Below are 66692 nucleotides of genomic sequence, written 5' to 3'. Positions count from 1 at the left end.
TCACTACTGCTCCCTGAACTCTATATTCTCCTCTGCCGCTGTTGGGAAACAGGACATGCGTGACGCAACTATAGTCACAATATAAAAGAACAAAGGGGATCGGAGTGACTGCAACAATTACAGGGGTATCTCTCTCCTCAGTATAGTGGGCAAGATCTTTGCTAGAGTGACACTATCCAGGCTGCAAGTGATAGCTTCTAGAGTCTACCCAGAGTCTCAGTGTGGATTCAGGAGTGGTAGATCCACTATAGACATGATATCTTCTCTACGACTACTGCAGGAGAAATTCAGAGAGAGAGACAGACCCCTTTACATCGTTTTTGTTGATCTGACTAAGGCATTTGACATGGTCAGCAGAAGTGGCCTTTTCAAACTCCTGAGGAAAATAGGTTGCCCTCCCAAACTACTGAAGTTCATTGAGTGTTTTCACGAGGAAACTAAATGTACTGTCAAATTCAATGGAGCCCAATCAGCACCTTTTGAGGTTTGCAGTGGTGTCAAGCAGGGATGTGTGCTCGCACCTACTCTGTTTGGCATATTCTTCTCCTGTCTACTGCATTATGCGTACAACGACATAAACAAAGGTGTGTTTCTCCATACAAGATCCTCTGGAAAACTATTTAATGTATCAAGGCTGCGGGCAAAAAACAAGGTTAGAAAGCTACTCGTCAGGGAACTCCTGTATGCTGATGATGCAGCTATTGTGGCTGATTCTGATATTCAGCTACAGTCCCTGGTTGACAAACTATCTGCTGCTTGCCAGAAGTTCGGCTTAAACATCAGTCAAAGCAAGACTAAGATACTTGTCCAAAACACAAATACTGCACCTCAAGTAAGCATTAATGGCCAACCACTAGAAATTGTTGATCACTTTTGTTACCTTGGCTCCATCATATCCAACAACACTCTACTGGATAAAGACATAAACAACAGGATAGCCAAGGCAATGGCCACCATGTCACGGCTGCAGCAAAGAGTGGGACAACATATTGCTGACTAGCAGTACTAAAGCCCTAGTCTACCGGACCTGTGTGTTGAGCACCTTGCTGTACGGAAGTGAAACATGGTCAACCTACTCATGGCAGGAAAAAAAGCTGAATGTTTTCCACCTCCGATGCCTAAGGCGGATCTTTAAAATAAGATGGCAAGATAAGATAACCAATGAGGAAGTGCTACAAAGAGCAGGGTGCCAGGACATTCGCTCTGTTATCAGCAGCAGACGCCTTGGCTGGCTTGGCCACGTTCGTAGAATGCCAGTAGGTCGACTTCCACAGCTAGCTGTCCAATGTGACATACAGTGATAAAGAGGAATGCATCAAGCCAAACTTTGCTAGCTGTCCAATGTGACATACAGTGATAAAGAGGAATGCATCAAGCCAAACTTTGCTAGCTGTCCAATGTGACATACAGTGTGTAACTTATTCATATACATTTTGGTTGTTGTAGTAAATTTTTTTTATTATGTACATTAATAATTTAGTTTCACTTTCTAGCATATGCATGGCAATGTTTTTCTTTTTAGTTTTACAAGTAGGATGATTGTCATAGTTACTTTAGGAGTGACTCAATGCAGAAATATTTTGTTGAGCTTTTGATTCATGAAAAACCCAACTTAATAAAATAAACTAAGTAATTTTAAAAAAGTGTGATATGCATATTTGTTTTTTACCTCCTAGGCTTTGAAATGTTCCACAACTCTAAAGGAAAACTGCACAAAGGTTGTTCTAAACAAATTAAGTGTACTGTGCTAACTGACCTAATGGTCAAACTGTGAATAAACATGCAGAGGTAGATGTAGAACCACTTCCTCAAAGACTTATCAGGCATTTCTGTCTCTTGTGGTCTATACATGTTTGATTTCTTTTTCATAGAGGCACAAAAATATGAGCAGCAGAGACCTTGCTGATCATTGAAATAATGAAGTAAATATTCTAGCATAATGTTAAGAACATATTTTCTTACCCTGAATTTCAGACTGAGAAAATATGAAAACGTGTCACTGTTAAGGATTTTCATCATAAATAGCTACATTTGTCTGTAGCACAACTAGATGAATCCCTAAAAGTCCTCAAACCAAAACAAGCCCCGGGCCCAGACAAAATATCAAATGACATGCTTCTTCACTTGGGTCCTCAAGCCAAAAGAAAACTGCTACAATTATTCAATGCTAGCTGGAAATCTGGCAGAATTCCAAACATCTGGAAAAAAGCCATTATGATCCCTATACTAAAGCACGGCAAGCCAAGAAATAAACTGGATAGCTACCGCCCCATCAGCCTCACTAGCTGTACTTGCAAACTGATGGAAAGAGTGATAAATAGAAGGCTGACATGGATCCTTGAGTCAAATAACCTACTCACTGAAGCCCAGGCTGGCTTTAGAAAAGGCAGATCAACTGAAGATCAAATTGCCTTCATCACACAAGAAATAGAAGACGGCTTTCAAGAAAAGAAACCAACAACAATTGTGTGGGTTGACTTAGAAAAAGCATTTGACAAAGTCTGGGAACAAGGTCTCTTGCTCAAGCTAATCCAGCATCACATATCCCACAGAATGTACAACTGGATAAAGGAATACCTAAATAATAGAAAAGCCTTAGTTTGCATGCAAGGACAAAGAAGCCACACTGTGGGTATAAAAAATGGTGTCCCCCAAGGAGGAGTCCTATCCCCAACACTTTTCCTAATATTCATAAACGATCTAAATCAAAACCTACCCAAAAAAGTTAAGAGCAGCATGTATGCAGATGACCTTGCCTTAATTAGCACAGAAGAATATGTAGGAACATCGAAATTTCGATTACAAGATGCTCTTGATAAACTCAATAATTGGTCCAAAGACTGGGGCATGTCCATTAACACAAAAAAGACAACATATACCATATTCTCACTGTCAACAAAACAACAAACAATAAAATTAACATTAGATAAGGAAGCTTTAGAAAAAAATGACAGCCCTACTTATCTTGGAGTCACCTATGACCCGAGACTAACCTGGAAAAACCAAATAGATAAAACACAGAGTAAAGGCATCCAGAGACTATCCCTCTTGAAAAAATTAGCTGGCACAGATTGGGGAGCTAATCACAACATCCTGAAAAAGACCTATACCAGTTATGTAAGACCTGTACTAGAATATGGGGCTCAGCAGCCCAAACCAACCTAAGAAAAATAGACAAGGTTCAAAATATTGGTCTAAGGATAATGACAGGAGCAATCAAAACAACACCCATAAGAGCTATGGAGGAAACCGCTACCCTGATCTCTCTGGATGAAAGAAGAGAAATAAAAATCCTTTCCCAATTCACTAAATTGGAAACCTTGGAGAGGCACCCACTCAGAACAAAAATCCACAAAACTGGCACAAAAAACCGTCTCAAAAGGACCAATTTCATACAGGAATCTCTAAACCTAAAAAAGAAACACCAACTTGAAAAAATTACTCTGGAATCCTCGATACACTATAATGAATCTCCACCCTGGGACGAAAGCCCTCTTCCTACTATAAGGGACCATATTGAAAACATAAAAAGAAAATCTGATTACAGACCAACAGAGCTCAAGGAAATAGTGAACTGTTTTCTACATACCAATTACCCTAGCAATCAGTGGATCAGAGTTTACACGGATGGCTCATCCCATAAAGCCACCACAAATGGAGGAGCTGGAATACTTATCGAATGGCCAGATGGAGAAAAACTAGAAAAATCCTTTGCAACAGGAGAGCTCTCTGACAGTCACAGAGCAGAAAGGGAAGCACTAGCACTAGCTGCTACCATGCTAGCAAATCATCCAAGTTCCCCTCACAGTCAGATTGTCTTTCTAACAGACGCAAAAACAACCCTCCAAAGCCTGCAAAACTCTGATTCCCCTTATATTAAAAACCTCAGAACAGCACTCACAAAGCTCAACCACAACAGCAAAAAAACTGTTATTCAATGGATACCAGCTCACATACAACTAGCAGGAAATGAGAAGGCTGACACACTCGCCAAGAGTGGGAGAACAAACTCACAAGTAAACTCTGCACTCTATCCAGAAGAAATGAAGAAATTAATTGTAGATAAAATAAATGAGAAATGGACGAGCTCCCATCCAAATCACAAGAAAGATGATGCTTACTATAAGCTATCCCGACAAGACCAACGTCTAATCTTTCGACTCAGGACCGGACACAACAGAATGCGACAACACATGTTCCGGAAGCTCAAAATTGGAACCAGTGAAATCTGCCCATGTGGAGTATCACCAGAAAATGCCGACCACGTCCTCCAAAACTGCCCTCTCTACCAAGAGGCCCGTATAAGACATTGGCCCCAAATCACCCCAATAGAAAGAAAACTATATGGAGAGCTCCCTGATTTAGAAACCACTGCGCAGTTCATCTCATGTATTGGTCTAGTCATATGAACACTCCAACATAACAATGAGAACGATGAAGAAGAAGAAGTCTGTAGCACGTGGCAAGTCAGTGTTGAGACCTTCTATAACAAATGGTCTCGGATTGAGAAAGAATAATTTAGGTTAAAAGGACAAAGGTACAAAGGCTGGTACATATCTTTATTAGACTAATGTCTGTAGCCATACAATAACACTGTTACAAACTATGTTTGTTATTTTAAGGGTACGGCTAACTTTATATTTTCACACTACTATATTATGGTTTTCATGAGATGGTGAAATGTCCAGTGAATGTGTGTAAGGGTAGATGAGATGTGTGATTTAGTTGTGGACTGGACTATGAGAGAGCTAGTTGGTGACTGGCCTCTGAGAAAAGAGAATGCAGATATTTTCAGCCTCGGAGACTTGAGTTTGAGTTAGTCGAGAGTTGTATAGTATATGGATGGGTAAACTTAAAGGAAACATTTTGACGGACCATAAAATAAACAGAGATATTCGGAATCCAAAGCTTTCAACATTAAGCTGATACAATGCAGTTTGTCATAATTTTAAAAAACAAATCATGAACTAGTTGTTCTTCAAATTGTAGTGAGGTGTTTATTGGTCCATCCATTTCTGACACATTTGTCTAAGGCTGCTCATAAATAAATGAACATTCACACATTGCACACATTCTTGGAGCTGGAGATATTCATTTAAGAAAACTCAACAAGCTCTTTGTAGAAGTGTCGAGATGAAACTATTTAGAACTAATTATTTCAGATTAGATTGGAGTTCAATTAATTCCATCAGCGAGTCTGGTTTTACTCAATGACATTACACATTAAAAGGCTTTTTTCAATAACACAAAAATCTTTAAATTGTCTTTCTAATTTCCTGTGAAGCTTTTAAGGTACGGTACTTTCACTTAAGCTCAGTGCTTTTTTTTTTTTGTAAAAAAAAATTAGCTGCCGGTACTCAGTGATGAATTGCCTAACTATTAACTACTACCGGTAATAAATTAATAATAAACGTTAAAATACAAGAAAAGTAATATCTTTCCCACATTGAAAAAGGTACCGGTGCGCACTGTCACAAAAAAAAAAAAAACGCTGACTAAGCTTTCTTCCCAGCAGTCAGTGAATTTAAACTCATGAAACGAGAGGTTATTTTTAGCTGATTTGTAAATAGTAGTTGTTTGAAATCTTGCCCTTGATATCGTCAGTTAATTTTTCCTTGTATCTTAATATTTAATGCGTTCCTGTACTAGACAAGATCTGTAAACACTTTACCATGCCGATTCTTCAAATATTTCGCTGACAAATTTTTATTTTCATGGAAGAAAGTGTTACTTAGTATAGTTCCATGCTTTCGTGTAATCAAGCACGTCATTCAGCTTGTATGCAATCAAGGAGCTAATGTGATTGTGAACTCATGTAAGAAAATAACATTAAGAAAGTTTACCTTTACATTGAGGACTAGGTTTTATATTTAAGGTTTTAAATTAAGACATTTTCACAGAGGATATCTTGATGTATGGCGCAGTGTAGGAAACCAATATTGTTCTCTGGGGAGTTTTGATTGAAAATCCCCCAATAAAAGATATTTTCTTTACCTTATTAGGAGCTGCATCTGTCCTATTCATTTGTAGCCGAGCAAAACATTTGGCCAGACGAATCATTCTTTTCATAGATTTTCGACTATGTTTCATTGTGTCATGGTCATGGATGCATAAATAGTAGTCTTCTGTTTAGAAGTCAAATATTGGAATGACCAGTTTTATTGCAAATGTTGAAATGACAGACACTTGTTTGTAGTTGTAAAACTTCAAGGTTTCAAACTGCATTCAAAACTTTGATGGGCTTTTTAACTATATATAAGCGGTTTGTGAAAAACAGAGTTGAAACAGGCCACAAATCACTTTTCATAATGGCATCATTGTGAAGAAGTAAATTTGGTCATGTACAGCGCCGAAGAAGCCAGAAAGATGCACAGTGCCCATGTTTTTTTCACCGCGCAGACACACTATAGCCATTTGGGGGGGGGAAAGGTGGCTATCCAGTGTGAGCTGAAGAAATACCCACTTCACTACATCTGATATTTAAAGTAGACAATCTTTTTGAAAGAGTAAAATTAAATTTGAACTCTTTTGCTTGTAGCACAAACTAATTTTTATTACCTATTTGGCGACTAGTGATGGGAACTAAACTAACTTTTAAAAGTTAAACTAAAACTAGTTTTCAACTAAAATAAAGTGGATAAACTATTAGTTTATCATGAATTTCAAAAGATAGTTAAACTAAACTAAAGAAAGTTAATTAAACTATAACAAACTTTTCATAACTTTTTTTTCTGGGGGAGGGGGGGGGGACAGGGTAGAACTAGACCTATATAATCATACAACTGTAGGCCTATATATAGGCTATGCCTACGGTACGGTTCGATCTTATTTTTTTGACTTGAATTAAAACCTTTAGAAAATAGTGTTACTCTTTAAAAAAAAAGAGTTATATTAACTTATTATATAACGGAAAATCCTACTTATACCGGTAAAGTTTAAAATCTCATTAAATAACATAGATTTAGAATTTCAAATTTAGATCTAGTATCCAAAGAAAACATTTGACCTGTATAACTATTTTATTGTGTAAAATACTTGCTTGACTAACCATGCCGATGTGCTATTTTCTTGTCTGACCACTAAAAATACTACTAACACTATTGCATAACCGTTAAACGCGCAAGGGGAAAAAAACAGGGTGATCTTGTCATTATGGACTGCACACTCAGTACACTATATAGACCTACACGTGTACGTCTATCTGGCCAGGTTGTTAAAATCAGTCGGACACACTAGCTGTCTATTTACTTTCTGGGTAGGGAGGGTGGGTAACTATTTTAGTGTAATGATATATCTACGAACATGCTTGACTAGTCTCGCCAGTGTGTTATTTTCTTGTCTCATGACCACTCCACGTTAAGCAAACACTATTGCATAACGCTTAATGCAGGGTAGTCTTGGAGTATTATCGACTACACACGTACAGAGTCAATAGGCCTACATGTGGTCATGTGTATGTCTAGCTGACCAGGTTGTTAAAATCAGTTGGGCACAGTCTATTTACTTTATGGTCAGAGAGGGTGTGGATTAAGATTTTTTTCTAGAGTTGGTTACCCTAATGCTTTTAGATCAATAAATAAGGCCTAGCTGTTGATTTAGACTTAGTAAATCTCAATAATAAAAAGTGTGTACTTGATGTTCCTGCAGTTAAAAAAATATTGTTTGCTGCAAATGAATTGATTAAAACCACTAAATATTGACCTAACTTACTAATCAGATTCCCACTAGAAACAGAAATTAAACACCACCATTGGCACCATGTGCTCACAAAAAATTCGGAACAACCTCATTCATAATACCGTATTGCATAGAAGCTTTTGATATCACATGACCAGAATACAGCATGTGCATTTCAACCCTGACCACATGTTAAAAAGTTTTACAAATTTTAATTAAACTTTTTAGTTAGTAACTAAAAAAAAAATTTAAACTACGATTTTAACTAAACTTTTTTTTTCTAGTGAAACAATGGCCTTAACTAATTTTTTTTAGTTAAACTAAAAGTTTCTAACTTTTTAGTTAATCTTTGCCCATCACTATTGGCGACAGTGATCAATATAAGTATTCTTAGCATGTTTAGTTGAGCTATTTATATCAAAGTTTCTCCTAATCTTTCAATATAGAGTATTCTTAGCATGTTTAGTTGAGCTATTTATATCAAAGTTTCTCCTAATCTTTCAATGAATGACTATAGACCTGTTTCACTTACTTCCATGGTGTCTAAATGTTTCTTCTGAATGATCTTTGTAATAAGTTAGACCCTTTACAATTTGCTTACCAAAAGGGTAAAGGTGTAGACGATGCCATCCTAAATATTTTAAATTGTGTCTACAAACATCTGGACTTACCGAACACTTATGTAAGATTGTTCTTTATTGATTTCTCATCAGCTTTTAACATCATACAACTTCATTTACTCATTGAAAAGATGAAAGTGTTGAATATTAGTCCATACATAATACTATGGGCTAATGAATTTTTGACCCAGAGATCTCAGACGGTTAGGGTAAACAATGTTATTTCAAATGAAGGCATAGTTAACACAGGGGCGCCCCAGGGGGCTGTGACATCGCCATTGTGGTTCATTTTGTACACCAATGATTTTCAATCTGATAGTCCTTTTTGCTCCTTCACAAAATTCGCTGATGATGCGGCTCTTCTTGCCCTGCTCTCAGAGAGCTCAGATGTAAATGAGTACGGTATTTCAAAGAAATAGAACACATTGAAAAATACTGTAAAGATAATTTTTTATTATTAAATGTAAAAAAAAACCCCAAAGAAATGATAATCGATTTTCGTAGGGAAAAGAAGGAAAATGATATTGTTTCTGTAGCTGGAGAGACTATTGAAATTGTGCAAACCTTTAAATACCTTGGTACTATCCTAGACAATAAACTAAATTTTACTTCAAATACTGATTATATCAGCAAAAAAGGGCAGCAAAGATTACGATTACTAAGAAAACTGTCCTCGTTTAATGTTAGCGAAAAGGCCTTGGCTATCTTTTATCACGCTCATATCTGCAATATTTTAAGTTTCAATATCACTGCCTGGTATGGCAATCTGAGCATTAAAAATAAAAATAAACTTCATAGAATCCTAAATGCTGCTGGTAAAATCATTGGTAAAAAACAAACCCCATTTGGGCCATTGTTTGATACAAACATCTATAAAAAAGCTAACAAGATCCTCGAAATAAAGAATCACCCTTTGTGTCGGGATTTTGTGATTTTACCATCACAAAAGAGATACAAGACACCGATAGCAAAGACAAACAGACACAAACACTCTTTTGTTCCCCTGGCAATCAAATCATTAAATAAGAACTTTGTCACATGTAAATTATGAGTGAGTCTGGTGTGAATGTACACTTGGGTTTCTTTGTAAGACAAATTTCCATATGGACAATAAAGATTATTATTATTATTATTATTAATATAAGTATTCTTAGCATGCTTAGTTGAGCTATTTATATTAAAATCTCTTCTCATCTTTTCCTTATTGAAATACTCATTTCTTTCAGTGAACTTCTATTAGCCCTTTTCTCTGTTTCTCTACATTATTCCTTGAATCATGGAAACATTCATTTCAAAAGGAAAACTAAGAGGGAGGATATTACTGGGTTTAAAATTGAGATTGAGGAATCCCTGGCAGTTATTTCAACTTCAGTTGTTATGCCTTTAAAAAGGAATCACAATATTAACCTTATAGCTATAACTCTTTCCTTAAGCAGTTTATAATGAATAAATACATAACAGCTTACTAATGAGAAAATAGGTAAATCACAGAAAACTTAGATAAAATTATCATTCCTATCTATCACATGAATAAATAAGGTTACAGAGATAGTTTGTGTGGAAACACAAAATTCAGAATCATCTGCGAAGTGGACAATTCAGGTAAAAAGGCATGAATATAGCAGAAGCTATGTACTGCAAACAATCAACTACAACAATCTTTTAACAATCTTATCTCTGCCAATACAGAAAGAAGAGCCGAGATGTGTGCATGTATAATGAAATTGTTTCCACGATTGTATTGTTAGGCCTACTGATGACATAATACACACTATCTTTTTAAAACTTTTTTAGATTAATTTCTCATTTTAGCTCTGGTGTTTATGTGTAATGTTATGACAGTGCCTTGAACCTACATTTTATTTGTTAACAGCAATCTATAAATTAAATTATTATTATGGCACAGAGATATTAATGTTATTATTATTACATTGTTAATATTCATTCAGTGTGAACCTGGCCTACCTGATATTATTGAATAATTATCTGTAACTATTACATTGATATTTACTTTTGCAGAGTGGCACTATATATTACAATAGTATAATATACCAAAGACATTCTAAATCTAAAAGCATTCTTTCTCTATTAAAACAAAAATAAACACTTTATTTAAATTTATATAAAATATTTTTATAACGTTATTTTATAAAGAACAAAACCATTTGCATTAATGTTTTAAAAATATACCCAAAAAATCTGCTCCCTTATTAATATATAATCCCTGTTGTTTTGTTTACTATTCATGAAGAAGAGTTATAAAAATGGTGTATTGCTTGCATATTTAATTTAAAAATGTTTTACTTTCAGAAAAGATAAAGTAGCAGTTGCATTAGAACATTACAAGATCTTAACTATTAACTTATCTAGATTTTTGTTATCTAAACGGCTGGCCTAACAGATTAACCACACTAAACAAAAAGCAAGCAAAACAGAAGATATGACAAAATCCACAGATACAAATATTTGAATATAAAAATATTGGGTTGTTGATAATTCATTGAAAACTCATTTTTTGAAATCAAAATGTCTCCATAGTGCCAATAAGAATGCTGAATACTGTCTTGGAAAATGTTTGTGTGCCGTACCATCTGTTTTTTTTTCCACATTTTTTTTTTCTGGATAACATTAAATATTTGTCCAAAACATGATTAAAACAATATATGTGACATTTATATGTGGTAACTAGCACTTGTTAATCAATGTAATAAAATAGTAAACATTTTAGTTAACTATATGCACAAGCCCAAAGCCCTAATTAATCCCTAATTTTCCAACTTAGACATCAAAATCTAAAAAATGTAATGGACAGTAAACAGCATCTAATGGTATCAGCAACTCTTCAATAGAGTCACACAGTTCAATGCCATCAAACTGTAATGCTCAGACAAGTACAGGCAAGTCAAAGGATGATAATATACTCAAGATCACATCACACAGACAAGTGCAATGTTCTAGCTCTGAATGTAGAGCAAATAGAAAGAAGTACCGGTACTTGAAAAACTTTTGAGCTCAATTGTAAGAAATATGAAAAGTAAGAATAGAAGATCCTATTTAACAAAATATTTAGAATAGGCAAGTATCTTATATTTAGAATATACAAGTATCTTATACTTATGTAATGAGGAGTAATATAAAAAACACTTCAACAATCAAATTACTTTCAAATTAAAGGATGGAATCATCATTTTCAGCAACTTCTTCAGCGAATCTTTGAGATAACAAATCTGGCCTTTCTTTCCATAAGTTCAATCTGGCAATCAAAGGAAGTCCTAAATCAATGGACTCTATAGTTTTTTTACAGTCTGGCACTTTACAACTGATTGTCACATTGATTTTCATAGGTTTCTAAAAAAAAAAAAGAAATCACATATAAATTCTTACCTTACCCTCACCCTTTGTATCTTCAAGATTACAGACATCACTTCAAAAAAAAAAAAAAAGAAGTTAATTATGTCCTAAGCATTTCATATGTCAATCTAGTAATGCATGTAAATCAGTGACTAAAACCCTGCTAAAATTGGTTTTCCTGGCTGATTCAGGCAACCCATTCCATGTTCTAACAGCACTAAGGAAGACGGAGCACTTGTACAGATTTGTTCTAGCATATGGCCTAAGATATGTTCCTCTATCTTTGTGTCTTGAGTTGTACTTCATTAGGTTTTGTTTTTCTATTTGTAAGTTATGATTTAGTGTTTTATGTATTGTAGCTACTTGACTTTTTATTATTCTGTCCTGTAGTGTCTCTAAATTTAGTGATTTTACTAATGGTGTTATTCTTATAAAATGTGAATATTTGTAATAAATCTCACTGCTCTATTTTGTATTTGTTCTAGTTTCTTTGTTTTCTTGAGTTGAGGGATCCTAAACAGAGAATGCATATTCTAATATTGGCCTAACTTAAGTTAAATAGCAAATTAGTTTTATGTTTTTGTTTGATTTATACAAATTTCTTTTAATAAACCCTAATGTTTTGTTTGATTTTTTAATACTTTCATCAATATAGGGATTCCATGATAACTTTTTTATTTATTATTACATCTAGATTTTTTAAGTTCTTAGTCTGTGTGACTGGTTTACCATGAATAAAATAAGTAGTGTTTGTTTTAGTTTTTTTTTGTTACTCTTAATAACTGACATTTTTCTGAGTGGAAAGACATGCTCCAATTTGATTCCCATATCTGTAATTCATCAAATTTTTTTTTTATAATTTCAGTATCTTGTGTACTTTTATTACTCTATATACTATGCAATCGTCTGCAAATAATCTGACTTTTGTTCCTGAACTAATGCAGTTTGGTAGGTAATTTATGCAAATTAGAAACAGTAGTGAGCCTAAGACTGTTCCTTGAAGTACAATACTATTATTGGTGTTGATTTGGAGCCATTTATTATTAAGTTTGTTCTCTCCCTATGAGGTTTGGGGGGCATGTTCTCTGACAAATGAACCTCGCATACCAAGAGTTGCGATGACATGGAGGCCAATACAAGAAAAGTGCAAACAGGGATGTCCTCGTATAACTTGGCGCCACACCCTTATGGAGGAACTCAGAACAGTTGACACCAGGTGGGAGGAGGCTTCAGACATTGCCAGTGACATATCTTTGTTTAGGCAGCTTGCCGCCCAATGCGCTGAACGGCGCAGGAGGACCTATGTCTAAGTAAGTCTTTCCCTATTTGGAAATCCTGAATCCATTGATGTAATGAACCATTAATGCCAATGTATTTTAATTTTTTAAGTAGGCTATGGTGGTGAACTTTGTCAAATGCTTTAGAAAAGTGTAATAAAATTGATCTATTTGCTTACTATTATCTAATTCCTTTGAAAAATCATCAATTAGTCCAATTAGTTGCGTTTCACATGACCTATATTTCCTTAAGTCATGCTGGTATGGAGTAAGGACATTATATTAATCTAAGTGATTTTTGATGTTGCTACATAGTATGTGTTCTAGTAATTTATATGTGATACTGGTAAGTGATACTGATCTGTAGTTTCCCAGATTAGAATTTTCTCCTTTTTTAAATAGGGGAGAGACATTAGCTTCTTTCCAGTCCTCTGTATCCCAGATGCCAGAATAAGTATTTTGAACACTGGTGCTAGCTTGTGGCTTAGTTCTTTGAGTAATCTAGCTGAAATACCAACAGGATCAGAAGCTTTATTTGGTTTTATGCTAGCTAGTTTTTCTTGTACATCTATATCTCCTGTTTCTGACTTGGTTTAAATTAAGCAAAATGTCTTTGTCTCCTGGGCTAAGAATGTTGATTATTAATCTCTGCACTAAAGAAAAAAAAAAACAAAGACCCAAAAGCAAGCAATACTGCAATGGGAAATGAGATGATGCTGTACATTAGGAGGAGCTCAATTTGATGAAAGATGTGTGCAATGCATATAAGGCTTGCCTTTTGAGTCCAAAGATTAATGAGGAATGCAGTATTTCCCGTGGCCATGCAGCCCCAACTGTGACCTACATATTTTGCCACAACAGAGCAAGCATAATCATTGTTCGCCAGTGGCCGATTAAGATTTTGTTTTTGCTGTCTGCGTGTCCTCGGCGGTGGATTTTCTTTTTGTTTCAAAGGCATACAATGCATACAAGTTCAAAAAAGGGTATGTTTAAGTACTTAATATAAATGCATATGTGTGCGTGTGATTTTTGCATTGAATCAAAACCTTTAGAAAGAAGTCTACTTTCATTTTTTAACTCATTAGCTACTAATGCGACCAAATGCGCCCTTCCCCCCTCAGTACTAATGCGCCCGCCACAGCACACACACAGCGTGACTTGCGTAGCTCTCGTTTTCCTGCGCGACGCGTGGTGTTATTTTGAGCTGGTTGGGTTTTTTTAAAAAGTAGAAATATAGATCGTTTCGTTAAAAAAAAACGGATGTTTTTACATCTTTCACTTCAGTTTCTATAGGTCTTCAAAGTTTGTTGATTTTTTTTTTTTTTAGATTTTCCTTAGCTGCGCAGGCCATTTTCTCAATGACCTTTCAATTTTTAGACCCATTATCGCAAATAATACACTAAATACAGCTAATAATGAACTTGATATTGATCAAGACATTGATCATTAGAATTTAGCGCTACATTTAGACTTAGATCTAGTCCGTTTCAGAGAGAGAGTAAAGTAAACATTAGATCTATCATCTAGCCTAGATCTAGACTATTAAATTCTGGATCTAGCGTCAATGAATCTTCAACTTCTTTGACTGATATTTTGAACAGTTTTTATTTACCACATGAAAACTTTTGATGAAATAGATCTAGTTGGGGGTGGTCACAACGTTGGTTTGGACAATGATTTGATTACTTTTACTTTGTTATGCTAGAAGTAATGAAATCTGAGACACATGCAGAACCACATCAGCATGATGCCATGTTCAGGCAACTAAGGGCCTCACGCGCACCCAGTGAAAGTCAGTAAATACTCAAGACATATACAGATTTTATATATAAGCATAATGTTTATTGTACAGGCCTACTAAATTCCTACTTGTAAACATTACTGGTCTTTGGGTAAATGTTAAAGGTTACCAAAAATTACAGATCTGATGGAGGGGGGTCCACCAGTCTTCAAAAAAATCAGGCACTCGAACAAATTTTTGTCTTTACCTGTTGTTTTTATTGTTTTAATCTTGTAAAACCTATTCAAATTATACATCATTTTAAAGGTCATCCATTTCTCTTTTTTTAGAAGTATTTTTTGATATTGATAGTTGTTGTTTTATGTTTTTAAAATATATTTTGTAAAGTCAGTCTATTGATGTTTTGGAGTTACCTCCCTTTGCTTAGTATTTAGAGAGATGCTGCTTAGGTATGTGCTTAGTAGCTAATGAGTTAATTCTATTGAGTTATTATATTATGGAAAACCTTGCAATAAAATTTCATAAAAGATGAAGATGATGGTAAAAGGAAAAAAAACTAAATTGGTGGAGTGTTAAGAAACTTTGACTTGTGGAAGATCTACATGCTTGACTAACCAGCCGATGTTTATTGTTTTGCCTGATCACTAAACATACAACAAACACCACTGTATAATGGGCAAGAAAAAAAAGTGTGGTCATCTTGTCATCATTGACAAGGCTTTAATGTGTACATCTATTTGACCAAGTTGTTCAAATCAGTCTGAAACACAGACAATTTACAGATTGGGCAGTGGGAGAGTGTGGATGAAAATGTTAAGTTTTTACAGTTGGTTATACTAATGCTCCCAGATCTATATATCTGTAGATCTAGACCTCAATAATAGGCCAAAATAACTAAGACAACTTATCAGTCACTGAATGTATAACTTAGTTACTGAATGTATAACATATTACTTATCAGTCACATACATAACAGACTACCAGTCATACAATTTTATATATGAAAAATAGCTGAGCGTTATGTATGACAACTTTCCTTCAGTAACCTAATTTTATAAATTTCAACTTTTACTTTTCAGTCACAAACAGATATGTCTATAACAAATTTTTGAAGGCTATGCTCCATAACTAGCTATCCTAGAGTTGCTATTGTATGACCTACCTTCAGGCGTTGGATGTTATGTATGACAACAAAATTTTTCTTCAATCTATTGTCAAGTCCTGTTGAAATAGTTCTGACTTTGGCCTTCTCAGCAACATCCTATCCAAATAGTTACAATTATTCCAATTACTAACAAAATGTTTAAAATATAATGTAAATCTATTTCTGTAAATAGAGAATTAAAATAAATAATGATAGCCAGCAGCATGATACAAAACTTGAGACCAATTTGATTATAAGTTATAGCCAGTCATTTAAAGCAACTTCTTTTCAATTAGGTCAAATCTACAAAATAAAAAAAATTAGGTGTTGAAATTTTTATAAACACAGTAGTTTGATTTTAACCTAATTGATACCGGTATTCAAAAGTTTTAAACCCATTTTTTTACATTAAACACCCTTCTATTTTTGATTTAACTTAATTATATCCTCTATAAGATAATTTTTATAACATAATATGCAACTTTTGACAAATCTATTTTTTAAATGAAAATTAGCTTGTTGACCTTATATACCCATCAAAACAATGTAAAAGAGCAGCTGTTGACCAGGAAAAGTGGAGGGATTTGGTTCAGCTAACTGTCACAACACCCCTATGACAAAAGTCAAGGGACAAATGATGAAGGTGATGATGACCCTCTTTTACATATTTACTAAATGTGTTTTGGAACAATAAAACATAAACATATCTTGCATTGAGAAAAATAAGACAGAATAACAATAATGGAATAAATATTCCAAAGAGTAGATCTACCAAAAAAACTGATGAAAGTTGTTTTTAAAAAAATAATTTTCAAAACAAAACTATTTAAAAATTTTATATTCAATGAAGTAAAACTTTTAAAAAAAAATCATTTTCTGACATAACAAACTTTCACTGACATAATACAAAAAATGATTGTTTTTTAAAACAAAAACTAATTGAACAAACAACCACTGACCCAATAAATAATTATCCATTTTTATAAGCAACCAATAACTTAACTAACAAGCATTGATTGAATAAACAGTCAATTTAATATGAACAAACATTGATCTAATAAACTAAAATTGATTGAACAAACAACTGATTTAATAAATAACCACTGATGTAACAAATAATTACAACTATTGTAAAATGTTTAAATTAACTTAACATAACATCCATTGACATAAAGAGACTAAAGATTGCTTTAGTGATTGAAATGTGGTACACACACATAGCCTCTCTTTGAATGAAAACAAAAATAATTCATACAAAACCATGAAAAGAGAAAATGCTTGTCAAGATGGGTTTTACAAGTTTATCTAGGGGTATGATAATTAACTGGGTTCCCCACCTTAACAGGCTAATATATTACTCAAAGAACAACAGCCAACCAAGATGCATAATAACCAAACTGTAAATAAGTTGAACAATAACAATATTTAATACTAAGTACAAATAATTAATATTCAGAATATGTACAAATCATGTATAAACAAGTAAATGTATTATTAATTGCACAAATGAACACACCTCGCGCATGCACACTCAGTTTCGGCCACACTGTGGCTCCAAAAACTACAACACGGAGATGCAATGCTGAAACTAATCATGGGTCAGTCACAGCTCCAAGGGCGAGCTCAAAACCACACACTCCATAGTAACCCAAGCCTAAAACCCTGAAACAAAGAATAACTTAGATCTAGCGATGTCGCTAAATCACAGAACTTTCATTAACGACACCTGTACCGAAATATATATCAACCTGATTTGACACTTATGTACTTACATACCATTAAAACAGGGAAACAATGAAAATTGTAGTGCCTAAAGAATCTAAGGCCAGAACGCCCTCTCCCTTAAAAGAATAGAGGGAATTAAGCATGATGTAAAACAAACACAATAGTCTTGACAACAGATCACACCAAAAGCAAACTAATTCGTATACCTCAAAACACGACTAGACATGTAAAGAAAACTTCATGCCAACATGACAATGGGATGCTACCATAAAAAGATCATTTAGTGACTAAAGCATCCAGTTCTCTCGATCTTATTTTCCCATTTAGTGACTGAAGCATCCAGTTCTCTTGATCTTATTTTACCATTTAGTGGCTGAAGCATCCAGTTCTCTTAATCTTATTTTACCATTTAGTGGCTGAAGCATCCAGTTCTCTTGATCTTATTTTACCATTTAGTGTTGAAGCATCCAGTTCTCTTGATCTTATTTTACCATTTAGTGACTGAAGCATCCAGTTCTCTTGATCTTATTTTACCATTTAGTGACTGAAGCATCCAGTTCTCTTGATCTTATTTTACCATTTAGTGACTGAAGCATCCAGTTCTGTTGATCTTATTTACCATTTAGTGACTGAAGCATCCAGTTTATTATTTTCTCATTCTTTATTGCATTAAGCTCACTGAGTGTAGAAATTCTTGTAGATAAGATAAGACAATTTTATTGATCCAATCCAATGGAAATTCAGTTTGACTACAATTGACAACCTCTCCTTTTATTTTTGTATCAGTCACGTCTTGGCTCAATAGACAGAAGTACTGAAGATAATCTATAACAGTTTCTGTCAAAAGAATGTAGGTTTGTCCAACTTTCTGAGGCATTGTTGAAAAAGTTCATACAAAGGATAATATGAATTAGTTGCTTCATTAGCTTTGATTTAACAATTGACTGAACCATTCATTTAATGAACATCCATAAATATAATATACAATTATTAATGTAACAACAACCCTAAACAAAATGTTTCAATGTGTACTTACAGCTGGTACACCACTAACATATGCGACACAAGACTGTGTTGGTCCAGGATCAAGAATTGATGTATAAATTTTAAGAACATTAGAAAATTCCTGCTGGAAATCAAGCTTCACTTTCACAATGAAATTGTCAAATTTTACATCAAAATAAAAGGAATCTGGTTTCCCTGTAAAAGAAAAAATTCTGTAAGACTAAACAAAATGTTAGCAGATGTTTTGAAAGAACTTAAGTTTGGTCGTATTTATTTTTTGTCTTTAAAAACTATTAGTTTTTAACTCTCAATATTCTGTCCTCTTTTGTAAGGCCTTTTTACCTCCTATGGGTGTGAAGGTATGTGGTAAGCCTCAATGCATCTCCAGTGTTTTTTCTAAATATTCTTTTTCATTACATAAATTAGACAACTGATAAACAACTCTAATGAAAATAATGAGCATCCTTTAAGAGTATTGCTGCCAACACTTTCCATGCTCACAGTATTTCTGCATCTTTTCATTACTCAGTGTAGAAAGTTAGAAACTAACCAAATGAAATTTACTAATGTGTATTACTATTTTTAAATATGATTACTTGGTGTTAAAGAATTCTGTAACTTTTTACAAATTTAAATTGCACTTAGTAATACTTAAGGGCTTACAAATGTATTTTTACTCTTAAGGCATCATGCTGTTCATTTTGTGCATTTTTTCCCTCCTTAATTATTATTTTATTAGTCGACCGGCGGCGGAGCACGCGCCGCTATTTTGCAGGGCCGGCCTTAGGCCACTGCAACCTATGCAACCGCTGTGGACCGCACACTTTCATAGAACCCGCACTTTCACAGGAGCTATAGGAAATCTCCCTAAATTTCAAAATAGATGAAAAGTCCTTAAAATATAAAGAAATATATATATAGACAAAAATTTTGGGGTGTCATTCAATATGGAAAACGCCAATCCTACACGCGATAAATAAAAACGGCATTATGCATTAGCCGTAATTGTGTAATCTGGTGAATGAAGCTTCTCGCGCCTCAAACTAATGAAGAATTACTTGAGATCAACAATTTCCGTAGATAGATTGAAACATTTGGTAATTCTTGCTATTGAGCATGATCTATGTAGGAAATTTTTATCATATACTGTATGATAGCCACTGGCTGTTCCTTTGGATACATAGCTGCATGGGGGTAAAGTAGCTTTTATGACAGAAGAAAGCCATAGTACTAGTAACATTAACAATTTAATTCATGAAATAAACCTAAGCTGGGACTGGTCATACAAAATAATGAAAATTCATTTAAAAAAATCAAAATTTCTTTCTTACTTGACCAGAAAGTAAAATGATTATATTAAACAAGTTTGGGTCCACCTTTCAGTTTTGTATATTTTCTTTTAGAATTATTCCAAACAGCACTGAATATTTCAGCTAGCCCCAAAAAATTATATCCGAAATAGAAAAATAATTGAATTTGATACTTAAATTCTATGACTAACTATTTCAACTAATCAAAACACTTACTTTGAAACATGGAGAACAACTGAAGCCACAACAAAAAAAATATACAGACCTTCATCAACAGATGCCTGAGAAATAGAACAAGATCAAGAGAACTGGATGCTTCAGCCACTAAATGGTAAAATAAGATCAAGAGAACTGGATGCTTCAGTCACTAAATGGTAAAATAAGATCAAGAGAACTGGATGCTTCAGTCACTAAATGGTAAAATAAGATCAAGAGAACTGGATGCTTCAGTCACTAAATGGTAAAATAAGATCAAGAGAACTGGATGCTTCAGTCACTAAATGGTAAAATAAGATCAAGAGAACTGGATGCTTCAGTCACTAAATGGTAAAATAAGATCAAGAGAACTGGATGCTTCAGTCACTAAATGGTAAAATAAGATCAAGAGAACTGGATGCTTCAGCCACTAAATGGTAAAATAAGATCAAGAGAACTGGATGCTTCAGTCACTAAATGGTAAAATAAGATCAAGAGAACTGGATGCTTCAGTCACTAAATGGTAAAATAAGATCAAGAGAACTGGATTATTCAGCCACTAAATGGTAAAATAAGATCAAGAGAACTGGATGCTTCAGCCACTAAATGGTAAAATAAGATCAAGAGAACTGGATGCTTCAGCCACTAAATGGTAAAATAAGATCAAGAGAACTGGATGCTTCAGTCACTAAATGGTAAAATAAGATCAAGAGAACTGGATGCTTCAGTCACTAAATGGTAAAATAAGATCAAGAGAACTGGATGCTTCAGTCACTAAATGGTAAAATAAGATCAAGAGAACTGGATGCTTTAGTCACTAAATGGTAAAATAAGATCAAGAGAACTGGATGCTTCAGTCACTAAATGGTAAAATAAGATCAAGAGAACTGGATGCTTCAGCCACTAAATGGTAAAATAAGATCAAGAGAACTAGATGCTTCAGCCACTTAATGGTAAAATAAGATCAAGAGAACTGGATGCTTCAGCCACTAAATGGTAAAATAAGATCAAGAGAACTGGATGCTTCAGCCACTAAATGGTAAAATAAGATCAAGAGAACTGGATTATTCAGCCACTAAATGGTAAAATAAGATCAAGAGAACTGGATGCTTCAGCCACTAAATGGTAAAATAAGATCAAGAGAACTGGATGCTTCAGCCACTAAATGGTAAAATAAGATCAAGAGAACTGGATGCTTCAGCCACTAAATGGTAAAATAAGATCAAGAGAACTGGATGCTTCAGCCACTAAATGGTAAAATAAGATCAAGAGAACTGGATTATTCAGCCACTAAATGGTAAAATAAGATCAAGAGAACTGGATGCTTCAGCCACTAAATGGTAAAATAAGATCAAGAGAACTGGATGCTTCAGCCACTAAATGGTAAAATAAGATCAAGAGAACTGGATGCTTCAGCCACTAAATGGTAAAATAAGATCAAGAGAACTGGATGCTTCAGCCACTAAATGGTAAAATAAGATCAAGAGAACTGGATTATTCAGCCACTAAATGGTAAAATAAGATCAAGAGAACTGGATTATTCAGCCACTAAATGGTAAAATAAGATCAAGAGAACTGGATGCTTCAGCCATTAATGGTAAAATAAGATCAATAGAACTGGATGCTTCAGTCACTAGAGGGTAAAATAAGATCAAGAGAACTGGTATGACAAAGTAGAAAACACCAAACTGTGGGAGATGAATGGACAGAAAAATATAGAAGTGCAGATCTTAGAGAGGAAGTGGAGATGGATTGGTCACACCCTTAGAAAAGATACCAGCAACAGAGCTAGGCAAGCCTTAGAGTGGAACCCCCAGGGAACAAGACGCAGAGGAAGACTAAAAAGAACATGGCGGCACAGTGTACTTGAAGAAGCAGAGAAGACCGAGAAGAGCTGGAAAACCATAAAAAAACTAGCAAGAGACCGTGGAGAGTGGAGTGTTTTTGTCGAGGCCCTATGTTCCATGAGGAACTCAAAGGAGTGATGATGATGATGAACCTATGCGACCGCAGTGGACCCCGCATTTTCATAGGACCCGCACTAATTCAAGGTGTATAAATTATTAAATTAAACCATTTTATAACTTAAAACAGATTTCCGGCGCCCTCCTGTCGATTTACCAGGAGCTCCTGGAAATCTTCCAAAATTGCAAAATATATGAAGAAGTCCATAAAATATATAGACAAAAGTTGTCATTTTGGGGTGTCACTCAATATGGAAAACACCAATCCAAAGTGCGATAAATAAAAGCGGCATTATGCATAAGGGTAATTGTGTAATCTGGTGAAAGAAGCTTCTCGCGCCTCAAACTAATGAAGAATTACTTGAGGTCAACAATTTTCAAAGATAGATTGAAACATTTGGTAATTCTTGCTATTGAGCGTGATCTATGTAGGAAACAGAATTATTATGATATACTGTATGACTTTGCTACACGCAAGGCTCTTTAAGTAATTCTGTATGTAGTAAAGAATGAATAAAATGCATAGACGAATTTATTTTCTAATACAAACTCTTAATTTTCACTTATTGTCTGCTTCCCTACCCAAACTTGGCCCCGCGAAATCCGTTTTGCATAGGGTCCCACAATGGTTAAGTCCGCCCTGCTATTTAGGGTTTGACAATCCAGCGCACAACCATCGGTATCGACTTGTGAATACCCACTTCTTCTCCCCCACTCTTGTTTTTTCGTGGGGTGACTATCTGCAGAAATAAGAGAGTGATCTTTCCTTTACTTCTTCTTCTTGTCCAAACTGTTGAGGGAAGAGGAGAATTATATATATAGATTTATAACTCTCTTTCTATATATCAAAGTGCCAAATGCAGGCATTCGATAAGCAATACACTGAACAAACTCAACACTATTCAAACTGTTTCCCAAAAGTACAAGAACTTATTTTGAGTTTATTCTTTACTGTTCAAAGATTTTCCAAATAGAATTATGAATAACATTTGAAAGAAATTTCACTCAAGACTTTGACTTACTGTGAGCTAATTCCCAAATGGTTGTCTTATCATGATAAATCTCTGTATTCCCTTTGATGTCAATAGGATCAGTGAAGGAACGTTTGGGTTCTAATAAGTTGGTTCTTACTTCTGGAATCTGCTTATATGCTTGTTTACTACCATTGTTGTTTAACATGGGGTCCTCATTGATTGCTAACAATATTGGAAACAATCAAAGTTACATTAAAAAGAAAAACTCAAAGGTGGCACAAATTAGTATCATTCTAACAATTTATACTCAAATCTTAAGTATATATAAATCCTTTTATATTTTAAAAATCTTTTAAATTTTAAACACTTTTCATGTATTTTTCTTATTCAAAATTGCACAGTCCTTAAGTAGTATAGGAAAAAAACAAGTTTATGATTAGCAAGTAAAGATACATTTTTATTTTAACAACTTTATCAAAAGTAAAACATTCAATTCCTGACAGCTAGTTCTACAAATGTAAGAACATACCTTCACGAAGTTTTCTAAAGACACTTTCAATATCTAGAGGCTGCCCTACAATATTTTTCAAATGCTTGACTAGAATTCCATAATTTTTACTTTCATAAGCAGCTAAACCATGTGACCTTAAATACAAACAAGTGCAGTTAGAATCTCTTCTAGAATTTAAACTTACAGAAAAAAACATTGGTAGGTATTAATATTTCATAGAAGAAATTTGAAATATTTTGTTTACAAGTACAAAATGTACATGATAAATTTAATGTGCACATTAAAACTTTTCCTTGAAATTTCTTAACAGTAATATTTTATTTCTTGTACTAAAATCGGTGCAGTGGCTGAATGGTAAAGCACTTGGCTTCCAAACTGGGGGTCCTGGGTTCCAATTCTGGTGAAGACTGCGATTTTTAATTTCGGGATCTTTGGGCGCCTCTGAGTCTACTTAACTCCTAATAGGTACCTGACATTAGTTGGGGAAAAGTAAAGGCGGTTGGTCGTGGTGCTGACCACATGACACCCTCGTTAACCGCAGGCCACAGAAACAGATGACCTTTACATCATCTGCCCTATAGACCACAAGGTCTGAATACGAACTTTATTTTACTAAAATCACAAGAAAATCACAAAATTATCTTGTACACTTTATTGAAATACATCTGAGGATGCCAAGTGAATTATTTTTTTATAAAAAAAAAAAACTCAAAGAGGAGAATGATCCCACCCAGAAAAGTAACAATGTCATGAAAAACAAGTAAGATACAATTTTTTTTATAGCAATTCCTCCTTCATGAAGCTGTTGACTTTTTGTAAGAGCAATTACTTCAATAACGAATGACTAGACTAGTTAGAGATATAGTTTTATTATTGATATTGTGCATTGGTAAATTGTACATATTTAATACATATGTATAATGTTACAAATTAATTCTAGCAGTCTAGCTAATGATGCTCCTTAAAATCTATTTATTTATTCAACTCTTTAATGAATGTATGTGGGAATATAGTTATAGTTATAATGTTTTTTGTTTGGTGTAATTCACAAATTGTAAGACAAATTTCTTTATGGATAATAATAATAATTATTATTATTATTAAAAATTACCAAATTTAATTTTAAGATGATTATAGTGTCTATTCACCCACACAAATTTTGCAAGCTGATAAGCGGAATAGTAATAAGACAGCTAAACATTACTTACACAACCACGAAACAGAGGCAACAAATTTGTAAAACATTAAATACGTACGTGCCATAACAAACTATAGCATTGCCCTTTTCATATGTTTGTTGACTTAATGGCACTTCTGGTGGTTGCCCGATATAACTATAAGAAAAAATTTTTTAATGATATACAAGCAGTTAAAAAAAGTATAATGTATTAATACAAATTTTGACAGAAACAGATGACCTTTACACAGAGATGCCTACATGCCAAAATGGAAATGTGTATTCCCAGACCTGGAAATGCGTATTTTCCTAAATATCAAGAAATATACCCAGGAAAGACTAAAATTAAATCATTCAAGCACATAACATACATGAAAGACAGCTATCCTAAAGTTAACACAGCATAAAATTATATAAGACATTTTGTACATAAGTATAAATATTTACACTTTAAGTCTTTGTCTTAGACTTTTCTAGACTATGTTAGAATGATAACGTTCTTGTCACTTGGCAATGATCTTATGATCATAATGCCTCTTGTGTACTTCACATTCCATAATAGCGGCAACAGAACATTTAGCTGGATCAGTGACATATAGTTTTATAAAAGTAATTTTGTTTATAGGCAATTTCTTTACAAGGTATCCAGCCACTGGAAATATTTTATATCACACTTCCAGACCTTTTTTGCTGTTAGCAATGAAAGCTTTGGCATCCTCTACAATCACTAATAACAAACATTTTAAATTTTTGATTTTTAGGCAGATAATCCTAATTAGTCATTGAACTTGTTTCTAATATAAAAAAGCTGTGCTATTGAGTCTGCCTTACATGCCCCTGATTTCATTCTTTGAACTTAGGCCTTCATAAGTAATGAAACCTAGTTGGTCGCTAATGACTATAACAGTAGCTACCACTGGTACCACAGAGTCAGAAGATACATTCTGATTCTGCAAGTTATGGTCATGGAGCATCAGTTTGATTCCCTTTATCATGCTAAAAGAGAGATTAAACGCACCCAATGTTTCTTCTATGAAAACCTCTGCCCTTCTCACTTTCATCTTAAAAAAAAAAAATCAAATCCAAATCTAGAATAGATCTAGATCTGTAAGCAGCTTCATTAACAGTTGATTGTTTTTTAATGTGCATATTTTAGATTCCATAATTGATACGAAATTGCTTCTTTTGGGTAGATTTAATTTTAAATCTAGATCTAGTTACAGATATCTAGAGCCTTGAGTTTTTGAGGTACCTCTTCTACTAGAGTGGAATCTAGAGTGACTAGAGTTAGAATGTAGACTAGAATTAGATTTAGATCTATAGTTTATAGAAAAATCTAGATCTATATTTAGATTATCATTACACAATTAGATCTAGATCTCAATTCTAAATCTATATTTACGTACATTCTATTCTATTATAGGTGCTTGACATATCTCTGGTTCTAGATCCAGTCTAGATGAAATAGAACTAATCAATCAATTAATTCCCAATTAGTTTGAAGACTTCATATAAGCTGACACATTGAAAGGAACTCAACTTTATTTAGATCAGTAAGATCTAATCTAGACCTAGTAAATATTTAAATCTTAAATGTTTAAATCTTTGCGAAAAAAAAGCGATACTAGATCTAGAATATCTATCTCGTGGTAGATCTAAATCTAATAGGAATAGTAAATCTCCAGGCATTGACGCACTGATCTATATATGATTAGCAAGAACTACTTGTTTTTTTATAATTTTTTTTTTTTCTGCTTTAGAGGGGGAAATGCATATTTTCAGATGATAAACCGTACTCGCATATTTTCGAGTCTATTTGCATACAAAATACGCAAGATGCATAGGGGCCTACTTGTAGGCAACTCTGCCTTACATCATCTGCCCTATAGACCACAAGGTCTGAAGGGGAACTTTACTTACTTTTTTTACTGACTTATTAATGATAGTGTACACTCTATAAATTGTTTTATTAAATATTTTAATATAAATGCAAATTTTTTTTTTGCCCTTATTGCATTGCAATGAAATAGAATATCATCTCTTCAGTATAACTAAAAAGATAAATATTCACTACGAGACTAGGCACTTCTAACAAAAATTGTATAAAAGCACTAATTCTACTGAAAACAAATTCTTACGGTTTTCTACAAATATCTAAAATCATACAGCAGATCTGTGGATCTCTTTTTAACAAACAATCAAAGATTGAGTTAGCAGCAACACATTCGGGATGTTGATACATGAATGGAGCATCCACTGGAACAAGGAAACACTGATTGGAAACTTCATATCCATGTCCACAAAAATAGAAGACACAGTAAACTCCTTTCCAAACCAACTTGCTGAATTCATCAACAGCTGCCAACAATTCTGATTTTGTTAAATTTAATAAAGATACAACCTGAGAATAATAAAATATATATGTTATAGAGATATCACAGATACATAGATGCAGTGTAGAGATAAAATTATAGTATATCACATTTAATACATAGAAGAAGCATAGAGATCTCACTGTGGTTTCTATGTCTTGAGAGATGATCTATTGTAAGTGTAGAGATAAAGTTATAGAATATTTATGGCCTCCTTCAGTGGTAAAGGGACTATGGATCATCTCATGGAAAGGGATAAATACCACATTTAATACACAGAAAAAGTGTAGAGATAAAGTTATAGAATATATATAAAAATGACATTAAAGACATAAACATGCATAGAAGAAATGTATAGATAAAGAATATATATTCTTAGTAGTTACATGAAGTCAAGATTAACTTAAAGAATACATAGATGTACTGTACTTAAAATGATGAAAAAAGCACAAATAAAAAATGCTTTTAAAAAAAGGGCAGCTACACACAAAAAATGCCCTAAGCAAGAGCGTCTTTACAAATTAAGAACTAGTTCCTCAAAAATCCATGACAATTTAAAAAATAATACAAAGGCACTAATTCCCAACATTTTTCTGTACTGACCACAGTAAATATGGCTAAAAAGAATGTTGACCACTAGTCCTCTCCCCTTTTAATTCAGAACTTTTGAGTGAGGAGGTGGATTAGTTCATTCACTTCTCCTCTTGGCTGATGGTGGACCAAAGCTTGACATACCGGTACTTAAAAGTATCAGTTTAAAATTCGGTTGCAAAATTTCCACCAGTAAAAATTGATATGCATTTGCACACCATGTTAACAGGTTGCAATAACCCAAGTAGCATTCTACCTTATTCAATTATTAATTTAAAGAATAGTGAAAGCATTATAGAAAACATACATACCGGTATTGAAAAATGTTCGTTTTTATTATGGAAAATAGAAACATAATTATAACATTCAACATGAACCTCTTTTGTATAGAATTACACAAACCTTAAAATTCATTGACTGAAAAATGCTTGACAGTGTTTGAACATCATAACCTGGAGCAGACAACAGACGATCACTTCGGTAATCATAGCAACCAATTAAAAGAGCAACTTTATCAGTAGCTGAAAAAAAAAGGTTAGTTTGAAAACAAAAAACAATAACTGGAGTTATTGATAAGTTTAAACTATTATAGGATTATTTATACCTTTACAGATCTAGTTCAACAAACTGACAAAGGTCTAACTATAACATAAGTGGAGAAGGAAATGACAATGACTTTGAAAATATGATAACATAGGGAATTTGTGTTACTCTTCAACACCACTGCAAGACTAACATCTAAAAAAATACAAGTGACCTCAAATTAAACAATATCAAACCATTATCAACTTTGAGGTCATCAGTGGATTTCTTTTATTCTATTGTAAGTGAATCAAATTCTGCTATTGAATAATAGGTTTTTAAAATGGTTTATACATATGTGAATAAAATAAGCTTACTTAATTTCCAAAACAAATGGGTAAACAATGGCTTTATTAAAATATCTAATGTGACAGATAAGCAGTACAAAAACAAAGACAACTTTTCTATACAAGGGCACTAAAACTCTATTTTGTATGTACCCAGAACAACAACAACTTAAAATGTGAATACAAATAATTTATTTCCCTGTCAATGGCTTCAGAGAAAGTGGTTTTAAAATAATCTTTTCTTAATCATAAATTAAAAACAAATGTTTTCATGAACAGACATTGTGAAGCTTTCCTCTGCCAGTCTGTTGGAACAACTGTTCTGTCTGGGAGAGATCCAAAGGCAATGTAAATAATACCAATAGCTCACTATCACACACACTCTCAGGAGTCAAGGTGAGGCCTAGTGCTGAGCACACCATGAAAAGTCTTTCATTTTCTTTCTCTGTACTACAGCAGCTCTGTAGGTGTCTGCCAAGGAACTTTAAAACTATGTAAATGTTGAACTCAGATCCAACTGACTGTTTGGAGGATAACTAAAAGTTTTTTGGCTGTTTTAATTTACAAGTAAAAAAATATTATAAAAAAAAAAAAAATAACAATAAATACCATTGTAAGTAAATTTGTTTGATTGAACACTAGGGTTTGGTTTAGGTTGAACCTTCAGAGCAGCAGCTTGTGTAAATACATATTCATAGGGATAATTAATACATGGATGTAACAGTGAGATTTGACAAAAGTAATTTCCTTCCCATTGCAAGGAATCCATTTCATTAGTTTTGATTCGTAATTCCTCTGTACTAGAGCCTGCAAAGATAAAGAGTTCATAATACTAGAACTTTAGAAATGCTGTTGTATTACATGAAGAGATATTGTTCTTTTAATATTATGATTAAACTACTACAATGGAGATACAAATCAGACTTTCACTAGCTTGTAATTTATAAAGACAGCATATTCATTTTAATTTTAAAATTTACTGAATACGGGTCTACAGCAAATTAAGCAAAAATTAAATAAATAAAATAAAATTATATAAAATCCATCACTAAATGACTAACTCATCAAGAAAAACCTATTTGGTTTAAATTTATCTGACAAATTCCCTATAATGATAATGCCCTATTAGAAACAATGGTTCATTTTTATTTTTCTAATACATTAAAAAGGTAATGACATGACACAATGAGATGTGATGGTTTAAAAAGTTGTCCCTGTTTTACTGGAGGGAAACACTATTTTATGTTCAAGTGTTAGAACATACAGGCTCTAGAGGTGGAAGAATTATTCCATCAAGAAGTTTTTCATCTGAACAGGTTAATTAAAGAATGTAAGGCAAGTGGTGATGAAAGATATTATATACTTAAATAGAAAATGATTTTATTTGTCAAGAGGATCTTGTTACTCCATCGACTGTTCCAGACAAAGCAGAGGTATGACAAAAATGTTTATTCTGAACAGCCAAAACTGATGTATAAAAACAAAGGAAACTAACAGCAGGTGAAGGAGCAATAAAAAACACTCTTATAGCAGAAGAAATTACCTTACCTAACTCAAAAAATATAGAATCAACATTTTGTAAAATTAATACCACCTCAACATCCCTAATAATAGGCAGCATTTACAGACCTCCAAATTCTAGTTTAGAATACATGCAGGAACTATGTAATCAGATTACTACACTTAAAGAGACAAATAAAGCAGTTTTTTGGATTATGGGTGATTTCAACCTACCTGATATAAATTGGAAAACACTAACCATAGATAAACACCAAAACCTTAAGGACATAAATGAGCTTTTCATAGAAACTTTACACAACCTAAGTTTAGATCAAATCATTAAAAAGCCAACTAGATTAAACAACACATTAGATCTCTTCTTAACCAACAGACCTGGATTAGTAGTTGATTATGATATTATCCCTGGTCTATCAGACCATGAGATCATAAAAATACACAGTCAGATAAAAGCAGTAGCCAATACAAAACCCAAAAGAAAAATCTTACTCTGGAATAAATGTAACCTAACACAACTACACCAAGCTGCATTAAACTTTCAACAAACATTCTTATTAGAAAAAGACATTAACCAACCAGCTGATGACCTCTGGAATTTCATTAAAAACCATCTTAAAAGCATTATAGAAAATCATATACCAACTAAATACACATCAAACAAAATAAATAAATGCTGGTTTAATAATAAACTAAAGAAGCTTTGTAAACAGAAGGAAAACCTATATAGAAAATTTAAAGAAACTAATGCAGAAAGAGTTTACAAAAAGTATATAAAAATTAAACACTTAACCCAAAAAGTAAGCAGACAGCTGCAGAGTGAATACATAAACAATGTAATATCTAAAGATAACAACAAAAACCTATGGTCATACATTAAGTCTAAGAAAATGGAAACAACAGGCGTAGCGCCATTAAAAGATGAACATAACATAATACATAATGATAATGAAACTAAAGCAAACATCCTAAACAAATACTTTGCATCAGCATTCTCAGCCCCAGGAGACAAAGACATATTACTGAATTTGAACCAAGTAGACAACATAGAAGATATAGTAGTACAAGAAAATGGAATTCAAAAACTATTAGCCAACACCAAACCAAATAAAGCTTCTGGACCTGATGGTATTCCAGCTAGATTACTCAAAGAACTAAGTAATGAGTTAGCCCCAGTGTTCAAAATACTCTTTCAGGCTTCACTTAACCAGGGCAGAGTACCAAAGGACTGGAAAGAAGCTAATGTCACCCCCCTATTAAAAAAAGGAGAAAAATCTGACCCAGGAAACTACAGACCAGTATCACTTACCAGCATCACATGTAAAATCCTAGAACACATAATATGTAGCAACATCATAAACCACTTAGACAAACAAAATGTCCTCACACCATACCAACATGGCTTTAGGAAATATAGATCATGTGAAACACAACTAATAGGACTAATTGATGATTTTTCAAAAGGTTTAGATAATAGTGAACAAATAGATGCTATCTTACTAGATTTTTCTAAGGCTTTTGACAAAGTTCACCACCATAGTTTGCTTAAAAAATTAAAATATTTCGGCATTAATGGTCCACTGCATCAGTGGATTAAAGACTTTCTGATAGGGAGAGAACAAACTGTAATAATAAATGGCTCTAAATCAACACCGATAACAGTAAACTCAGGTGTACCTCAAGGAACAGTCTTGGGTCCACTACTATTTTTAATTTACATAAATGATTTACCAAATTGCATTAGTTCAGGAACAAAAGTCAGATTATTTGCAGACGATTGCATAATATATAGAACAATAAAAACAACACAAGACACAGATATTTTACAAAGAGAATTAGATGAATTACAGAAATGGGAATCAAATTGGAGCATGTCTTTCCACCCAGAAAAATGTCAGTTGTTAAGAGTAACAAAAAAACTAAAACAAATTAATTCCACTTATCTTATTCATGGCAAACCAGTAACACAGACTAAAAACGCAAAATACCTAGGTGTTATAATAAATGAAAAACTGTCATGGAATCCACATATTGATGAAACTACAAAAAAATCAAACAAAGCATTAGGATTTATTAAAAGAAATTTCTATAAATCAAATAAGAACATAAAACTAAAATGTTATTTAACTTTGGTTAGGCCAATAATAGAATATGCATCCTCCGTCTGGGACCCCTCAACTCAAGAAAACATTAAGAAACTAGAACAGACACAAAATAGAGCAGTGCGATTCATAACAAACGAATATTCACATTTGACTAGAATAACACCTTTAGTAAAATCACTAAATTTAGAAAGCCTTCAGGACAGAAGGCTCAAAAGTAAAGTAGCAATCATACATAAAACACTGAACCATAATCTTCAAATACAAAAACAAAATTTAATAAAATACTCTGAAAGACACAAAGATAAAGGCACATTCCTCGTCCCATATGCTAGGACAAATTTGTACAAATACTCCTTCTTCCCTAGTGCTATTAGAGCATGGAATGGGTTGCCTGAGCTAGCCAGGAAAACCAGTGACTTGGCAGAATTTAAGTCATTGGTTAATATGCATGACTAAATGCATGACGCGTAGGACGTAATCATCTTCTTTTTTGAAGTAACGTCTGTATTATATAAGATAAGATAAGATAAGATGTTTCAATGAAAGAAACAAGATGATGTGTACAAATATTGGAAAAGGAAAAGTGGAAGAATTTGAAGATGCATTACACATTTAGAGTTGGAAATAAAACACATGGAATGGGAGATAAATTCTCTATGCAGATGTAGCTTGAAAGAATTATGAAAGTTATTGTGTGGAAGAATGAAAAGGGCTACTGATTAAATTTAATAACTAACAACTGGCTGCTAATGAGATGAGAGTGTAGAATTATATGTGTGTGTGTGTGTCCCACTGTTCACAGAATAAGGCTTAGGACTTAACAAATACTCATAAAGAGCTTGAACTCATGGACAAAGGAGTGGGAGGGTCAAATGTTTATATATATATGCGTGTGAGATCATTCATTATGGAATATCTATCAATTCTACATTGACCACAATATAATTCAAAATGAAAACAAAATAAATAAGTTAATCAGTGTTGTGACATGGTTACTACACGGCATGTGTGGCCTACCATGACACACGGTCAAATAAGCCCAACATATAGGCCTACATATAAGAAAGACTCAGTTATGAGCCCAACATATACATATAGAAGAGAGAAAGATGAAGAAAAGAGCCCAACATATACCTACAAGGAACAAGAATATCGACATAATCAGCAAAAAGTATGTTTCCAATTGTCACACTACAGAGACTTGCTTCCACAACCGACGCAATAAAGATTGGGACAACAGACAGAGAGATCGAATGTTTGCTGCCAAACACGCTAATAAACTGTAAATTTTAGTCGCAAAAGAATACGTCAACCCACAAGAGTACACAGGAAGAAGACAAGATTGTGTTGGGTAAGTAACTACACATCTGGTAGCACATATCAACTTGCATACACTGTTCATACAGTTCATCAGTGTTTGGCATGAGGCTTTTGTACTAGATAATAAGCCAGACAACATTGGTCTTATTGGCTGCATCAAAGGCTCTAAACCTTACACAGCAGAAGAATTGAACAAGTGGAAAGAAAAATACACACAGAAATGCTCCATGGTTACTACAAGAGCTCAGAAGAAAGCAGAAAAAGTGCTAAATACAAATGATAAGATACAAGTTCCTTATAACAATGAAAATGAAAATACAGAAACAGAAAATAACGATATGATAATTAATAATCAAGTAAACAAAGCGAATGAAATCTCCACAGAAAGTCAAGACCAACTAAAGATTAAAATAGAAAAATTTGTCAGTGAACAGAAAAATGATCCAGATCTAAAAAAACTCATAGATAGTAAAGCTCCACCAAGACGAGGTCTAATCAAGGTAGGTGATGATGGTGCCTATGTGAGAGAAATTCATTTGAAAGCAGGCAAGACACAACAATTGCAAAGAAATATAGAGCAACAATTTTAAAGCTTGCACATGACACCCCCTTTGCTGGACATATGGGAGTAAAGAGAACATTAAATAGAATCTTGAATGAATTTTTTTGGGCTTAAATTACGCAAGAAGTCAAGGCCTATATAAAATCTTGCCATATTTGCCAAATACATGGAGCAAAGGAAACATATATGCAAGCTCCAATAAAAAACAACAGACTTAAGTGAAATGCCATCTGAGAAGATAGGTGTAGATATTATTTGACCCATGCCAGTAATATCCGGTAGAGACCATCACTACATACTGACTGTTGTAGACATGTGCACACGGTTTCCAGAAGCAATACCATTAAAAAGAATTTCTTCTGAAGATGTGGGAGACGCACCAACAGCAATATTTTCAAGACCAGGTTACTCTCGTATAATACTAAGTGCTCAAGGCACTCAGTTCAAATCAAATGAATTCGCATAGTTTTGCAAAACTCTGAATATTAAACAACAATTTGCTGCCAGTTTCCACCCCCCAACAAATGGGATGTGCAAACGCCTGAACTCAACTCTGAAAACAATGCTGAACAAAGTAGCACAGGACAATCCAACAGACTGGGACAAGCTGATCAACCCCATACTGTTCACCTACAGAGAAGTACCACACACAACAATGGGTTTCTCACCATTCGATGGCTCACCTGTTAGAGGACCCATGTCACTATACAGAGACTTTCTAGTTAATAGGAACATAGAACACGACGTACTGACAGGATACGATCTTGTCATCAAAACAAGACAAAATATAATCGAAGCATGTAAAACTGTCCAAATGCAAGCAAATAAAGAAAAACCGGAACTATTGAGAAAGCTAAATCAGGGACGAAAGTTGAGAACACTACAAGTTGGTGATAATGTCATGGTTCTGCTGCCTGACAAAAATAACCAGCTATTTATAAAATGGCAGGGCCTATTCCAAGTGACTAAGGTGATTTCAAAGATTGACTACAGCATAAACATCAGAGGCCAAGATAAAGTATTTCACATCAATATGCTGAAGCAGTACATGCCCAGACCATTTACTCTTTCAATGAAAAAAACACTAAGCAAGATACGCAAGACAGTCGTAGAGTAATGATGATAGAACCAATAGAGGAACCAGATGAATTACCATGTCCAGTTATTGAAAGCTGTGAAACTGTGAAAGATATAGGCACATCACACCTCCAGTATCCAGTTAAGCGCAAGATATTGATAAACTGCTAGCTCAATGGGCGCCAATATTCACAGACCAACCGGGTAGAATGACTGCCATAAAACACACTATCCAACTGACTGATACGAAGCCCACAAAATCCAAACCATATCCAGTTTCCTTACATCATAAAAAGATACTGAAAAAGGAAATTGAAACGCTATTAAAAATGGGAATGGTTGATACATCTACATCTCCATACTCAGCTCCAGCAGTCCTAGTGAAACAAAAAGAAACAACTGGGAATATGCGTCTATGTGTAGACTACCGGAAACTAAACACCATTACAGTGAAAGATACATACCCAATGCCTAACATAGAGAACATCATACCTAAACTTAGAGGTGCAAGATACTTCACTACGATACTCTTGACTTAGCAGATTTTTTTTTGTTGCATTAATTGTAGTCGTAGATGTCAACGTATGAACGGTTATGTGTGAAATACAACGTAATCAATCCCCTTAATTTTAAAGATTTCTTTGATGTAATGTAAAGTACCCGGTATTAACTAATTTAAAAGATTATCGTTACATAGAAAGAAAAAAAAATTATATGCGTGGATTTTTTATACAAGTTGTATAATATAACAAGACACATGAAAAACAGAGACGAAATTCTTCTGATGGAGTAATATTCCATATAATATATGTCTAAAATAGGTGATAAGTCATAAGACTATCTTATAATAAAAGTAGCCATTGTATAACGTCATTTTTTTTTTTTTGTCGATTATTAATATACACCCAAATATACTATCAAAATTTTTCTCTACCCTGGGAGGACTGTTGTGACACGGTTACCATATAGCATGTGTGGCCAACTGTGACACACAGTCAAGAGAGTGTACCTGGCCAGTTAGTGGACTGGAGAACGTGTCACGGGTGTGTTGTCAACAAGGTGAATGAAACATCTAGTGGATTTGCTTGTGTATAAATGTTAGCCTTTTGTACATTATATTACTATTAAACTCTTGCAATGAAAGGCTTAAAGAACTTGTGTCACCACAATCAGATAACTAGTGAAGTGGTTGGAATAAAAATGCCTGACCTCCTAATTCCTTAGGGATGGTTTGTGCAAGTGAAATTTAAACATGTTGTCTACTAATTTTACTTTCATGAACTAACCTTGAACACAAAGTCCATCTTGAAGTTTTTGTTCATCCTTGTACCACTGATATGACAACTGAGCAGAACTCCAGACTTCACATTTAAATACAGCAGTACCACCAGTAAAAACAAAACAAGGTCGTGGATGTTCTTTGATTTCCAAAGGTGCTGAACAAAATGTAAAACGGCATTATCAAATTATACAAAACTATATCATCTGCAAAAACAGACGGAATTCTTCTGATGGAGTAATATTCCATATAATATATGTCTAAAATAGGTGATAAGTCATAAGACTATCAAATAGAAACAATGAACATTTATTGAATACACAAAAACAAAGTTTCTTAATATACCTATGTCTGAAAAAAAAAGAATTGTAGTAATTTTAGGATTCAAACACGAACCATCCATTGCAGCATTGGAAGACTATAAGGGCACATAAATAGAAGCTCAGAGCAGGCCAGGAATAAACATTGACACATAGCAAGAGTCTTAGAGCGCCAGATTGTTTGAAGAGTTGAAAAGGCAGAACAATAACAAAATACGAATCTATAATACAAACGTTAAGTCTGTCTGTCTTTCTATACTGTTCAGAAACTTGGAGAGTCACTAAAACAAATATGGAAAAGCTCCAGGCTTTTGTTAACAGATGTCTACGCCGGATATTAGGAATTAGGTGGCCAGAAAAGATAAAAACTATTGATTTGTGGGAGAGTACTAGACAAAAGCCCATAGCCCAAGACATCACAAAACAAAAATGGAGCTGGATAGGACACACCCTGCGAAAACCAGCTACCAATGTTGCAAGGCAGGCACTTGACTGGAACCCACAAGGAAAGAGGAAAGTGGGCAGACCCAAACAAACCTGGAAGAGGTCAGTCATTAGTGAAGCTGAGGGTACTAGAATGACATGGGAGCAGATGAAGAAAGCTGCTCAGAACCGAGTTCGGTGGAGAGGTGTGGTTGCGGCCCTATGCTCCCCTGGGAGTACACAGGATTAAGTAGTAGTAAGTACATAGCAAGAGTCAGTGAAATGAGCTGAGTGCGAAGGAAACATAATAACAACACTACAAGACATGAGCTTTAGTTTCTTCATCATTTTTATGACTAATTTATTTTGGCATTTTGTAATATTGAATGCCTCATGGATTTAATATGAAACCTTGAAATACTTTTAAACTTTAGCACATGCTTTCAAATTGTTTCATCACATAGGGCAGGGCTAGTGTTGAGAAACTTGTCAAAATATATGTTGACCTTGACATCAATTACAGCAGGACTATGAGCTAGAATCTTCATTTTATCTTTTATATTTCAGACATTACTTCAAATGAGAAGATTATTATGACCTACACCTTTCATGTATCAATCTAAGTCGTGCATGTTAATCAGCAACTTAAACTCTGATAAGTCATTGGTTTTCCTGGCTGATTCAGGCAAGTGATTCCATGCTCTTATGGAACTAGGGAAGAAGGAGCATTTGTACAAATTTATCTTAGCATATGGAATAAGAAATGTGCCTTCATCATTCTGATTATTTGATTAGGTGGGAATACAAAGAAGAAAAGATACTATATTTTGCTAATGAAATGACAACTAAAGATGAACAATAAACGTGATATTTTTATTGATGTCTATTGTTTAAATTATCATTTCATTTGTGTTTCAAAATGCTACATGCAACTAACAATAAATAAGTGTTTAAACTTACGAACTGGTTGAACTGGCTCAACATAAACTTTACAACTTGTTGAGAAAATGTGTTTCAAAATGTCTTCATCATTGTAGGCAGCACACTTATATTCACCTTCATCCTTGATGCTGCAACAGTAAATGGAATGTATGTATTTAAAAACAGAAATTGTGAGAAAACTGGCACACATTAACAGAGCCCATCTGTAACTAGCATTCTGAATAAATTGACCTTAACAAGTCTCTGTCACATTACAGGCATCACCAGAATATTAATCAATCACTTGCGTCAAGCATTCTCCATGTGCTGACTAATCAATCATGACAAGCATTGCCTAGTCACAAGTACTGACTGTACTGAACAATTATTAATATAATGCTAATGTAGTCTCATGTCAACTTGATAAATTAAGACAATAATAATCTTCCTAAAATTGAAAAGTTGACAACAGCATTAAAAATGTGTAGCCTACCAATGTCATTAATATACAGATCCTAGTAATAAAAAAACATATATGTATTAAACCATTATACTTTTAAAAATCTACAGTTTAATAATTAGTCTGAAACACTTAACTAGTTGATGTATAGTAAATAAGGATCACATGACCTGCTCATCCCAAATTTCAATTAAGTGGTTACCGCCATTGTGATAACATGGCAAGGTCATCACAAGTTAGAATACAAGAACTTGATAGCATAGTTACATACCAAGTCATCACAAGTTAGAATACAAGAACTTGATAGCATAGTTACATACCAAGTCATCACAAGTTAGAATACAAGAACTTGATAGCATAGTTACATACCAAGTCATCACAAGTTAGAATACAAGAACTTGATAGCATAGTTACATACCAAGTCATCACAAGTTAGAATACAAGAACTTGATAGCATAGTTACATACCAAGTCATCACAAGTTAGAATACAAGAACTTGATAGCATAGTTACATACCAAGTCATCACAAGTTAGAATACAAGAACTTGATAGCATAGTTACATACCAAGTCATCACAAGTTAGAATACAAGAACTTGATAGCATAGTTACATACCAAGTCATCACAAGTTAGAATACAAAAACTTGATAGCATAGTTACATACCAAGTCATCACAAGGTAGAATACAAGAACTTGATAGCATAGTTACATACCAAGTCATCAGATGATTACGTCCTACGCATCATGCATTTAGTTATGCATATTTACCAATGACCTATACTCCGCCAAGTCACTGGTTTTCCTGGCTAGCTCAGGCAACCCATTCCATGCTCTAATAGCACAAGGGAAGAAGGAGTATTTGTAGAAATTTGTCCTAGCATATGGGATGGAGGAATGTGCCTTTATCTATGTGTCTTTCTGAGTATTTTATTAAATTTTGTTTTTGTATTTGAAGATTATGGTTCAGTGTTTTATGTATAATTGCTAGTTTACTTTAAAGTCTTCTATTCTGAAGACTTTCTAAATTTAGTGATTTTACTAAAGGCGTTACTCTAGTCAAATGTGAATATTCGTGTGTTATGAATCTCACTGCTCTATTTTGTGTTTGTTCCAGTTTCTTAATATTTTCTTGAGTTGAGGGGTCCCAAATGGAGGATGCATATTCTATTATTGGCCTAACCAAGGTTAAATGACATTTTAGATTTATGTTCTTATTTGATTTATAGAAATTTCTTCTAATAAACCATAATGCTTTGTTTGATTTTTTGATAGCTTCATCAATATGGGGATTCCATGACAGCTTTTCATTTATTATAACACCTAGGTATTTTGCATTTTTAGTCTGTGTTACTGGTTTACCATGAATAAGACAAGTGGAACTAATTTGTTTTAGTTTTCTTGTTACTCTTAATAACTGACATTTTTCTGGGTGGAAAGACATGCTCCAATTTGATTCCTATTTCTGTAATTCATCTAATTCTCTTTGTAAAATTTCTGTGTCTGTGTTGTTTTTATTGTTCTATATATTATGCAATCGTCTGCAAATAATCTGACTTTTGTTCCTGAACTAATGCAATTTGGTAAATCATTGGTGTTGACTTAGAGCCATTTATTATTACAGTTTGTTCTCTCGCTATCAGAAAATCTTTAATCCACTGATGCAATGGACCATTTATGCCAAAATATTTTAATTTTTTAAGCTAACTATGGTGGTGAACTTTGTCAAAAGCCTTGGAGAAATCTAGTAAGATAGCATCTATTTGTTCACTATTATCTAAACCTTTTGAAAAATCATCAATTAGTTGTGTTTCACATGATCTATATTTCCTAAAGCCATGTTGGTATGGAGTAAGGGCATTATGTTTGTCTAAGTGGTTTATGATGTTGCTACATATGTGTTCTAGGATTTTACATGTGATGCTTAAGTGATACTGGTCTGTAGTTTCCTGGGTCAGATTTTTCTCTTTTTTTAAATAGGGGGTTGACATTAGCTTCTTTCCACTCCTTTGGTACTCTGCCCTGGTTAAGAGATGCCTGAAAAAGTATTTTGAACACTGGTGCTAGCTCATTGCTTAGTTCTTTGAGTAATCTAGCTGGAATACCATCAGGTCCGGACGCTTTATTCTGTTTGATGTTGGCTAATAGTTTTTGGATTCCCTGTTCTTGTACTACTATATCTCCTATGTTGTCTACTTGGTTCAAATTTAGTGATATGTCTTTGTCTCCTGGGGTTGAGAATGCTGATGCAAAGTATTTGTTTAGGATGTTTGCTTTAGTTTCATTATCATTATGTATTATGTTATCTTCTCTTTTTAATGGCACTATGCCTGTTGTTTCCATTTTCTTAGACTTAATGTATGACCATAGGTTTTTGTTGTTATCTTTAGATATTACATTGTTTATGTATTCACTCTGCAGCTGTCTGCTTACTTTTTGGGTTTGGTTTTAATTTTTATATATGTTTTATAAACTCTTTCTGCCTTAGTTTCTTTAAAGTTTCTATATAGGTTTTCCTACTGTTTACAAAGCTTCTTTTAATCTATTATTAAACCAGCATTTATTTATTTTGTTTGATTTGTATTTATTTGGTATATGATTTTCTATAATGCTTTTAAGATAGTTTTTAATGAAATTCCAGAGGTCATCAACTGGTTGGTTAATGTCTTTTTCTAATAAGAATGTTTGTTGAAAGTTTAATGCAGCTTGGTGTAGTTGTGTTAGGTTACATTTATTCCAGAGTAAGATTTTTCTTTTGGGTTTTGTATTGGCTACTGCTTTTATCTGAGTGTGTATTTTAATGATATCATGGTCTGAGAGACCAGGGATAATATCATAATCTACTACTAATCCAGGTCTGTTGGTTAAGAAGAGATCTAATGTGTTGTTTAATCTAGTTGGTTTTTTAATTATTTGATCTAAACTTAGGTTGAGTAATGTTTCTATGAAAAGCTTATTTATGTCCTTGAGGTTTTGGTGTTTGTCTATGGTTAGTGTTTTTTAATTAATGTCAGGTTGGTTGAAATCACCCATAAAAAAAAAAACTGCATTTTTTTCTTTAAGTGTAGTTAACTGATTACATAGTTCTTTTAAAGTAGAATTTGGTGGTCTATAAATACTGCCTATTATTAGGGATGTTGAGGTGGTGTTGATTTTACAAAATGTTGATTCTAAATTTTTTGAGGTAGGTAAGGTAATTTCTTCAGCTATAAGTGTGTTTTTTTTATTGCTAGGAGAACTCCTCCATCAGACCTGCCTACCAAAAAAAGTCCAAATGCGTAACGCTGATGGTCAAAATGCGTATTTTGGCACCAGAATGCGTAACACTTACGCGATAGACTATTTTGTCATATATATATATATATATATATATATATTATTAGATCTAGATGTCATGATTAGATCTACAATCTAAATCTAGATCAATACGACAATAGAGATGATATCTAGACTAGATCTGGATCTATGTCTATATAATGAATATACTCTACTCTAGATCTGGGCTCAAGAGTGTTACCGATGCCGTGGATCTGCTACAAACGTCGGTCTACTCCAAACTTTCGTAGGCCTACCTTCATCCTTGATCTATTCTATACTAAGTAACTAAGACTAAGAATCTAGTCTAGTCTAGAGCCTAAGTCTAGATTGTAGAGTAATGTAGAGAATCATGACATAACGGGTCATAACGTAATGACTAGCTAGATCTATTCCTGTATAACAAGTTATCTAGATCTAGAATCCAGATCTAGATCTAGACTAGATATCTACAATGTCACTCAATGTGTTTTGAATCGATAGCACTTCGATATTTTTTTCTATACAAATGAATACAGGAATCAGGGATTCAACATAATTAATTTCTATTAATGAACTTACAAAAAAAAAAAAAAAGTCACGTTGGTGTATCAGCTAACTGACAGTACCAACCTGGTACCAACCTGCCACTCCCTCACTCTCGCGTTCTTCATTTCTAGACTAAATCTAATTGCTTTTAAGAACCAATCAACGTATAGATCTGGGCACATTGTGTTCCCCCACCTTTTCTGTTCCCCACGTCCTCCATGATTACCAGCCCTATCTTTTCTAAAAATTTCATAATCACTATTGAAAATTTCTGCGTTATAAATTTCAGGATGTATCCAAGTTTCTGTTCCTGCAATTATGTCTGGTTTCTCACATCCTAATAAAATTTCTAAGTCTGCTGTTTTGTTCCTAATGCTTTGAAAATTTATTACTAAGGTTTTAAGGTATTTTGGTATTACTTCTTTAGTAGGTTTATTTAGTGTAATAAATCTCAGGAAGGCAACTCAAGGAGGACAAGTCTTTATTAACAGGTGTTAGGCACTTCCGCACTGTGTCTTATGCAGAAAAGTCTAACAGAGGTAATGAAATCAAATTAGAGGCGAAAAGCCAACAATATAAGTTAGTTGACACTGATAGCATATGACAAACAAGAAGTTTAATAATGATGAAGGGAACCGTTGAATGTCATCAAGCTAAATCTCTATTACATTTACTGAAGCCATGCTTACTCTATGGCTGCCAAAAGTCTTGTTTTTTAATTCATTGTGTCATTGTCTCTAAGTCAAAACCTTTCCTTTTTATGAAACAAATAACTTTTACCCCCTAATTCCTAATCGTGCCATAACACAGGACATCACAAACACACAATAACAAGGTGTGCCTTAAGCACAGCTTCTTCATAAACCGCTAGACTTGGCTGAACTGTTGTCTCTCTAATGTCAACATTCCTTTTTTTAAGTCAACTCTCTAACAGTGCACAAGCCAAAGCGCACCTTCTGCACTAACTTGGATGAAGATGTGCAAGGCAGGGTTATAACAATAGCATAGTTACAGATCAAATTATCTCAAGTTATTGTAGAGCGGTCATTCCCTTAACATAGCATAATTACAGACCAACTCACCATAAGTTATTGTAAAGCGGTCACTCGCTTAATTAGCAAGTTTGTCACAAGGTATACATTTTTTTCTAGGAATGAACATAAATTTTAATCTTCCATCTTCAGAAATGAGGTAGTTCTGAATCGCTGACCTACTTTATAAAAAGTCACGTGACTGTGGTCTTATACATGGCAATATCTTCCTATGATAAGATGTAGATCTAGATTTAGTGCTAGCCTAGATCTATTAGTCCTACTAAATAATCATAACAATTAGTGAATTATTGTAACATACTTTTTATTACTTAAAGATGTATAGATCTAGACTATTTTCATGTTTAAATTACAATGAAATCAATGAGGTCATGAATGTAAACAACACACCCACGTGACTGAGAAGAGATCCGGAACTACCTCATTGTTATCAACATTTCCTGACTATTAGAACAAACAAAATAAGACTCACTTAAAGTTATATATCCTCAAAACATTTTCTGTGGCCATTTCCAGCTTCATGTTATCTTTGTACCATTGATACTGTGGTGGTGGGAAACCTTTAGCTTCTATTGATATTTCCACTGTCTCTCCTTCTACTGCACTGATCTCACTTAGAGGATTATGAACAATGGTCACAGGAGCTTATTGGAATACAAATGTAGGATAATTTAGAGCATTTCTACTGTATCCTGTATGGAGCTCATTGATGTGTAGAAAATAAAGTGATAATTAACAATAAAAAATGTTTTGTTTATGGTCAGGCATTTAGTTGCCAATTCAGACAATAGTTAGCCAGAACATTAGCTGGAGTTTTAAAATAATGATTGTAAATTGTAAACATTTTGAAAAAAAAAAAATTGTTTTAATCATTTCAAAAGAATCTTTCACAATTTATAATTATTTTAATTTGTAGTGATTTTTAGCGGCCCCCGAAAGGGGAAAAGATGCTATTAGTTTTGTGTGGAATGTCTGTCCGTCCGTCCCATTTAGATCTTGTAAACTAGAAAAGATAGTAAAAATCGACATCATAATAATATTTTAGACCATTCAAAGTTCTGATGCAACGGCTACTGATGTAGAAAACAGGAAGTAGAATAAATAAAGTTGACTTTGAGTTCAGTCAAGTCAGTCAAGTCAAGTGGGATACTTTGGAAAGGGTGGTCAAGTCAAGTGTTATCCTCTGTACGAGGCAGTCTAGTATATTTTGGTCCAGGATGGACAGTAGCGACTTAGAAAAGTCGAGTAGTAATTTCAGTTAGAAAGTAACTTGTGGGCAGTTGTTGCCAGTGGTCCTTTTGAGACATGTATTAGTTAATCTATATTTCTGCTGAGATGCGGAAGTGATTTGTAATCTAGAGAGTTCAACGTATTGGATATATTTGATACCGCTGTTATGTGGACATGATTTGTAATCTAGAGAGTTCAACATATTGGATATATTTGATACCGCTGTTATGTGGATAGGATTGTTTGTTATTTCTTGACTCGTAGCACTAACAAGGAGTGCAGTATTATTATTATGTTGTAAAATAAACTTTATATTTGTCTGCTGAAACGGACTTAAGTCAGTTTGTAGTATGTATTTGTCACATGTCAAGAGTACTCCAGGAAGCAAGAACCCAGCATTTCACGACATTCGCATTCTTCAACATTACACCATTTAACCTTTTACAGTTTATTAAAAGAAATTTCTATAAATCAAATAAGAACATAAATCTAAAATGTTATTTAACCTTGGTTAGGCCAATAATAGAATATGCATCCTCTGTTTGGGACCCCTCAACTCAAGAAAACATTAAGAAACTGGAACAAACACAAAATAGACCAGTGAGATTCATAACAAACAAAAATTCACATTTGACTAGAGTAACACCTTTAGGTAAAATCACTAAATTTAGAAAGCCATCAGGACAGAAGACTCAAAAGTAAAGTAGCAATTATACATAAAACACTGAACCATAATCTTCAAATACAAAAACAAAATTTAATAAAATACTCAGAAAGACACATAGATAAAGGCACATTCCTCATCCCATATGCTAGGACAAATTTCTACAAATACTCCTTCTTCCCTTGTGCTATTAGAGCATGGAATGGGTTGCCTGAGCTAGCCAGGAAAACCAGTGACTTGGCAGAATTTAAGTCATTGGTTAATATGCATGATTGAATGCATGACGCGTAGGATGTAATAATCTTCTTTTTTAAAGTAACGTCTGTATTATATAAGATAAGATTTTACAAGGACAGTGGGATACAATTTAGAGACCAAAAGAAAGCCATAGCCAAAGATGGTGAAAAAATAACTTTTTATGACTAACAGCAAACAATGGTTTTGTCTGGTTGGATGTGGCAAAATATAAAGGTCAGAGCTAGGACTGCATAGCCACATGAAATACTTAATCTTCAGACTTAAAGACTTGACGCTTATATTGTTTATGTACAAAAAAAAAAGCTTATGTTACATAAGTCATTGATGTCAGACTGCTATTATCGAGGTCATTGTTGTTCAATATTGGCAAGGTTATTAGTATGACCAAGAAATCCTGTTGGGAGTCCAAAGAGATACTAAGTAAAGTTCCTCTTTAAGACCATAGGGATCTGCAGGGAAGAAGATATAAAGGTCATCTGTTTCTGTGGCCCACGGTTAAGGAGGGTGTCATGTGGCCATCACATTGACCAACTACCTTTACTTTCTTCAACTAATGTCAGGTACTCATTAGAGCTGAGTGGACTCAGAGGCTCCCAAAGATCCCGAAATTAAAAATCCCATTCTTCACCAAGATTCGAACCAGAGAACTTGGTAGAGAAGCTAAGCACTTTACTGCTCAGTCACCGTGCCTCCAAAGAGATACCAGGGAAAATATGGATGCAAGGAGGGATACAATTAAAGAGTTGATTGGATTCCAGTTATGAGCCCAGAAGACGACCAGATGTTAGCTAAATAAAATAATTATTAAAATTGATGCAAAACTAACTATGACAATATGGTAGACTTCATTAAGATTCAGACATATAAAGTTTTAAAGAAACATTTTAAATGAATATAAATCATACTGTGAACATCAAATAATTCCATGATAACAAAATCATCTGCCCTGATAGCACATTGTACAAACTCTTGTATCGTCATACCCAGACTGCGAAGTTTAGTTAAAAGAGCTGTAGTTGGACTCTCCCTGCGCTCAAAATCTTCCGTACTACTCCTGATTTGAGAAATAGAAAAAAACGTTCCACCAATTAAGATTTCTCTAATAGTCTACAAAATGTGCTTACCAGACAATCAATTTTTACAGACAAAAAAAAAATATGTAGCTATCAATAAATATTTTTGTCTATAGTATAATTAACTAAAAATGTACAATTCTAAAGTAAAATAAAACAAAAATGCCTATTGATTTGTTCCCTAGCTTTATATTGTTTATTTTTGCCGGAACAACCCCTTTTCTTTTTTTGAATTGTAATAAATAGGCCATATTTTAACGATCAACCTTACATGCTTTTTTATTTAGTGAATTAGGGTATCTGTTACAATGAAATTTTACATCCCTCTACCTCTTACCTTCTCTTTCTCTTTTTTTTTGCTCTCTAGAACCTCCATTTTTTTTTTTAAATCTGCGCATTGTTATTTCTCTTACATAGACTTTTATCTTGATTTGGAAAGACCTGCTTTATAATGCACCCCCTACACATACACACATTCATATTTTGAGCCTCTTTATCCTAGCAGCACTTTCCCTTACCCGCTTCCTTCCTTCCTCTTAGCCAAAAACAAAAAGTTACTCCTTCGCACACTCTATGACTTTCTTTGGCTTCTAAATTCAATCTATATTATTTTGACTTTGAACCTTTTTAGTTAGTTTTACTTTTTTTTCTTTTTGCAACCTTTTTTTTTTTTTTGCCACCTTTAATCGTAGTGCAAGCAATGTACTGTATTAGACACCACATACATTTCTTCATACCATCAGTTTCAAGCAGAGAGAAAAAAATGCATTTTCCAAAGGACCCAACTGAATGCCACATTTCCGTTTACCTTTCAACATTTATTCTGTTTTTTTTTTCTCTAAATAATAAGAAACATCAATTTGGTTTTATTTAATAGATCTAGAGTTATCTTTTTAATGCTTTAAGGTTTGGTTGTTTTTTTTTAAAGTGTTTCAAAGTATCATTAATTGCTCTCTCTCTCAAAAAAAAAAAAAAGACTCTGGATGTATCTTATTAGGATTGGTTATGTTTTTTTATTGAGACTGCATCTAAAAGGAAGTAGAAATGACACAAGGCATATTAAAAATAAGTAAAAGGGAAAAAAAAATTTCTTTAAAAATAGGGAATCTGTGATATTTTCTAAATGCTTTATATGTAGCCTGCTTCCTTTTGGGGAAATACCAAAAATAAAATACAAAGATTTGAAAGAAAACATGCATTTTTTCACGAATAGCGGTCATCAAGTTGCAAATATGTCAAATCCGGTTCTTAGTGAGAACCTAGGACCTGTGTACAAAATTTCATGCAGATTCGTGAGACAGTTTAAAATCTTTAAATCAATTAATGGGTCAGTCAGTGATATTAGGGTTAGGGAAGTAATTAAAAAATAGGAACTGAAAATTAATATGAAAATTGAAAGTATAGCGTCTTGTTAGTCAGTTCTATTACAGCAGTGAAAAGTATTTTGGAGTGTTTTCTTGTAGCGTTTTCGTGATGAATTAAATTATTAAATATTCTTTCAATTGTATTCAACTCATTTCTTTTTGCATTGTGTTCTATTTGATTACTTAATGTCTGCTCATAGTTGTGATATTTTTTAACTACAAATATCACAGGTAATCTGTTGAGTAGGGATTCACAACAGCCATGTGCTGGAACTCAGCTAAAATTGCTTAAGGTCATCAATAGCCAAAGTTATTTAGTCTTCCGAGGGCAGACTGAATAAACAATAAGATACATTCATAATGAAGAGTGTGTTATGCACCTAGTCAGTTAGAAGTGCTATTTTGCATTAACCAGTAAGGATTTATAACTCATGCAGTACATGCATATTTATCTAATACAAGTTGTATATTATATTCATACATTTGTAAGTAAGCTGTCTGAATGTGTTTCAAACATTATTCTACATTCATTATTCTACTTGAGCATAGTTAACCATTCTAACAGGAAAATAACACCTATAAGAAAAACAAACTCAATGTCACTCAAAACTATACAAAGATACTGAGCTAGCTTCAAGTTAGATTTGTACAACATATCTAGTAACCTCAACATTATTATAGTCAACACTCTACACCAGTGATTCCCAAAGTGGTCTATATAGACCCCCAGGGGTCTACGAAGACTGCCAAGGGGTCTACAAATGTTAAAAAGGGAATAGGGGGTCTATGAAATGTGCACGGGGGTCTACGATAAAGAATCTCAATTCAGCACGTCGTGACTTTAATTTTGACAATTGGAATTTTATCATACACACATTTATGAATTAGTACGTTAGGAAATCCTAAAAAATTTTATCCTGCTGATTGAATGAAAAATTGTTTTATTTAATTTAATAACAATATTTAAGTAATGTAGTTTTGTCTAGTTATAACTTTAGCAAAAAAGAAATGTAGAATGTACAGCGTTAAGTATTTGAAATTGAACTTCATTACTTCCTTGTCAAACTAGCAAGTGTTAATGTGCCATTTTTTTATGATGCTATGAAACCAATTAAGCTGGAGGATAATTTGAGATGATGCCACCCTGATAAAAAGATAAAGGTTTGCAAAACTTACACTCAAAGATAAAGTTCAGAATACACCCACAAAATCTCTCTTTGACCTGACATAGAGAAGATGATGATTAGTGAGCGTTTTATTATATCTCTTTACTTATAGTAAAATACTGAAAACCTCACATGATAGGCAAACTACTGATTTTACCAGCGGTTAAAGAAATTGTAAAAACTCTTACACAAACTTAACTTATATCATTAAAAGAATTTCATGTTTTGGTTTTCAAGCCAGTGTATTGTTTTTGGGCTTCTTGATGAAGAATGCAATTTTGAAGACGTGGTAGGCATTCTCTGGTGACACTCCAAAAGGGCAAATTTCAATGGTCCCAATTTTGAGCTTCCGGAACATATGTTTTCTCATTATGATGTGTGCGGTTCTGATGTGAAAAATTATAGGTGGACCTATCGGGATAGTTTATAATAGATGTCATCTTTTTTGTATATCGAATGAGAGTTTGTCAATTTCTCGTTTTTACAATTCATTATTAGTTTCTTCATTTCTTCCTGATAGAGTGCTATGTTCAAGTGTGTATTTGTTTTCTTACATTTGGCAAGTGTGTCAGCCTTCTATTTCAACATTGGAGAACAGTGTTCTTGCTGTTGTTGAGCTTTACAAAGTCACACAATATGTTTTTTTTTACAAAATCTTTTGGATGTTCCTTCAGATTATGTGGATAATTACATCCTAGCCCAAACCTCCTGACGGGAAATGCAAGCAGGCAAGGTGACCACCAAACGTCAGTCCAGTTATCATGAGTTGTTTTGTTTAGGAGGCATCATAGTTTGTCAAGCTTTAAAGGACTATTTTTATATTGGTCACGAAAAAATTTAACTGTTTGGCGAACTTAGCTGATTCGCTAGCATGGTAGCTGTTAGCTCCAGTGCTCATATTTCTTCTCTGTGGTTGTCATAGAGCTCATTAGTTACAATGAACTTTATTTTTAAATTATTTTTTCTCCATTGGGCCATTCAATGAGTATTCCAGCTTCTCCTTTTGTGGTGGCTTTCTGAGAACCATCCATGCAAACTCTGACCCATTGGTTGTTAGGGCAATGGATTTGTAGAAGAGTTTACTAAATTATTGAGCTCTGTTGGAATATAGTCAAATATTTCTTTCTTCTTATGTAAATCTTTGCAAACGACATATTTCTGCAAACAACATATTTCTCTATACAGCAGGCTGGTAATGATGTATTTTTTTATTCAAATTATTATGGCAAAAGAAATCCAAGAAAAACTGCACATTAATATTTAATGTTTTGAAGAACTACTTCATAAAACAACAAATCCCAATATATGAAAAATAATCTCTGTATCAATGGATGGTGAGCTTGCAAACCTTTAAAAACAAAATGTTTCCGATGTGTTTAGTGATTGTATGCTATATATGTATTAATTGTTATATAATGGGTTTAAATTTGAATTTTGTTAAAAAATTAATTCAACTTAAAATGTAGTTTTAAATTACTTTTTCACTCCTCCTGTCAGTGGTTAGAAATTATTCAAACAGAATGTGTAATTTGAAATAGATGAATTTTCAGAAATTCAATATAACTTAAGCAGGGGTCTACGGAAAATCAGAAAACATGACAGGGTTTACGAGACTAAAAAGTTTGGGAACCACTGAAAACAGTAAAGGTTTTGGCACTACATACTTCTTCTATAAATCCTAAGCACCTTATAAAGGCACATATATCAATGCTATGTAAAACTTACTGCCTTAAATAGCAAGGTGACTATGGCTCATCTAGTGAAGCATTTCTTATTAAGGTTCAAAGCCCTATTTTGGGGAGGCCTTACCAACATACTTCCCAAGTGAAAGTACAACCTAACTGTGTGTTCAAGACTGGCTCTTAAGATTATGGCATTACTCACAAGACATATCTTCCATTGAGATTAGCAACAATGGCCCTCCATCCTTGATTATGTGAATAACTAACATCAAGGTAATCACGAAGTCTGAGAAATAAATCTGTTGGTAAATCTGATAATGTTTTGTTCCAAAGTGAAGCCATATCCATTTTGTTTTTCTTTTACTATTCCTCAATCCTGAAATCAAAAAAAAAATTTTTCTAATCTTATAAATGTACAGATGTTTCTAAAAATAGATGACTACATGTGAGACAAAAACATGTGTACATCTAATCATTCACTCCAGAATGTTAGTGTTTTCATGCAAAAACATTAACAATCATACCATATGGGCATGATCCAGATGTGGCTAAAACAGTAAAGAATAATATGACTAATTAAAAACTACCTAATTACATGAAATTTTAAATTAAAAAAATAAAATATCAATACTGTTGGATAAAGTAAACATTAACAAGTAATCTTTCTCTTTACATTCTATATTTGACTACATTTATGTGTGTATTTTATACACACATCAATATCTGGTGTCATTAAAATAGTTGCATGTTTTTTTCTGTAGCTTTATTTTGATTTTGCCCCTTCATATAGCCATTCGTTTCCTAACCATGGCCACTGCTTCACATATATTTCGTGGGGTCAACAGGTCTTTCGAGATTCCTGCATCAGGTAACTGTTTATTTCTATCAGTCACATATTTCTGGAAAAATATCATCGACGAAACTGTTGCTCTCGAACTTTGCAAGATGGCTGTAAGCTTTGTTTTCGAACATTGGGATAACTATGGCAACGCCCTGTCAGTTGTTCTTACTCACAAAAGCTCAGTCATACACTCTACTCGACAATACACTGCCTACATGAATACTTTATGGTGGCGAGGCTGAAATTGTGGTGATGTCTCAAACACTTCCAATACTATCAGTATTCAGATAACGTCCGCATGACCCTTCTCGAGTTTACAATCTGGGTCAACGTCTCTCCATATCCCTGCTGTTTAGTGGTTCCATTCACCACAACGTACTAGAGTCCTAAGAGTGTTAAACTATCGCAGTTGCTACCTCACAAACTGTGTTTATTCCCTGGATATTCCTGACTCCATCATATTCAAATTTGCCATTTACCTTTACGCGCAGAAAATTCGTTAGATAAACCCCAAGGCCAAAGGTTCAAAAAGATATGATTGTATCTTCCAAAACCTGTTTTCAGTCATGGACTATTGTATGTTGCTCTCTCCAGAGTTCCTTCTTTTCATTCACTCACAGTTGTTTGCCCAAACCCACCCCATTTGACCAGCTGTGTCTTTCAGTAAGTGTTCACCTGTCACTAAATAGCGGCGTATGCTACGCCGTGGGTCAACTAGTTCTTAAATATTTTTTATCATTGGAAATCCGAAGAATGACCGCTCTGCTGAACAATCAGTGGCTGACAAAGTAAGAAATAACATGCATGTGCAAGACAATGCTTGGAAAACATGATGATAAAATGTAGCTGTCTATGGTTAAAAAAAAGCTAAATATTGTACTGAGACTTAATATGTCTTTATGGTATGGCAAAATCATTTGGGTCTGATAAGACTAGAAAAATGGTGGCATGATATAACTCTTTGTCGTTTGCACTCCTAAGCATTAATGGCTCAAACATGTTGACAAAAATTTACACCTATGAAACCTGTCAAGTAATTATGAAACAATTACATTTTAACTTTCCCCAATTCATGTAAAGCTAAAACAGGATCAACACCTCAGCAGCCTTATTTTTTACATTCTTAAAGTCATTTCTCAAACCACTTGTAAACTTAAATATAAACTTCATTCTTTATCTTCTGCACTTAACTTTCTGCTCTATATAGATCTTGCTTCTCATTTTCCAACGTTTTTGACACAACGTTGATTGCTTACAATTTTGTAGTCAACAATAAGCAGAACAATAGTAATGAATGTTTCTAATTTCCAACTAAATGCTGCAAATTGTAGTTTCCTTTGAGGAGCAAGAAGTAATTTGAGTTAACAGTATTAGTACATTTTGAATTTTACGAAGTGCAATTTTTTTTTCACTTTGGTGTCATCTCCAAGGGCAAGGGCTCTAATGTAAATGTGGGCCCCAACTGATATGAGTCATGAACCTACGCAATAAACCACTTCACGCCATAGATGCTACGCCGCTCTATAGATCTAGTAGATGAATCTAATATATATATATATATCTCTACTCTATAGTATATATCTAAAATTCTCACTTCAGTTTCTATCTTAATCATCAGAGTCAACGTCTGATAACTGATACATTTATTATAGATCTATAATCTAGATTCTAGATCTAGAGACTCTAGAATATTCTAGAATCTAGATTTATTATATATATAGTTTATATACTAATAAAGGCCTAGATCTATATAATATATATATATTATATATATATATATATAATATTTAGTTATACTAAATTTAGTATATAGAGCCTAGAGCGCTCGCCTCTATAGAGTCTATTGTCTCTATTTAGGTTTTACTAGTCTAGATCATCTACTAGACAGTATAGATTCTACTCGAGACTCACTCTAGGCCCTATAGCATATAGTGACTATACGTCCATAGTGTCTAGATCTATATTTAGTCTATAATTATAAGTCTATAACTATAGTTAAATAGTTATAAAAGTATATATATTATAATTATATAGATCATCATCTAGTAATTTAATATTTATATAGTATATAGACTTTTTAATCTTTTATAGACTTATATTTTATAACTAGATATCTAGTTATAACTTATTATACTTATCTTATCCGTGTTTTATACTTTGTAGTTAGTCTTTTACTCTTTATATTACATAAAAATATAATATATATATATTATATAATATTCTAGAGGTTATAGATCTAGATCTAGTAATCTAGTCTATATATAGATTAGTTTGTTTATCTAATTACATTTTTAGATATATTTCCATACCCAGAAATTTCTTTTTAAAATACCCAGATATTTATCAGTACACTAAACCAGGGATCAGCAACCTTTTGAGTCGGAAGAGCCAAAAATTAGAATTTACAAAATTTTTAAGTTTTTAAAGAGCCACAACATTTTTTCTTGCCAACAATAAAAAGTACTCACAAACTCTTTTTAAACTTTTTATTCCTACAAATATAGTGTTTTCCACTACAAATTAGATAATATATGTGGCCACTAGCGGATCCAGAACTTTGGAGTGGGGGGGGGGGGGGGGCGATTTTTTTCCAAACCCTAACGCCGAGTAAACCCTAACCCTATTCATAAACGTGCGTACAGCATATATATATATGAGAAAAAAAATAGAGCAGTGTTTCTCATCATGTTGAGGCCTTTCTCTTGCAAGCTTGGGGGTCTGGGGGACATCTGTAAGATTCCCTCGGTGGGGTTCGGGGCAAAGCCCCAACGCAAAAAGCGTTTTCTTGCATTTTTCACTGCAGAAACCCATCCTTCTGACATCTATGGCTCATAATTTATCAGTGGGGTTCGGGGCGAAGCAAAAAGCATTTTCTTGCATTCTTCACTGCAGAAGTGCATCCATCTGACATCTAAGCCTACAGCTCATTATTTATCAGTGGGGTTCGGGGCGAAGTAAAAAGCATTTTCTTGCATTCTTCACTACAGAAACGCATCCTTCTGACATCTACAGCTCATTATTTATCAGTGGGGTTCGGGGCGAAGCCCCGACGCCAAAAGCGTTTTCTTTCATTCTTCACTGAAGAAACGCATTCTCCTGACATTTATAGCTCATTATTTATCAGTGGAGTTCGGGGCGAAGCCCCAACGCAAAAAGCATTTTCTTGCATTCTTCACTGCATAAACACATTCTCCCTACATCTACAGCTCATTATTTATCAGTGGGGTTCGGGGCGAAGCAAAAAGCATTTTCTTGCATTCTTCACTGAAGAAACGCATCCTTCTGACATCTGCAGCTCATTATTTATTAGTGGGGTTCGGGGCAAAGCCCGACGCAAAAAGCGTTTTCTTGCATTCTTCACTGAAGAAACGCATTCTCCTAACATTTATAGCTCATTATTCATCAGTGGGGTTCGGGTCGAAGCCCAATCACGAAAAGCGTTTTCTTGCATTCTTCACTGAAGAAACGCATTCTCCTGACCTAAAGCTCATTATTCATCCTATTATAAAGGACCTTTTGAATAATGTTGAAAAATATTCTAATATAAATTTTTACGCCCTTAATACATTGCAAATAAAACCGATTTGTTCCTTGAAAAGATAAGATACCACACATCTTTAGATTAAGGCTTTGAGGATCGCCGCTGAAAAAAAATTATTCGATAAATAATATTCAATAAAATACAAGCATAAATTGTAAGTTATAGTCCAAAACTTATTTAACTAGAAAAATATCAGATTGAGTAAAGGTTGGAAAAAGGCTACTAGGAAAAAAAAATATTTGGGTTTAGATCTCAATCGTGACTCTTATACTGAAAAATTTTGTTTGAATTAAAACTTTTTCAAAGCAAAGTCTTTCTTAAAATAATTAAAATTAATTAATTAAAATAATTCATGTGAAATTACATAAACTCTGTCTGGAAAGGGGAGGGGGGGATAGAGTGAAAATGATTAATCCTCACTCCTTTTTATAACTTCTTCCAATGATTGCATTTGGCATTAAAGAATAGGGTTGGGGCGATTCGGTATAAGAATTTTATAGCATGTATAAATTATATTAGTGACAGATTTTTTTTTATTTTGTAATTTCTTAACTATAATACAAAAAGAAAAAGTATTGGTTTGTCCCATGTGGGGAAGGTGATTGCATGTATCGCCCCTCCCACCTGGTACAACCTTTTTTCATTTTATATTTAAGCCTACTAATGATAAAATTTGAGATTAGAGTGTGGTGCGACATAATATACAATGGGTTCACGTAGTTTATATTATATAGGCCTACATATTCAACTAATTTTGTTCACATACAATGATTTCTCCATAAAAATAGGACCGCCCCCCCCCCACTCAGAGGGCTAGAGTGGGGAGGGCAGTACATGCAATCGCCCCCCCCCCACACCGAATCGGTAAAAATACCTGAAGGAGAGCGACATAATATAAAATTTATATATTAATTCAACTAATTTTGTTCACAAACTATGATTTCTCCGAAAAGTAGGACCGCCCCCCCACTCAAAGGTTTTAGATGGGAAGGGCAGTAGAGGCATTCGATCCCCACCCCATCGGCCAAGAGGGGAACAACATAATATAATGATCGGTTAAAAAACCAATAACAAGTTTTAATCTTATAGATATTCAATTGATTCTGTTAGCAAGCAGTGATTTCTACATATAAATTGGACCGCCCCCCCCCCACTCGAAAGTTTAGGGGGGGCGGAATTGATGTCATCGCCCCCTCTCGACCCCACCATGTCGACCAACATACTAGGGGGGGGGGCGAAATAATCTAAAAATAGGTTTAAATATAAATAATTAGTATATATTATTAAAATAAGTAATAAATTCGTATACAAATTGTGTGAATTCTATACTAAAATTCGTCCACCCCCCCCCCTGGATCCGCCAGTGTATGTGGCGTTATAAGATAATTATTTTTAATTCGGTAACAACTTAAGCAGTTTAACATCTACTTACAACACTAACTTGTACTTCAATAACAAACAATTGAACAAACAAATTCAATTGGAGCGATGGCTTTGCGAGGTCTTAGAAAGTTTGGATAGATTAGGCTCATAACTTGTTGTTCTTAGTTTCAAACACGACTCTAAATTTTCATTTGTTGAGTTGGCTTCTTACTTTACTTTTAATTATATTTAATATCAGGTGACCGAGCCTCGCTCGGATGAATAATTTGTTAAGGAAGGATATATACCCGAAGTCATTTTGGGAATATTTTTGTAAATTACGAAAATGAACGATCGGGTAAAAACTATCAATCCGAAGAGTTGCTTTTTCGTTCTGTCAGTTTTCAATGTAATTGTACATGGCGATTAGAATAGAAAGTCGCCCCCCCCCCCCCAAACAGTATAATAGGCCTATAGAAAACCACATCTCACGTCTTAACGTTTTACATTGCTTCTTTCGCGTAAGACTATTGGGCTATTGTTGTAATTACGAAAATAAACGATCAGATAAAGACTACTAATCTGAAGAAGAGTTGCTTTAGTGTTCTGTTAGTTCTAAATGTAATTGTACATGGCGATTAAATTTAAAGTCTCTTAAGTCCTCCTACAGTCTAGACAAACCACAGCTCACGTCCGTCTTATAGTTTTACAATCCATCTTTTGCGTAAAACTATTGTAGGCCTACTATTATTGGCTTGGAAGAAAGTCTTTGCAGTGTTACTTCTCAGATGGTTACGTTCAGACATTTAATTATGGAATTAGTATATATTCATTATGGCTTTAGTACGAAACATCAAGTGACGCAAATCTCTACGTTATAGGGTAAAGCAGGCACTTTGTGACAAAGTAAAATGGCAAATTTTTTCTTAATAGACTTAAATCATTGCATTAGTTTTCTAAAGAAACGTTTCCGTGGGGCACCTCTGTTACGCCGAAAAATATGTTCGTCCTCCATACGGGATACGTGCCCTGCCCAGCCTGACAGTCAGACTATAAGAAGTTCATAACGGCTTTTGTCATCCATCCATCCATCCATCCCAGTGGTGCTACAGCCCGTGGAGGGATATGGCCTGCTTTTACAGATCTCTCCATTCAGATCTCTCCTGGGCCTTCCGTCAACACGCCCTAACTCCAAGCTTTTTACCGAGGTTTATAATTAAATCATAAGAGGCTGCAGCGTACGCAAACTCATTGACCGCTAGATGGATATCATGTTTAGTGTGAGCAAGTAAGACGTAAAGAAGCTGTGTTATGACCATTTCCTTTGTTTTGGTACAGGACAGTAGACACCGAAGCATGAACACATGGTAATAATTCACCAGCAAAATAATAATAAGGCTTGTCTTCAAGTCCGAAAATTAATGAGGATTGTAGCTGTGACCTACATATTTTGCCACATCCGGGGCAAGCATAACCATTGTCCGCGGTGCTCGATTAAGATTTTCTTTTAGCGCCTGCGTCTGTCCTCGGCAGAAAATTTTCTTTTGGTCTCAAATGTGTATCCGCGGCCTTTGTATAGAGGGAATTCTATAAGTCCGACAGTTACGCTGGATAGAGCAGTATTTTGTATGGGAGACGAATCTCAGACGAACGTATGCCAAAGGCAGTCTTTTTTGGTGAGCTAAAAAGTGGTCGACGTAACACCGTAACGCTTAAAAGACCAGTTTAGGCGCCAACTTGCCTTAGCTGACATAGAAGAGAGCACATGGTTGCATGCGGCCTCAGAACGAGACAGCTGGTGGTCACCAGCAAAATAAACAACAATGTAAAAGGTATCTACACCACTCTACGCAATTAAAGAGTAAACAATTTATTAAGGACTTAAAACACAATAACTAATTATACATAGGCACATTTAATTTCATTACTTTTCTTTCATAGTTCTATAATAAATCAATCTACATTAAGATGGTGCGCAAATGTTTAATTAGGTCTATTGATTCTTTAAAACTTGTTCTTGTTTGCAAAGAAATATTTTAGTGTACTGCGATAAGCCTAGTGACGTAAGCAGCGTTTTTCCCGTTTACGTCATGGAAAATTTTCATTCATAAAACATTCTAGCCAATATAAAATTTTCAAACCGATATAACGGTCGACCTCGAGTTTTCCCGATGTAGCCAATGAGTTGAGAATTTTTATTCTCACTAATATGCACATACCTTGAAATTTTAAAGAAAATCGTTAGAGCCGTTTTTGAAATAAAATGTATATATATATATATAAATATATATACATACATATATACATACAAGAATTGCTCGCTCAAGAGTATAGGATACAAGAGAACGCTTGCTGGCACGAATATGTCGATCCAAAGATGTAGCAATCTGGAAGACTATTCAACTCATCAACTCGCGGCATTTCTTAGAAAGCTGTTCACTTTTGTTGCGTTACGTAGGCCTACACACATTTCTGGACCTCCAACACTTCCAACTTGCTTTTCAACTCTGTAAATTTTCCACCCCACAAAACTTTACTTTTTAAATTGAGCGATTGTATTTGTAGAGATCCAGTATCATTTTGAAATGGATCAATGTGGATTTCGTTACTATTTGTGTTGAAATGGTGTACCAGGAATGCTAGAATAGTTTTGTTGGTTTTGAACTGCTCAAATTTATCAAGAAATTCATCTTAGATTTTTTTATAACTGTGCTGAAGTAATTCGTGTCAAATGTTGTACTGATTTTATCGCGGTACTGCTTTAGACATTAAAAATGAAGTAACTTGCCGCTCTGAATATCTTCTGCAAAAATAATTTTTTCTTCAAAACAAAACAATTCGGCTGGGTTTTACTTTCCTTACAGCTTTAAATTCAGCTCATTTAATTTCAATGTTATATCCACCATAAAGAAAAATGCTTGCAACCATTTGTCGTTCTCCAATTCAGGGTGATTAATGCATTTATCATTGAGGAAAGTATTTATTTCATTCAAGCACAAAACAAAACGTTTCAACCTTTGGAAAGCCATCGCATTTTGTTGAGAAGAAGGAGGTCGGGATACTGAGCCTCCATTTGCTTTAAGAAGTCTTTAAACTGACGATGGTAGAGGGCTTTTGACAACATGCTGTTAACAATCTTGATTACCAAATTTATGACCTCAACTATTTCGGCCGAAAATTTTGGACACAAAGCGCTTCTTGGTTTATTTTGCAGTGAAACGTAAGAATTTCGCGGTTTATTTTGCTCCGAAGTTTCGTTGTTGCCCCTTTATTTTTTCCTTTCATACATCTGGCTCCATCAGGTGTTATTGAAACGATTTTATTTAAAGTGATCTTAATGTCTTCATGGTATTTTTGCACGGCATGCGCTATATCTTATCTTCTTGTTTGTCACGAGAGTGGTAGCAATCCTAGAGTTTCTTCTTTTGGACCATTGGGAAGACATATACCTGACAAGACTCATCTATAGCAAGTGATAAGACAGAAGAAAGTTGGATATCTTTCGCCTACAAATATGTTACATTTGAAGACAATTGAGCTATTCTATCTTGTTCTGTTTAGACGAATAGTGGCAAATCTTTGATTTTTTTTTTTCAAAATTTCTGATTTGTTTTTAAAATCATGAATCAGTTCTTCAGATGCATGTCTGAAGCAGTCTTTCAGATACTCATCATCTATAAATGGTTTGCCTTTTTCCGAAATTTCTAGTGCAACCGCAAAGCTCGCCATATTAGCATTACTTGTACATTGCTTCTAGCTTTGAGAAGATAATCGCTTCTAACTCATTGACTTGAAACAACAAACTATTCGTAACAGCCAAAGCACGTCGTGAAGATGCTAATTTGTCTTGCGTCGAAAGCGAATTAAAACCAACATAGAAACATCCGACAACAGCCGACAGCTTCCGACGACTGACAACAGTGAGGACGCGTGTAATGGGGGAGGGGTGTAGTGAAAAGCGAGTACAAGTGGTTGAGAGACATTATCAGTGCCTAATTCTCGTTACAATATTCACGACTATTTGAAAAAATGTTTCGATAAAATAAATAATATTTGCGTATAGAACTAAAGAGCCGCAGCTTCACACCCAAAGAGCCGCATGTGGCTCGCGAGTCGCAGGTTGCCGACCCCAGCACTAAACCAATGCTTCCCAAACTTTTTCTATTACGGAACACTTTGCACATCTGTATATTTAGTGGAACACTTCTCCCAGCCAGCAAAGCTACCTGTTCAGGCCCGGGCTGAGTTAGGGGACCGCATGTGGAACCGGATAGTAGTGCTGGGCCGTTTTTTAAATTTCCTACCCCGTCCTTGGCCCATTAAAAAATTCTCGTCCTACTGGCAACGAGTGCCTCCCCGCCTCGCTCGTATCTCGGACGAGACCGTCGGCCAGAAACTCGTTGCGTAATATATAATGGGCCTCATTCACCGAAACGTACGGTCACGTGACAACCATCAACTATTCACTTGTGTGTATAGAATACTATAGATTAGTACTGAAAAGATGGGGAAGCAATGCGTTGCATTTGACTAATAATTATGAACATAAAAAAGAATGGAAAAAAAAAAAAAAGGTTTTCATCGTTTTCCTGTGAACAATCCAAAGCTAGATCTATGTAAAGAATGGGTTGTCAAACTGAAACGAAAAAACTTCACTGCAAGTGTACACTCTGTAATATGTTCAGAGCATTTTGTCTTTGAGGAGGACTGTTTTATTTACCAGCCTTTTACAAGTAAGTAGATAGATCTATAATCTATAGAATCTAGATCTAATCTATATTTATATTCTAGATCTAGAAGTATTGTACTAATATAATAGTAGTAGTATTAATACGATGATATTTAAGTCTTTGACAAGTAGGCCTAGAAAAAAATGGCCTAGATCTAGATCTACATGATAAGAATCTAGATTGACTAGATCTAGATTAGATAAGTCTAGAGAATCTAGATCTAGACAAAAGAGTTTAAAATATTAATTAGATCTAGTAATCTAGATTATTCTAGATCTACTCAAATCTATACTGTATAAAACTATAATCTGAATCTGTAGACCTATTCTACTATTCTAGACTAGAGTCTAGAACTCTAGACCTATATTTTTTATATTCTAATTCTATTAAATTTACAATCAGAATTAGATCTCGACCTAGATTTTTAAATCTGATTATTATTCAAAGTTTATAAATTAAATTTAAAGAGCATGTAAATAATAAAACAACTAGTCTAGATAGAATATTTCATATTTCTAGATTAGACTAGTGTCATTAGTGACTAGACTAGAAATTAGTAGAAGTAGATCTACTAGTAACTAGATGGATCTAGTCAATCTATAGAATAAGATATAGACTATAGAATTCTATTAGCGTTGATTTGACTTTAAATAATACTAAACAGCCTATTATTATTACTATTAATATTTGCTAAATTCTGATCTAGTTACAATCTAGTACGGTAGTAGTATATTAAATATCAACTTAGATTCCTACAAGTAGGAAAAAAATAGTGGATCTAATGTTAATATTTAATCAGTAGGCCTCCCTATTCATATGTATTATTAGGTTTATATGGCTTATTTTCAGATGGTATATAGATCTATAGGTCTAGGATGGCTGCCTGGTCGTGCGGTTTGAGCGCTGGACTATCGTTCGGACTTATCGTTGGTCCAGGGTTCAAACACTGCCCGCTCCCATCCCCCGTCGTCCTGCGGGAGGTTTGGACTAGGAAGTAATTATCTTCAACTCTGAAGGAACATCCGAATTAAGTAAAACATTTTACAAACAAACATGTAGATTATTTTGAAAAAAAAAAAAATTTTGTTTTATAACTAATATACATTATATTATTATATATTCCATTTAGATCGCAGACTTCTAAAGCCTGGTGCTGTGCCGACCAAGTTTTCTTTTTCCAAAAGTACACCAAGCCGAAAAAAGACCAAATATGAATTTAGGTAAATGTTTTGAAATATCTAAGTAATTATGTTTTACATTTTTTTATCTTAATTGTAAATATTTTTATGATGATCATGTTTGACTGTACACTTAAATATATTTTGTTTCCTTTTAGACAACCTCTTTTACCCCAGGACACCACCATTGAGGTGAAGACTAGAGATGTCACTGTGCAAACTAATGAAGACTTTATTACAGATCTTCTAAAGAGGGTAAATACTTTGGAACCAGGCAATGCTAGCCTTCTGGAAGAAGTTGCTCAGTTGAAATTGTGTTATGACTCTTTGAAACTAAAAGGAGATAACTTTTTTTGTTTAAGTAGCTGTTTAGAAGACAAATTATTGTTATGACTTATGAATTTTAGCAACATTTAAATTTAAAATTGGTGTGTATATATTTTATTAATATTTATTAATATAATCTTTTTTATTATGTACTTCTACAGATCAGTGCCCAAAAATATTAAATATTACTTCCTTATTTATATAGTTTTTCTCTTACAATGTTGTTACTTTGGTTTATTATGACTTATCAATTTTTCTCTGGCAACTTGAAATAATTGGTGTGCACATTTTATTAATATAAGCTTGTTTATTTCATGTTTAAAATTTGTATATATGTATATATTTTTTAGTAATAATATCAGCTTCCTTGTGTACAATATACTTTTCACATCATTCAATAAAATAATACACTTATAAAGAAACAAAGACTTTATTTTGCTATGACAATGTATCATATCTATTTAAATGAACTACAAAATGAATTGCAAACATCACAAAGCTAAAAAAATATAGATGGTAATGGTATAGTTCTGTCATAGAAGACAATGTCAGAGGTTAATCTTTTAGGATCGGCTTGTAGAACTGAAAATATAGGAGTGTTCTGAGGTAAGGCAGCCAAAGCAGACATTGAAACACTGGTATCAAAATTTTGTAGACCAGTCTTATCACAGCTAAAACTATCCTTCGTTTTCTGAGGCTTTAGGTGCAGGTTGATGCCATGTCTGAATTTTGTCTGTTGGTGCTGCATACATTTTTTTTCTGCTATAGTCTTCTAGAGCAGACAGAAGACCAAAAAGATGTTTACAACAGGCGGGCTTGCAACCCCCTGCACACTGACACTCTCCTTCAATGACCTGAAAGAATAAATATTTTTTTTTTAAATTAATAAATACATATATTAATGCATTAAATGTTTTAAAATTAATAGGTGTGCATAGACTAATTTTATAAAACCCCCACGCACAGGTTGTAGATTATGCCCACTTCGCATACCTCTTGCACTGCCTCTGAATATATGATTTCTAATTTAAACTAAATCTATAATGTAGATAAAATGTAGTAAACATCTAGATTTATCAGTTTAGAATTATATTGGATCCTACAATGTTCATGACTTAAATTGTGTTAATTACATTATAAATCTTGTCACTCTATTCTAGGTGATAAGTAAATGCTATATTGAATTCTAGACCTAGCCTTATTACAGAAATATTCTCTAGAATCACTCTAGACAAGTGTTTCTCAAAATGTGTTCTGTAGAACCTTACGCCTGAATAAGTGTTCCATGAACTACTGGAATAATTAATTAGTAGGCTACCATGTGAATAAATCTTTTTAAAAAAATAAGAAAAGTTTTCCGCTAAATACTCTTAGTGTGCGAAGTGTTCCGTTTTGAAGGAAAAGGTTTGGGAAACACTGCTCTAGACAGTCTAGACTAGGACTATAAGTATAGATCTTTATATATAGCTAGATCTAGTGAAGAAGGTCTTAACTACAATAAAGAATTACATAGCATAGTGATAGGCCTATAATTCTATATCTCAAAGTAATCTAGATCCAGGTAGATCTAGAGACTATATTACTAGCTAAATTTATAATCTATATGTTATTATTTATAATGTAGATCTATTACATAATTAATAAATTACTAGATCTATAATCATACATTTTCAACATTTCTAAATTTTCAAAGATCAATTCACAGGACCAGATCTAGGTCTAGATTAAAATTATAATATTATAGTTATAGATTTAGAGTTTAGAGACTATTAGAGATCTAGTTGTTGTTTTTTTTTACTAGTTTAGATCTAGATCTAGATGTTCTAAGTTTGATCTATCAGCTTAAGTTAATCTTGTGAGTCTAAGTCAGTCTAGAGTACGAGAGTCTACAGCAAGATCTAGATACAATGTATATTTATATTAGATCTAGCTAGAAGCTAGTCTATCTAAAAAAAAAATTAAAATCTAGATTAGATAGAGCTAAGTAGATCTAGAATCTAGATAGTTACTAAATTCTAGAATTTCTATCTAGACTAGTCTAGAGTCTAGATTAGATCTAAAAGTAGTAAAAGTCTAGTAGATCTAGATTCTAGATTAATCTAGAATCTAGACTAGATCTAGTGAAATCTAGTCATAATAGTGCCTGGTAATCTATTCTAGATCTAGACCTAGTGACCTAGTAGGCCTAACTAATCATTTAAATAAGTCAATAAGTTTTGAATAAGTACTAGATCTAGACTTTAACTTTAATTAAGTAGATTGACTAATCTAGACAGATCATAGATCTATAGTCTACAGTAGATAGATCTAGTAAGATAAAGATAGTCATAGATTCTATCATAAAATGATAAATCTATGTCTATGGTAATTTAAAAAGAGCTTACCTTTCCATTGTAGCTAATCACTCCCAGTAATTAAATGACGTGTCTGTAATCATTTTCACATGCATATGCTGCATTTATAACATCGCAATATTCTAACTAAGTTCAGATACGCAGATACCTTTGCCGACCACCATGTTGTTTGTTAAGCATATTTATCTCCCTTACCTATATTGAACTTTCTATAACTTTTTTTAAAGAGAGTTTTTGTTCTTATGCTGTCAACTTATGATTTTTTAAGTGTATTTACTGAAATGAAGGTCTAAATAAAATGTTATTAATAAATTGATGAACTTGTTGTTTCTTCTTTTTTTCTACTTATGAAATTATTAATTAAAAAATATATGTTAACAATTAGATCTATAATTAATATAAAACAAATATGCATGAATTAAATGAAATGAAACACGCATCTAGATATACATGTTATGTTTAATTATTATTATTTTTTGAACAAAATTATGCATTATGACTTAGTGATCTTTTTAGAGCAATGACAATAAATGATATAGATCTAGTACGGGAAACTTATTACTATAAGAAATAATACTTTTATGTTTATCTGTTGCTGATTAAGACTACAGTTAGATCTATACATTTCTAACGAATTTTGAGCGCTCTCTATTTTCGTAAAATCACACCACGAAGAGAAAGAATTTTATGAAGCTGACACATATCAGTGTCCCTTTCTCTTTCGCCGTGAGGTCTTCTGAGTGGAGTCTACTGTCTACCAGAGATTGTTTGGCGTGTGTTTTATGATCAGATAGGACTAATGTCTGTGTTTATAACTCTTACCACTACCTCTGGCTCCACCTCTCTTGGAGGGAGGATAGGTCGAGTGTAACTAGATCACGAACGTCTTTGTTAAACGTTACGTAGCACCTGTTAAACTATCATGTTTCACAATCTGAAATTTACTTTGCGTAGAGTGGGGAACAAAAGCCAATGTATAAAGAAACAGATAAGAAGCATATACACTACTATTTAGATAATTTATGCATCTTTACTTTCGGAGTTCATTAAAAAAAAAAACTCCTCACCTATTACACTAAATTTGTTTAAGATGTGTAGTTTGGGGGGGGGGGGGGTTAGCGACTCCACCTACCAACCCTTCTCTTCACATGGATCCACTAGCGCCCATGTATTACATTCCGTTACGGAGTCCAAAGCAAGTTTTTCTCTCCCGCCGTACCGTACAGGTGGCGATTGTCTCCGTTTATACTTACGTACCTTTAAACCCTCGCTGCGCCGGCCGTCACACGCGATCTTTGTCTTTAGGGCAGAACTAGGTGTGATGTAATCACCTTTCCCTGTTCGGAGCTTCGCTGCGCCGGCCGACACACGCGATCTTTGTCTTTACGGCAGAACTATGTGTGATGTAATCACCTTCCACTGCTCGGAGCTTCGCCGGCGCCGTGGTCATATTAGGTCATCTACTGCTAGGATCGCTGGTATGCTCATAAAGGGAGAAGGGCAAGGTACGATGTTTTACTTGGTCAAAATTTATCCTTCTTCGCTT

At 33.9% G+C, this 66692-nt stretch overlaps 2 protein-coding genes and 1 long non-coding RNA gene across 8 annotated transcripts; 1 reads left to right on the top strand and 2 right to left on the bottom strand.

Annotated features, from left to right (window-relative positions):
• Window positions 1-8730: 8730 nt before the first annotated feature.
• Window positions 8731-53930, bottom strand: LOC106071425 (mucosa-associated lymphoid tissue lymphoma translocation protein 1-like). Of its 6 annotated transcripts, none has more exons than XM_056040017.1 (15): window positions 53811-53930; window positions 51016-51189; window positions 46434-46582; window positions 43849-44020; window positions 38065-38174; window positions 36369-36518; window positions 29113-29310; window positions 28037-28155; window positions 26810-27072; window positions 24751-24828; window positions 23513-23628; window positions 23032-23205; window positions 18572-18735; window positions 15829-15927; window positions 8731-11645 (listed from the first exon to the last, which is right to left on the bottom strand). In XM_056040017.1, exons 2-15 carry the CDS (start codon window positions 51159-51161, stop codon window positions 11466-11468), a joined length of 2118 nt encoding a protein of 705 aa, XP_055895992.1. In that variant the 5' UTR covers window positions 51162-51189; window positions 53811-53930; the 3' UTR covers window positions 8731-11465. The 6 variants fall into 6 exon arrangements, with proteins under 6 accessions (XP_055895992.1, XP_055895982.1, XP_055896018.1 ...); XM_056040007.1 differs by lacking the exon at window positions 53811-53930 and adding an exon at window positions 52707-53212; XM_056040043.1 differs by lacking the exon at window positions 53811-53930 and adding an exon at window positions 49142-49187 and having other exon boundaries at window positions 51016-51152.
• Window positions 53931-61037: 7107 nt separating this feature from the next.
• On the top strand, window positions 61038-62988 carry LOC129928055 (THAP domain-containing protein 1-like). Its single transcript, XM_056040149.1, has 3 exons — window positions 61038-61290; window positions 62417-62507; window positions 62624-62988. Exons 1-3 carry the CDS (start codon window positions 61113-61115, stop codon window positions 62856-62858), a joined length of 504 nt encoding a protein of 167 aa, XP_055896124.1. The 5' UTR covers window positions 61038-61112; the 3' UTR covers window positions 62859-62988.
• Window positions 62989-63361: 373 nt separating this feature from the next.
• LOC129928056 (uncharacterized) lies at window positions 63362-66375 on the bottom strand. The gene is made up of 2 exons (XR_008779646.1): window positions 65177-66375; window positions 63362-63646 (listed from the first exon to the last, which is right to left on the bottom strand). It is a non-coding gene; the product is annotated as an uncharacterized LOC129928056 (long non-coding RNA).
• Window positions 66376-66692: the final 317 nt, after the last annotated feature.

The sequence above is a fragment of the Biomphalaria glabrata genome, chromosome 1, assembly GCF_947242115.1.
Source record: "Biomphalaria glabrata chromosome 1, xgBioGlab47.1, whole genome shotgun sequence".
Classification (NCBI taxonomy): domain Eukaryota; kingdom Metazoa; phylum Mollusca; class Gastropoda; family Planorbidae; genus Biomphalaria; species Biomphalaria glabrata.
Note: the sequence above shows the minus strand (reverse complement) of the source record. Positions and strands in the feature narration are given on the sequence as shown.

What these genes read in the sequence shown, in the direction of transcription:
- LOC129928055 (XM_056040149.1), top strand. Translation starts at nt 61,113, where the DNA reads ATGGAAAAAAAAAAAAAAGGTTTTCATCGTTTTCCTGTGAACAATCCA. An exon ending in TATTTACCAGCCTTTTACAA is followed by an intron (nt 61,291 to 62,416) that starts GTAAGTAGATAG and finishes TATTCCATTTAG; the next exon opens with ATCGCAGACTTCTAAAGCCT. An exon ending in AAGACCAAATATGAATTTAG is followed by an intron (nt 62,508 to 62,623) that starts GTAAATGTTTTG and finishes GTTTCCTTTTAG; the next exon opens with ACAACCTCTTTTACCCCAGG.
- LOC106071425 (XM_056040017.1), bottom strand. Translation starts at nt 51,161, where the DNA reads ATGGATATGGCTTCACTTTGGAACAAAACATTATCAGATTTACCAACA. An exon ending in TGAGCCAGTTCAACCAGTTC is followed by an intron (nt 36,519 to 38,064) that starts GTAAGTTTAAAC and finishes CATTTTGTTCAG; the next exon opens with CACCTTTGGAAATCAAAGAA. An exon ending in CTTTAGAAAACTTCGTGAAG is followed by an intron (nt 23,206 to 23,512) that starts GTATGTTCTTAC and finishes CAATATTGTTAG; the next exon opens with CAATCAATGAGGACCCCATG.